Consider the following 68,900-nt stretch of genomic DNA (forward strand, 5'->3'; position numbering starts at 1 on the left):
AAGGACATCACTCGCCAGCCTTTTATTACTCACGGTAGTTGGTAGTTTGAGACAGGTAGACTAGTTTCTAGCTTTGAGTGCACCAAGGACAAGCGAGTGATCTAAATGCATGATCCAAACCGAGTAGTTGAGGCAAGTCCAGAAATCACTGGAGATATGAGGTGGGGTTGGGGAGAAAGAAGGTGGTTGGTTAGCATTTGGAGCTCTTCCTGGCTGTTAGCTCTCAAAGGTGGTGGTTGGGTTGTTGAGGTTAGAAGAAGGCCTTTGGGTGTGTGGCCGCTGAACTGCTGGTAACAGGCAATACAGAGATGCAGAGAGGGCATTTAGAGACGCATCTTCTTTGTAGACAACACTGGGAAATGGCATTGGTTCTTTGCCCATGGAAGAGGAATATCTGACCTAAATGAAGGCAGGCAGATGAAGCATCCAGGGTTCGGACCGACACTTGCACGAGTGTCTTCCTTTTTGTTTTGAAAAAAGCCACCAAAGTGGTAACCTGGTGGTAAGGGAGCTTGGACTCCAACTGAGTTGTCCGAGTTCGAAACGCGCGGGCATCGATTAAATCAGAGTACTGCATGCCTCACGTCTGGATGGCTCTGTGTGGATATACTTTCCTTCCATCAGTACTGAGGTGGCGCTGGAGTGACGTACTCACACGTGGATGGCCCAGCTAGGATTTCCCATAGATTGGAGAGGGCATGCGGAAACTTGCGACCCGCATAGAACATTGCTTGGTGGAAGGGGGTCCAATGGAGGCTGCTATGGCCCCCCCCCCCATTTTTATCCAAAAAAAAGGGACGAATCACACGACTAGAGCTTGCACCTACTTTAAGCGAGCTGCCCCCCCCCCCCCCCCCCCCCCCATTTTTATCCAAAAAAAAGGGACGAATCACACGACTAGAGCTTGCACCTACTTTAAGCGAGCTGAGTAGCTGAAAACTATGGGTCGCAGTCTGTCCATGAAACCTACTATTGATATCGAGAACGAGAAAAGAATTGGCTTGAGATGGACTACTTATCCATCAAAATGTCCCTAGTGATAGTAAGGACAAAAGTGCAGTATGAGACAAATATATCAAACTTAGTTATTATATCTGATATAAATAAACAAATAAATTAATTTTTATAGCTAACAAGGCAGAAGTGTTAGTAAGCCTTTGGAAATTTTACTCTCCTTATTTGAATAAATTTTGTCCAAAAGTATATCCAAATCCTCATTACTTAAACATGCTCTAAATGATATGTATTGCCTGACAAAAGTTATTGCTCTATATAGTCTTGAGATGTGTCTTGATTCTAGATTAAGTTAGCCCGGGTGGCGGAATAAGGAGCTATTTTATGAACTATATTTATTTCTTACGGGATAATTTTATTTGGCTCAATGTGAGAGAGGATTAGGTTTGAATACTGAAAAGCTTGAGTCACTCAAATAAATCACTCAAAAAGTCACTCAGCCAATGTGGTGTATTCTCATTATTCCCTTTGAATTGGGATCGTAGAGTTTGCTATTTAATGAAGCAAAATGAATGTACAAATCATTTGGGTAACTTTTCTGAATGATTTTTTTGAGCTCATTCTTACAAAAGGACAAGTTCTTTTTTTTTTTTTTCTTTTTCTAAGTTAACTACTAATTCTCTACAACCAATTGGCATACATCAAACAACAATCGAACATGACCTAAGGCTAGCACAATTTTAGAGATCATTTGGTACCATTGCACCAATAACAATATAGAACGCTCTTTTGGTACCATAATAGGGTTTGTAAATGCAGTCTTTCTCCAAGAGGGTCTACAACCATACAACAAAAATTTATTGAAGCAGATAATTCTTACTATCTAAAACTTTGATATAGTTTTGATTGAAGACTTCTATTTAATATTTGACCAAATTATTTCTTCAGTTTTGACCGATGATTGGAAATCTTTAGGATCTGCACTACCAAGATTAGCATTTGTTTCATGAAATAGTTTTTTTTCATAAGACCAGATTGCCCTCTTACATTTTCGGTGTTTGTTAAGAGTAAAATGATAACCGAAACGGAATAAGAACAAGCCTATTTTCTAGTATAAGATGGGATATCTCCCACAAGGAATAAGCCACAACTTCTTGAAGTTTGGCAAGATTTTGAGAGGATATCCCCTTACTTGGGGATATCTTCCACTTATTCGGTAATCAAATAAAGAAAAAGAAAAGTTCCAATACGGCAGAACGTATTCAAGTCCCCAATCGAACAAGAACATCATAGATTATAGCACCTTGGTACCAAATATCTCATCCGGTTCCACTCTACCTCTTGCCTTCGTCCGGTTGCACACTTCTGCCTTCTTCTTTCCTTCCGAGCAACAGAAACATCCAAGCAACGTCTGCTTTAGCTTCACCAAGAATTCCTTCTCATCAACAAAGAATGCAATAAACCATCAGAAACTTACCGGTGCATGCTGGAATGCATCACAACACGTAATACAAATGGATTGGTCACAACAATTCAACCCCTGAAGCACAACAGAATGGAACCATCGCATGTAAAATAGTAACACTGAAAGTTTTAATCAAAAAGAACCGCAAACAATTTCATGTAACCTTTAATAACGTTTTCTGTAAATCCTAGTTGCTGGCAGAACAGGACAGAACATTGCATGAGAAGATAATTAAAGCCAACCCTAACTACTAGAAACGGAGAATACACAGGTATATATCCACTTAATTACACTGAGCTATATACACAAGAAACTTTTAGCGTGCATTTGGAGTTTGGCGATCATACCATCATCAATTCATCATCCCTTTGATACATATGCATTCATAAGGGGCCCAGGTTGTACCAAATACCAAAAACTTACTGAATAAGCAAACTACTTGCCTAGTTGCCAAAAATGTTCCCGTGGTAAAAATTAAAAAACCTTTGCTCCAAGGAAAAATAGTTTGGCCCATTGGTATTACTTGCCAAGTTGTTGAAAATGTTCATATTGTGAAAAACTGCTCCTCAAACCTTTAATTGCTTGGCTCCAAGATTAGTTTGGTGCATGTCAGCCATTGCACGCAGCCTTGAAGTGATATTTGTCTATAGTAGAATAGATGTGGCCCACATCGACATGGTTATTAAGTACATCCCTAGTACATAGGAGCAAAGTAAATGTCCATAATACATAGATGTACACACACACACACACACACACACACACATATATATATGTGCATGCGGGGGAGAGAGAGAGAGAGAGAGAGAGAGAGAGAGAGAGAGAGAGAGAGAGGTATGACATCATGTTTTGGAATCCCAGTATACTAAAGCATTTATCTAGAGTAATGCAAAAAAAAAGGGGTCTTGAAATGGCTCTTTGACTGATATTATACATGATAAGTTAAAAAAATAAAAAATAGACATATAAATAAAAAAGGAAAGAGAAAAAAGAAAAAGATAGAAGGAAGATGCATTAATTTATCTTAATGGAATAACTCCATAAACTATTAAGTGCATGAAGGTAGTTCCAAACTGGTGGGCCTTTAGCAAGCGACAGATAAACATCAATGTTCAAGAAATAGACTTTTACCTTAAGTTTACATAATTGATATAATTATATGGATAAATGCAACTGCTTAGTGTTAATATAATTTACTTCCTTATCCCAGATGCCACAATGCACTAACAAACAAAAACTTGAAGACTGCACCAACCATACTAAATAAAAGAAGAATCAAGTCTTTAGAAATGCTAAAATATTATAGATAACAGGCAGGAGAGCAGGTCAACCATATGTGGGAACTCAAACAGCACTAAAGACAAGCATTGTCTCATCTACATAGGATTGACAATCTAAAGGGAGGTTCACTATAGGAAAAGAAGATAAAATTAAAAGACCAAGCACATTTGTGTAGCAGGTATTATCCTTCAACAAACACGCATGCATGCTTGCTTGTATACTTATATGTATCTGTGAATATGTGTATGTATGCATATATTAGATGGTTCCTGGAAAACTCCCAGAACCAAGTTGTACATGTCATTTCCAGATTTATCCATGCTCACATAAGCTAAAGACTAGTAGGAAAGACCGAAATTGCAGATTATCAACCAATTGTCCATATAACATAGCTCTTTTTTGATTCTAAATAGGCAACTTAGCTCACACAGTCACCATGAAGAGGGAAGAGAAAGAAACAAATTCCATGGTTGCTTTAGTTGATTTGTACGAAGAGCATGCTCTCCTTTTACTCCATTAAAAAAAGTGGTTCCCATGATTGGATTTGTCTGGATTTCAGCTGGAACTCCTTTCTGTACCTTAAAAGGAAAAAACAAAAGAAACACGAACTTATTAATTTTTTACACTGTTTGCACATATAAAAATGCAAGGGCAATTTATGTACAGACATATAAAGCACCTCTCTACATGCAAGTACCTTCACTTCAGCGTTTTTGACATGTACATATATGCATTCAATGAAGTGGAGTCAGTCACAGACCTGAAAAAACAGATGTACCATACTTTTCAAAGAATTGGGTCAACAAAACATATATGGTATATCTCCGAGAAAGAAATTGGGCCAAAAAAACAGATATGATATTAAGGTTCTAAAGATTGCAATAACCAATTGCTCCACATCATACAAAGCACAATGTCCGAATTGACTGGCTGTTCCAACTTGGTTGATTAGGTGAATATTTAGGTCTTGTTTGGGGAAGCTTTTGGAGGGCCAAAAAGTACTTTCTGGCACTCCAAAAGTACTTTTAGATAAAAAATGGTGTTTGGTAAAATTTCGGAAAGCTGGTTCAGCTTTTGCGGGAAGCTAAAAACAGCTTTTGGGAAGAAGCTCCAATTTGGAGCTTTTTGAAAACGTTGTTTTCAGCTTTGTCGGAAAGCTGTTTTTTGTATCAAAATACCCTCATTTAAATCATACTTTTTTTCCCCAAAATCCTCACCCCCCCTCTTACTCTCTCACCCATCCTCGCCCTCCCCCTCTCTATCTTCTTCTTCCTCTCAACGTCGCCGCCTCTGTTCCTTCTTCTTCTTCTTCTTTCTTTTTTTTTTTGTTTTGGGAGCTCGTGGCTGCCCATGGTGGCAGCCACCATGCCGGCCACCACCCATGGCCGGCGACCCCTCTATATTTCAATGAAATAAAATAATAAAAAAATAAATAAATAAAATAAAAAAATGAGTGAGTGGCAAATAATCTGATCTAAATAAATAAATAAATAATATTAGTAATTAGTTAACCAATTTTATCACCTAGTTAGAAAATTTGTTAGAGAGATAAATAGTCATTAGAAGGATGAAAAATTAATTTACACTAATAATTATAATATTTTATATATTTATTATTGTATTATACTATAAATATAATATTATATTATATTATATCATAATACATTGATGTGTTATGTTAAATAATTTAATATTATATTAAATTATTATTCTATAATACATAATGTTATAGTACTATATTATAATAATATTATATTATATTACATTAATATTATACTATATCATATATTTATATATTAATACATATTATATTCTATTATGCTCTGTTGTATAATACTGGTAATGTCCTTTATGATCATTTTGTCACACAAAAGTACTTTCTCAGTTTGTTTACCAAACATATGTTAAAGTGTCACAGCACTTTAGAAATGTAGTTACCAAACAGCAAACAGCTTTTTATAAACGCTCTGCTTCAGACAGCTCTCTCTACTTCCAAAAGCTCTACTACCAACAGCTCCCCCAAATAGGGCCTTAGTCACTGAGGCTTAGGCATGTCCACAGAAAAGAAGATTTTTTGAAAATATTAGTCCAAGACAATGTATATGTGGCATAACCCCACAATGGAAACATGCTATGATGCCACAGTGAACAATGATGAAATAACAGTTCGTGAGTCCTTTTGACCTAGTCAGGCTAATGTGGAATATTTATTAAAAAAAAAGAATGCAGGCCCTAGAGCAGGGGTAAAACTCTAGCAAATTCAGATAAATAACATTTATTTAGATTTTACAAGATTCAAAAATTCTCATACCTGGATAACATAGACAATTCTGAAGATCTGCAATGTTTAAATTCCAGTAAAATAGTTGTATACTCATATTCTCAGCCCAGAACAGTATAATTTTGAAAATTTCTGCAAAAATTTCTGGCAATCAACTAGAACAATCTTCCTCAGGCTGCATAAAAGCAACCTATTGCTCTTGAAGTATCAAACTGGTGTTTGAACTTTTAAGGGTAAATTCTTCCTAGTTAACCAAATTTATTTCTATTGCCGGAGGAAAATAATATGACTGACAGGGATCCATGTTTTTCTAAGTGATATTTGGTCCTTATATATAGTTCAATACACACTTGAAGCCACAAGAAATCTTCTTCAGGGGAAACCAGAACATTGACACAGATCTAATGTAGAGAGTTTCATATTCTGTCACACTGCATGAATCTTGCAAGAATATAATTTTGATCAGTATAGAACTTGCAAGAACATAATTTTTATCAGATGGAAACAAAGAAGTATCTTTATGTTTGTCCCATATAGAATCATTAACCAACGTCACTTTTTTCACAGCATTGTAGCATCATGGAGCATAACTTCAACACATAAAGATATTGGATCATAGTAGCATTCCTCATCTATCAGAATGACTCCTTTTCACAGTAAACAAATAGCTCTTATCCTTCTGAATTAGTGTTCGCACACTTCCCGCCGATTGATCATAACAATTTCTAAGATACAGACTAGCACATTACAATGTTAATATTTGGCTGAAGTACATAGTTTGTTTTATTTAAAATTTTAGCATAGGATGGGAACAAGAAATGATTTCTTCAGGTTTGAAGAAATAATTTTCCCGGGAATGCTAATAGGGAATGAACAATGGAACATTAAAAATCAACAGAGTCTTGATAAAAATAAATTATTGAATAATTGTTAAATGATAATGTCCACACAAAATTAACCGATCTGTTAATAAATGTTTGACATAACATGAGTAATTGAATGAAAGATATTTTTCTCTAAGTTCACTCTGTCATAGTTCTTATTGCTGTTGCTGCTGCTTTTGGTGCTGAATTACCATCGATCCGGTCATCTTGGTCTAGAGCTTGAAAACATGAAATTAGTTTAAAAGCCACTAATAATACATTCCAGATGTGGCTATCATGAGCTCTTCAGACTTCCTCAACATTGTCAGTTCTACACATAAAGCTAAAAAGTCATGAAAGTTATTTACAGTCAGCAGCCAACTTCATAATTTCCTATTCAAGTTTATTTCTAAAATATAAATCCCTATGACCTTCCACACTTTAACATTTAAACAACATTAATGGAAGAATATGTGCTAATGCCATCAAGTAATGAACAGACACATAAGATCTGAAGTCGATGCCAAATTATAAGGTGTTAAGCTAATTCCCTACTCACATCAAACTGGCTCCTGAAAAAACAAGGTTTGCCTCACCAATCATGCCTGAAGGAGGCACTCGGGCCACATTTAGAAAGGATGATAGTTGGGACATATCTAGTGCCAAATCTATGCTTCTTACTGAAATTTGCGCACCAAAATAACAAGTAAAAAAGTACTCAATGAAATTTTCTTTAGAGCAAGAGCTTTGAACAGAATGAAGAAGATAATTTTCAAGTGAACAAAACAGGTTTTAGCCACGCCACCTGACACGCCTTAATTGAAATTAAAAAAAAATCGTAAGGTACTAAACTGCATATTAATTGAAAGAAATAAGTTAAACTGGAACATTATACTCCCCAAAAAAATTTCTAATTAGGGAAACATCAACTTGAGAGTAACTTTCCAACCTAAACTAAAGAAACAAAAAAGCAGGAAAACAAAAAAATCAAACTTTTTACCTGACAGAGAAGGCACGTCTTTTGCCCTGAAACCCTTCAAATGAGCATTGACTCGAACATATATCTCATCTCTTTATTATTGCTCAAAGAAAACCCAAACAGCGCAAATCCATCAAAGCACGATCAAGAAAGTAGATATCGGGAACCAATCAATTAAAAGCACCAATCAACAACGCTTACTAGACAGCAACCACTTCATTCGCATCTGAGATTTCATTTACCCTACGCAATTGGTTGAATGAGGGATGCATACCAGTGAGCATTCGATGGAGAACGATGGAGCAAACAACAGATTTTATCAGGCGAAAGGTTTTCTCACCATCTATTTATGTCAATCCGCCCCATGCCGTCGTCAAGGGCGAAGGAGGTGTCGCCCAACCTGCAGCAGCTCGACCTGCACCAAGAGCAAAAAAAAAAGGAGATTAGGGTTAGGGTCAAGGATTTCCGAGAAGAAAGAAGCGGGGAGGAGAGAATGCCGTTACGCCGGCGATTTCTGAGCTATTGACGGTGAGGGTGGACTTGTCGTCTCTGGCATGGTAGGCTTCGGCGCTCCGCTTCACGGTTACCGGGAGGGCGCCTGGGAGGCGCGGGAAAAGCGACGGAGCCCGGATCATGGCGGGCCGTTACAAGCCGCGCGGGTCGGACAATCCCATTGGCTGCCAAAACCGTCAGGCCCAAAGAAATCTTATAACGGCCTATTCCAATTGCTTTCCATAGTAGAGTACTTAAATTGTCACCATTATCACACAGGGTAATGATATTATTCGAGTGGAGTAGAATGTTATTCTATTATTTAAATATCAAATTTTACATAAATATTTTTTTAAAAAATTAATATGTATATAATATTTATTTTATTATTTTATTTATTTTTTATTTTTATTTTTGTATATGTACTTACAGAATCTATAGCATCATTAAAAATTAACAGTTTCAAATTAAAATAATAAAATAATTTTAATGCATAAATATGTAAAAAAATATTGGTAGAAAACAAGAAATTAATTTTAAATTTTATTTTATTTTTAATTAAAATAAATATAATTTTGTATTAGAGATATTTGTAAAAAATAGTATTTTATAAAAATACAGAAATAAATATAATTTTTTTAAAAAATATTCACATAAATGTAAATTATTAAAAAGATATTCGTAAAAAAAAATCCTACTAATTTATTAGACAACCATGATGAAGTAGAAGCATTTTAAAACCATTTTTTTGAAGATATGGATAGAGGCCACTGAGGTGGTAACCTAGTAAGAGCATAGCCTTACTTCCAACCAAGTTATTCCGGATTCGAAACACACGGACATCGATTAAATTGTGGCGAACGGATGCTTTCTACTCGGACACGAGATCTGAAAGAACGTATCGTTCTTCTAGTAGCCTCGATGGTGCCAGATGTGACATACTCACACATGGTATTCGTGTCGGAGCCCAGAAGAGTAACTAAGTCGGACCCATGGGTGGAAAGGATATGAGTAAAATCGGCCAAGATGCCCAATATACGATCATTTCTGCCCACATCGAATATTTTTCTGACGGAGTGAAGGCTGCTACGCGGAAATAAGCTTGTCTCTTCCTCCACCTTTTCCTCTTTTTTCTTCAGAAGAAGAAAGAAGAAGATGCGGACAGAGACAGGCATAGACAGCCCCCACATGACATGACCAACCACACAAGACTCTTCTATTTTTATTTTTGTGGAACAAGAATGAGGCTAGAAATTTCTTTAATTTTTAATTACCGGAGTCCTAACAGGCTACTAAAAATGGCCGTCGGGTTGAATGGGCGGACCGAACTTACCATGCGGTACGATCTCAGATGAGCTCATTATAATTTTCTCCCAAATAAAAACAAAACATCATGCCTTAATTCCACATCGCATCGCACTTGGGAAATATGGCGCAGCACAATTTGATTATAGAGCCGGCATCATGTCTTAATTCCCCAATTTGTCTGGATCAAGTCAGCGGCCATTAACCAGCTTCTCCAGTATTGCCTTGCGAGTCTCAGATTCCCAATAGAATTTTCGCATGCAGGGGGGAGCTCCATCCATCTTTCCATCGGCTTAACTCAGAGATTCGGCTTACAATAACAAAGGAAGGAGAAACAGTCGACAAATTGTAGACACTAAATTTGCTGAGGACTGCATACAATACAATAGCATATTCATATGCACAAACAAATGTCATAGACATCCTATAGCAGCAAAAGAGAATGAAATCTGGATGTAAGAAGATAAAAGAAAGACCCCACAGTGCAGTGGACGCCTTGGATGCTGTGGATGCCTTGGACGCTTGCTCGTCAAGGATCATAAAAACGAGATCTGCGCCTTGCATATCTGTTCAAGATTTTGCAGAAGACATAAAATATCAGCCAAAGTAACTAGAAACCAACAAATAGAGTCATAACCGCAGAGAAATAGTCCAATCCATCAATCTTTATATTACTGATCCTTTGCCATGCTTGAATTCTGGAGGGGAAAAAACAAGCATTTTGATGGGGGGTGGGTGGGTTGATGGATTAAAGATGCATAACAGAAACTCAATATTTCATCTCAATTTGGTTTGGCATGTGCCTCATCAGTGAACCAAATCAAATTATTGCAGTGGAAAGACTATCTTTACATTCCAGCACAATCGATGCCTAAAGTATAACACAAAAAGAAATTTAAACAAACCTGTAATGGCTGGGGATTCTTCTGGATGCTGCACCACCACCACCACCACTGGCGGCTCCTAGATACTCGTCATCGATTTCATCAAATCTGTATTCTCTTATGTCTACAGATCTTGTAGAAGCCTCATCCATATTTGAACCATCAGAGCTTGATCGGCGGCTGCTTCTCCTTTCACTTCTTTCACTCCTTCCTGATCTCCGTCGGTTTCTTGAAGCCCTACAGTTTGCAAACAACATGCAGGAGGTCCACCACTTGCGTCTATTCCGGTGGAATTCGTCGTACTCGTCTCCTGTCTCTTCATCTCCATACTCGATTACATAGTCCCCCAAAACCACACCATGAGGTACTTCTGCATGTATGGTGCTCAAGACATCTATGATCTCTGAGGACTGCTGGAAATTTTCCCAATCTTGTTGTCTTGCAGGGTCTATTTCAGAAGGACGTGAATGGGGGTGTTTTAATTGAGCGTGCTTCTGCAGCTCAAAAAAGTTGCCAGCATATGAACAGTATTTCTCTTGGCAGCACCTTTTCTTCATGTTCAGATGCAGACGGGCCTCATCAAGTACAATCCATCCTATTACATCTCCTCTACACAGTGGGCAGGTTGGTCGGCTGTTGGGGCTCGATGGGATCTCTTGAAAGCTTTCAAGAGAAGTCTCATTGGTAGTTGATGGAACTTTTGCCACGGCAGGCAACCCATATGCACTCTTAAAACGACTGAGACAGTTTGAGTGGGTGTGATCTGTATCACACATGAATGGTCGACACCCCTGATCATATGAGGAGCACTGCAGTAAAACTCCATTGTGTGGGAAATCCAAACATATTGGGCACGTCACATCTTCCCAATTACCATCCAACTGTATGTCTTCCAGGTTCAATGAGTTCTGCTTGATACCTCTCTTCTGACTAGTGCCTGAAGCCATACAAAGCTTTCTTAAACAAACTTTACTGCCATGGAAAGTACATTTGGCTAAAATGTGACTGGATGAACCTGCATACGAAATCAAGCAAAAAGACTTGTGAAGTCTTTGAATAGCAAGGGTCATAATAAGAATTCAATCTTTTACATATACAAAATTTCAGAAAACATTATTAGCACTAGAGTTTACTGATAACTAAATGGTTGCAATTATATATCATATACTCATAGGTATGACCATGTATTTGATCTACAAAGAATGAACATTCCAACCTGGTGAGTCACTTTATTATCGCTTCACAAGATGCAAAATGAAGAAGCTGGATAAGTGACGGTAAAACTCCTTGCTATCAGTTGCATGTCAAATTTACCCAGGCTTCTTCCATCATGAATCAGCTACTTGTATAGTATGCATCACCAACAAATATCCCAGGTAATTTTCTACTTAATATCATGATAATTACCTACTTAATATTCTTACCATATGGCATGAAAGGGAAGGACTGGTTCAATGATTTTTCAACACAAAAAACAATCTGAGTCTGCCTGAATTTCATTGCAAGCTTCCATGAAAGTGCAGCTTGAATAAGTTTAAGGTGAGCATGCTATACAGTGCAATAGTCTGATGTTTCATTTTCACTCGTATACCTTTTTGTCTGTAATAGCTGAATTACAACCTACACAATAACAATCATCAATAAAGTAAAAGTCATCCTATTTTATTAATTGTTAAAATTTAGTTTAGTTAGATTATATTAACTCCTGCTCACATATGATACAAAAAATTATAATAATCCATCTAAAATATGTTTATTTATGAAACACCTATCTTATAGTACCCACCAAGTTTCCTCCGATGATGACTTGATTTGTTACTATACCACAGATAATGTTCAAGCACACATCAACATCCAAATATCCACTTAATAAAATTATTCCTTGCGATCATATTAAACACAGCATATATCATCAACTTCCATCAGTAAGAACTTACATGCATTTATCGAATTTGATAGTTAAAAATCCTCTCCAACATCTATCAACAATCTATCAAGTGCAAGTTACAATTTAATTTGAAAAAAAAAAAGGAGACTTCCTCTATTTTCTTGATTAATCCACCAGATATATTTATATCAAAAACTAAATAAAAGGATAGTTTTCAAATGAGTTAAAATGTTAAATCATCAAACCATAACACCATTTATTACTCGTAGGAAGTAAGATGTGCCAACTGATTTCCACAGATAGATGGAATATTCCTCAAAACTTTAAAAAAGTCTCTAATTTCGTGATATTTCACTGGCCAAGTGATTCTCCAAATCATTCTTAAACAATCAAATTGTTCACCAGCTATTCAACTGCTCAGAAGTTACTCATGAAATATTCACCACTCATCCATGAAACACTCCTAACAAATTTATGTAACAAAAGCAACCTGTTGACGTTGCAATTATTTTCTGATAAAGTCTTATTGATAATAATAATGATGATGATTAATAAGGTTGCTTGCATTAACAAATAACATAATCTCACCATAAATCCACCACCCCTATCCCACGCACCCCACCCCCCCCCCCCCCTTCCCCCAACCCCCAAAAAAGGGAGAAACAAGAAAAGCAAAGCAAAACATACAGACACAACACACACACAAAAAAAAAGTTATTGAAGAAAGACCTTAACAAATTAAACAAAATCTTCATGAATGCAGTAGATTATTAGTGGCATATAAAATATCTAACTTATCTGTATTTATTACTAAATACTAAAGATATTACATAAAGATTGTCTTGTTGAGCTTCATGGATACAAATAGGTGAACAAACTAACACATAATGCTTAAGCAGAATTTGTTCCTTTTTTCTTAGACAAAAATTTACTATTTTTAAAGTTCACTTGTAAGGATCATTTTCAAGATTACTACTGGAAATGGATGAAATGCCATTCAAAAATAACTAATTCACAACATGGAAAAAAGATTGTGTCAGCACTACTCCAACTAGTGAATGAAATAACTAATTTTGCTGAACAGATTCTTTACACCATTCTTGCTGCTACAGTTTTTTTCATCTCCAAATTTAGAGCACAAGCATGTTTGGAACATGCAAAATCACACAATACAACTTTGTATTATACATGAATATGCTTGTGACATAGCATGTAACTTTCACACCACAGAGCTATTTGAAATATGGGGCATAATTTTCATGCACGAGTTTCCAGACAATGAGTTTAGGGCAGCTGCCTTGGTATTATCCTCTTAATTTGTCCAAAGAGCAAGTGGCTGTCTAGGACTGATAAATATTAGGTGTTCGCTGTCATGCCTAAAGTGTAGAAAGTGACTTATAAACATAAAGATTGTACCCATACTGTAACTAGTCTATTATTTTACCAATATATTTAATTTTATTACATAATTGTTAGTTTACTGCTGCTATTTTTATATAGCATGCTACGTCTCTATTTGGTAACATACCAAATAAATTGGAAAAGTTAAGGACAGAATTGTGAAAAGAGGAAAGGTAGGAAAAGGTGGCTAGGCTAGGCAGCAGAACATGTTAAAGTCTTGAAGGAAGCTGATAATGGCATAAGGAGACTCTGGGATTTGAACCTTGACACAGCAAAGAACTGGTGTTTAGGCCAAGTTATCTCATAGTGAAGATTTTTTGAAAAAAGGAAGCGAGGATGTGGTTCTATAAGGTGATGAAGCCTTGCTGTTCCCCCTATCAGAAATTTAAATTCTCTCATTATTTATATGCTTTTGATGTGAAATTTTTTAGTTAAAAGAGTGGAAAGGTAGAAAAATGTCATTATGCAACATTATTTTAGGGTGACACGTGCCATGACTGATAACAAGTTGTACTCTCATGCAGAAAACTACAAATTTGGACATAGCATACTAGGGGAAGTTAACTACAATCTCAACATGAGTTCATGCTATACCCTTCAGAAGTTGTTTCAGAAGCACCAAGTTTCCAAGAATCCAAGTGTTTGCATGGCCAGCGACCTTAAGGAAAATAACCACCTAAGATGACCATTTAAAGAAACCTATGTTAAAGTATACTTAAATACAGACGGTATTTACATTCACTCAAAGTGTAATTATCAGTTAATTCAAAAAGAAACGTCCAATGCATGTGGGATTTCCTGAGTCCTTAAAAACAGTTCTGTTCTACCCACTAAACATTTTGTAGCCACCAAACACTATCAATCATATTTTATATACCCATGCATCCAAGTTTCCCTTGCAATTTGAAGTCACCATCTGCAATTTTGTTCCCTTCCAATCGATATGATATTATCACATAGTACCTTTCAGAGGTCCCTCGAATGTCAAGAAGTATTCAATTATTTACCTGATTAATAATGTCCGGTACCCTGGTACTATGATCACTTTAACCCTTTAATTTCCTTCCAATTAGTGCTCTGGATTATTTCATTGCTACAGAACAATTTTCCTTCCCCTTCCAATAATGTCCTCATTCCATCTTCTTTTAAAAATTGCTCCGCCCTAAATCCATCTCCCCTTTTAGACATTCTAATTGTCAATTGTCTTATGCCCGCCATTTATTTTGCTGAACTTTTCTCTACCATATCAGATTTCATCTAACTTCATGCTTCAATTACTCCCATTTTCCTACCTTGCCCCACCCGTCTTGGAAAAATTTGCCTATCCGCTAGCTGATTCTTTGTTATGAGAGGTGCCCTCAAGACAAATTTAAACACATCGATTTCCCTCACTTCAATACAAACAACCATCTATGCTCTTCCTTTCTTGAAATGATAGGTGATATTGCAATCCAAGCAACCATTCTATGCAAATCTGCAAGCCCCAGAAACTCAACAACCTTATCAGCAACCCTAAGTTCACACTCATGGATATCCTTCCACATCATCTCATTATATAAAAAGGACTTGCTTTAAAAAAAATTTAAAATGACAACATGCCAAATATATCATTGCTTCAAATAGGCTTAATAAAGTGACAAGGACCCTTGCTAGTTATAAAGGGAAAAAAGGAATGTCCTCTGTATAGTGTATGCACATGAATCACTTGGTTAAAACATAGCTCACTGTAAAAAGCACAATCCAGCATGTAACAAGAATTCAGTAACATAGAATAGTTAGTTCCAACTGAAAACTATAGCAGAAATAATTCATGCCATTAGGCTTCCACACACGTGCAAGAAAAGCCGATGCATAAGTGCCAACAAAATTTACGAGCAAAAGGGAGCTGTATAAATTAACCAACACGAGTATAGCTTGGTCTTAATCTAATTCTGATTCTTCCATGATGAAGTACTGTAAAAATTAATCAATCACTCAGCAAGCGCTATTTCAAACTCGATACTTGAAGATATCCTTAAATCAAATCCATGCAATTTAAAATTAGGAGCATTGCCTAAACCACTTGACACATAATCTAAGTAATTCACCTCAATACTCCAATTACAAATTACTGCAAGATAAATCAAGACAAAACAAAAGGCAATCCTACTTGACGAATTCACAAACACAAGCACACAAATCCAAAATCGAATCATCATCACAGCATCGCCAATCATTCAATTCCTCAAATCACAAAACCAAGCCGTAAAGCCAAGGTAGCCCGCCAAGCCAAGAAAGCCCACAAATAGCAAACAGAATATGAAAACCCTAGAATCGGAAAGAAAAGATCAAAGTCCAAACAATTATCACTGATAACTTCTCAAAAAAGGAACCGAATTAACGAAGAAAAAGCTAGAGCGAACTCAAAAAAAATAAAAATATAGTTTTTCCATCAGAGGAAGCGAGAACGAACCTTCTTCTACCCTTGGAGAACTTCCACATGGGAGGGAAAACGGGGGATTGCGGGTCGGAACCTGGGAAGAGAATTGAACGAAACCCTAACCCTAGATCTCTATGGCGTGCAGGAAAGGGAAAGAAGAGAGAAAGACGGAACGGAAGGAGGACAGAGATCGAAAGAGAGAGAGAGTCGGAGAAGAAAAGTAATTAATATTAATATTATCATTATTATATTTAAAAGAAAGAAAGCAATAGAATAAAGAAGGGAAGAGCCTGGGAAAAATGGCTGCTCTCCGGATTCGGAGGCCCCCAAAAGTCGTTTTTACGTAGAACAATCTTATCCTTTTTCTTTAATAATTTAAAGGGATAAAAAGAGCAAGAGAAACTGTTGCTGACTTCGGTAATCACTCACGTGAGACGCACGTGTGATTGCAGCGCTGAATGGACCTGTGATCCAAGTCAAGCCAAGGGTTCTTCCAGGAACCTGAGGTCTTGTCCATCTTAGGTAGGTGGCCAATACTCGGTTGGTGTTGGGAGAATTTTAGAAAGAATATTCTGAGACCTTGACCAAATAAAAGTAAATATCAATCAGTATGGTGTATATTTTGCCATATTAATTATGATTTTTAATGGCAAATAAAAATATCTCTAATTTTGTGGAACAAAAATTTCAGAATCTCAAAAAAAAAAAAAAAAAGCTCCCCCAAATTAATCAAAAAAGTAAGAATAACCATGTTGACTTATATCATAGGATATGCATATCAATTAATATTAGCCAAGATAGCAAGCTTTGAAATTTCAAAATATCAAGCAAAATAATGTAACTAAGATTACTTCATATTTAGATATTAACAATGATAATTTTTGTTAAAATATTTGTAGAATAAGAGAAAAACAAAAGAAAAAAAAGAGAAAAAAGTGATTTTAATTTTTTGTTTTGTCATATTTGGTACATCTCAGAGGTTATATATACTTGTGTATAGACTTCATACAAGAAAAATAATATAGGCTAATATAAGATCATACTAACAATAAAAAATATTACTTCCTGATATAAGTTGTTATGTGATCCCTTAAAGCACTCTAACAAGAACATGCTAATAAAAAAATAATAATATAGGTTGATATAAAATTATTAAAAAAATATTATAAATGATACAAGTTGTTGCGTGATTTCTAAAATTATACTAATAATTTTAAATTATTTAATAAAAATATTTCTAAATTCACAAAAGAAATATTGTAGAACCTCTTTTGTTCTATTGATGCCAAATTGTTTAACAAAAAAAAAAACATATTGACTGATACACTGGGACATGCATATCAATTAATATTAGTCAAGATAGGTAGAGTTGAAATTTCCGATATCTAGCCTTAATTATCACAGGTTTTGTTGGTTTTCAGTGGAGCGTTTAGCTCAGAACAAGTTCTAGTCTTGCTGTTTTTTTTTTCTTTCCTTTTCTTTTGTGTGTGTAAACGAGAGACCAAGACAAAAGATATTAATAAGACGAACGCTAGAGATGAAGAAAAAAGATGGGAATATAGCTAGATTCTAAGATTCCGTAGAAATGCTGCAAATGCAAATGCATTCCCTTTTCTAAGATCAAGTACGTGTCCCACCATTTTTTTTAAAAAAAAAAGGAAAAGGAAAAGGAGAATGGACGAATCATGAACATCACAATATGACAAGAAGAGCACACGAAGAAAGGCCATTGGGTTTTGTTGCTGCTTACTTTTTCTTCCAATATAAATAATCAAATGACATCATTGATAGGACGGCAGGCACAGCCGTTTCAATAATCTATTCTATGCTTGAAGATTTAATAGCTCGGTGGCCGGTGGCCCTGTCATCTTAATGCTTAGCGATTGTGACAACCATTATGTGAAATGATCCCATGCGAAGAGAATTGGCGTCAAGATGAAGTATGATCGATGACCAGCTTTACCTACCATGCGAACCAACATGAAACACGAGCGCTAAGATGATATTCCACGCCTATCACAAAATACTCCTGGTATATCTTGGATCCAACCTCCTCCGATGTCATCTAATCAACCAATAGTAACTTGCCACATGGCTCCTACTAAAATGCGCCATAGAGCAATTTAAGGCTTCTCCAGCGGGCGATGGTTATATGTATGTAGATAAGCCCTGCGATAGTCGTAACATGCAGAACCGAGCACTTAAAAGGGCACGTTCCCCATACTCGATCACGGGCGCCAACCCTCATCCTATATAAATAGCATCTTGAGGATCTCCAAATACACTTGCTTTTACTTGTATTTTGCTACTCACACTTTTTTCAAATCTATGTTGTTTTTTGAAAATTCTTGCCTGATTTAGGCATAGAAGGATCTTCCGTCGAACAAACACCAACAATTTTCCGGTGTTTCTTCTCTTTGTTTTTAAGTCCGACAGCTAATATCGAGCAAACTTTTTCACCCAAGTACAACCATCTGAGCACAACATACCACGCGCTAGTTGTCTAGCCCGTTCGGTCTATTTAGCTCGAATTTTGGCGGCGATAACTGCCCTCACCAACACCTAGCGAAAGAAAACCTAGAACATTCACCTGGTAATACAGGCATACCACTCAGATTTTAAGCGCACAGACAAACAAACAAGATAGCTATATATATATATATTTTTTCAAATCTTAAAGAAAAAAAATTGAAACATGCTAAAGTGCACCCCTCTGATTGCCCTATCCTCCAATAGGACACCCCTCTATTCCTCTGTTGCACCAATCCCATCTGCCACATAGGATAGAAAGCTTAGTGAGGATCCATAACACTGTACCCTTTTCCTTTGGGTAGAGAATAGCTTGCCTGTTACGAAAATTCCGTTGGGAAGAACATTTTGATGCATATTTCCAAAATATAACTTAAAAATTTACGAGCGTGGAAAGCACAAAACAAGCATAACAGTTATGAATTAATTCCAAAGGAATCACCGAATGCACGGAATGGATTGGCGGGTGATGCGAACATGATGCCAAACCTGGCGGTTAACACGAGATGGGTAAAGCTTCAATTCTTCTGCCGGATTCCAAGAAAGATGGTATTGTTTCCCGTCCTCCAAGCAAGAGTTGAGGGTTTGGTTCTAAGTAGCCAACGGTTCCTTTATGAGCTTGGCCTGTCCCGGAACCCAGTTTCAAAAATCCTCACCGTTTCAAAAAAATTAAAAAATCAAAATAATCCCAAACATGTCTGATATGATGTAGTTCTAATTATATTGCGAAGTTGGGTAATGTTGCAGAATAAAATTTGAAGGGGTGAGAAAAAATTATACCCTGTGCTGCACAGGCATATAGACTATGGAACAAGAAGATTTTAGTGTTTGGTTGAAGAGAGAAGTGTAAAAAGAATAAAGTACATTGAATTTTATAGCATATTTAAATTCTATCAGAAAACAAAATTATCCTCCACTTTTTATTAGATTAAAAAGTAAATAAAAACAAAAAAAGATTAAGAAAAATAAGTTTCTACTTATTTCACGATATAACTATTCCATTAGAAAATGGTAAAATAGAGTTAACCGCTTATATTCCCACACGCCCATTCTTGTATCTTTATTTATTTTTTGATATAACGGCGGCTCACACCAGACGCGCATGACTACACCTAGCAAGATCAAAATGAAGAAGTCGATAGAAAGAGAAAGGAACAAACTCCAGACTCTTCAAAAAAAACTTTTCTAAATGGTGTGCAGCATAAGAGGCAATTCAGTCAGCAACACTTTTTGCTGTTTGGCCTCGATTCAACAATCAAACACACTATTTGAGTGGCAAATTTTTTTATTTCTATAAAAAAAAGATATTATTATTATTTTTTAAAATGGAAATTGCTTTTTTATTTTTGGTAGAAAGAGGACCAGCATCTTGATTATAAAATAAAGTATTATAGAGTCCCTAAAGATGGGACTTAGCAACTCTTGATCAGGAAAGATGTAATATAACTACAAACACAAAGACACCACTCAATCTACAGCTGAAACTAGGAATATTATATCAGCCACTCAGCTAACAAAATTGCTAATGGATAACACCAGCTACCCAAGTGGGTGTAGTGGGCCAAATAAACCCGCGATTTTGTATTGAGACCTGAATGCAGGGAGATATTTTTAGAACATCCTGAAATTCCTGAATTGAACACATCAGGCGACCAAACATCTATAGGAGCTCTGAGTCGAAACTTGGAAAAGAAAGCCAGGTTCTATCTCCACCACTAAATCATCCGTGAGAACAGCTCCATTAATTCTGCAGCCGCTCCAATACCCAGCAGAATACTTCAGCCTCCTGAAATAACAATAAAGCGTAATATGGTGCACATAAAGAAATTCCTTCCTTGAGATAAACACGTAACATCCCAGGTAATTCCTTCCTTGACAATTACTATCACATGAAATAACCATCAGTTGATTTGCTGGAGAATCACCTGGATAGATGCTAACTGAGAGAAATAGATTATGTCCCCTTGCAAAGCTCGATACGCCAATATAGTGTGCAGCTTGGTTTGCCTCTCGAAATGCATGCGATATGAAGCAAACTAAACAGGCTATCTTCCAAATCAGTAGGTTCTTCAAGATAGGAATATGTCGACATTGATGACTATAGTTAAGGCATCCCCTTCCAACCAATCCTGTTCTGCACTAAGATCAGTCACAACCATCTTCAGACCAATCCAAGCTGCAGTAAGCTCTGCATAAGGAATGGGGGAGACCGCCAATTTTCCACCTCCAGCTCTGATCATTTGTCCAAAATGGCTCCTTATAACAAAATCTACTGCTGCTTGATCAAGGGTAACAGCAGCATCAAAGTTAATTTTTAGAACTCCATAAGGTGGGGGCAACCAAGACACATATTTAGTAGATCTAACTTGTATTTGTTGCTGCAAGACACTACTAACCTAGTGCCTTAACACAGTATCCAGAGCTAACTTTACTTGATTTCCAAAATCCAATTGAAATTTAAACCCAAACCTGAGTGCTGTGGCTATGGACAGAGATTATACATATCTGACAAAGAAGGATAAGAGATCTTCGTATGATTCCTCAAGCACATTAACTTCATGTCCATTCCCAATCAACCATGTGGTCTATTCTAAATATCATTTCACGAAAGTTGGAAGCACACCATCAAACCACAAAAAAAAAAAAAAGAACTATGCAGAACTTCATGTGTGTAGTCAGAAAAGGTGGTCGTCCCCCTGCTCATGTAGAGGTAAAACAAAATGAGACAAGAAACATAAAGTTATAAATAATTCTTTGTTAAAAAAAAAATCAGAAATCCGACCCCCTCCAATTTGGCTTAAACAAGTTTCTTTCCATCATTTCCTATTACCATCCAACTTCAAAATATATAGCTAATTAAAAAAAAAGAGGCAACATAAGTGCCCAGCATCTTATGGGTTGTACCCCACTTTTGCAGACGTCAAAAAAAGCAATCAAGAGTTCGAACATACAAAAACTATTCTGGTAACAAAACAAAGTGCTGGGAAACGACAACAGCATCCTGGACCATGTTCTAAGTAGAATGCATACACAACCAGCCTGATTAAATTTATATGCAGTAATCTCATGCACTAACCATACACCGCTTTTACTACACACCATTCTACTAGACAAAGAGACCTGTTGTTACAGGTCAAGAACTCTGCAACAGGGCTAATATGGGACATTCTTTGGAAGATTTCTGATAACGTTACTCTTCATTCCAATTTTTGAGCGCATAGCCTCTACCCCATTCCGATTCATCTTCCTTAAAACTTTCATCCTCACAGTCCTCTCTTTTGTCTGCATCGTTGCCAACCTCAGAATTCGGTTCCTGCAAGACAGAAGATCGCTGTTTACAGCCGCGACTAACAAAAAAACAAGAAAAAAAAGAAAGAAATAAGAAAAGAATCAAAGTGAGATTTATAATAAAAGCGGTTCACGTTCAATTCCAATCCTTCAACTATGCATGGTTCATGTTCAATCCAGATGTACCTATTATCTTGCAACCCGCAAAACAACACATGAAAAAAAGAAATCGGATCATCAACAGGGGTTGTAGATTGCATGCAAAGAGATTCACAAACATCATTTCCCCACCCTAGAAAATAGATTACCAACGACATGCAATTTTCCATGATAATTTAAAATAACAATGAGGGGGCACGTACCTCGAAGCTAATGAGATGGCTGGAGCAGTATCTCTTGCAGGAGAAGGTCGTGGCTTCTGGCGGTAGTAACGCAGAAATTCCCGAAATCCAAGAATTCGAACAAGAACCCCACCATCAGTCCTTCGTCTTACAATTAGCTCAGATCCTCCAGTTCCAAGCTCAATGCTATTAGCCATATCATTTGCAGACACCAACTGCTTACCATCCGCATCCAAATAGCTATCAAAAGAAAACCATGACCATTCTACGCAATCAGAACAGCACAAAATTTTGAAATTATCCAAAAAAACCAAAATCAATTATCAACATAATTGAATTCCTCGTCTCTTTTTGCAGCATTATCTACTAGTTTTGGACATGTGAGACGCATATGCTTCATTAAAGGAAAAGGGAAAGACTAGAGGGATCAGGGGGCAGAGGTTTAAAAAGTGACTTTGGTACTTCCAGGAACAAGGATAAGCTTTTATGCTCCAGACATGGCTATATTACCAAAACTATGATAACTATAGCCGTTAATTTCTTACAAACCATGATCTGCATCTTGGGTGAGGCTTAGGTACTACCCATGTAGCACTATCATGATACAGTTGCACTCGTTTTGAAATAAAATAACTTTTTCATGAGTGACATGTCCCTTAAAGCACAGATGATCCCAATCAAAATGGTGCTAAACTATCTGGATCTTATTATTGGATAACAATCAGGTAGGACAATAAAATTAACTTATGTATGTATCATATAATCTCCAGGGGTATATGATCAAACTAGATCATCTTATTCAATTAAACCATGTGAAAGCCCATTTCTCAAACTTAAATTTGACTATACAGCATTTACAATTACTCATCTGTCACTAACACAGAGCACAGAAAATTAGCAAGCCCATTAGGGTATTTAACTATAGAAATTAAAGAAAAAGAGATATTCGAGTTTGTGGAATTAAAAGGACAAGGACGACCTTCATAATTTTACAATCATTTGCTAAATCTGATTCTTTTTTTTGGAAAATAATAAAAGTTTCTTCCTGAAAAGATACTGCATTGGTTATATTCTGAATGCTAGTGTGTTTCGTCTTTAAAAACCAGACATGATGTTTGTCTTGTTAGACATGCTATATGTAAGATTATGACCATGGAAACCAGACTTTTACAAGTACTACTTTCCATTTTCATTCATCTACTTTACAATTGTCTCAATTTTACCACTTTCATACACCTTTATAACTTTAATATTTTTGAAAGAAAGAAGCAAGAATAATGGGATCCACAACCTGATCCAGATATGATCCAATCTGCCTCTTCATGATTTTACAACTCGATCCCAATCCTAGAAACATCGATGATAACAAACCAAATCTTCTACACTGTTCACATCCCTTTATATTTTTGGCATTTTTGAAAGAAATCAGCAAGGACCTCAAGATCCAGGATCTAATCCATATCCAATCCAATCTGCCCCCTCCATTATTTACAACTGGATCCCAACACTAACAATATCGAAAGAAACAATCCGAATCTTTGAGATAGTTAACTTGCATATGACCGATGAAGGAAAAGAGGAAAGACTATTAAAAGATGATTCCATACTTGTTTAAAACCTAAAACTCGAGAAGTTTTGAAGATAACCTGCTGCTGTAATCATAGAAATCTTCCAAGTCCCCATCATCGTCGTCACCTCCATCTCCATATCGTAATTTGCAATGACCTTTGGCTATCATGTGCTTCCTTACAGCTTCCAAGCTTTGAAAAGGATGGCATCTCTCATTGCAATATAAACACACGAAGTCCCTTTTCACCTGGGGAGGGAAAATAAGCAATTAATGTTTCAGACAGCAAGACTTCATAAATGAGATCTCAAAGTACAACATTCAAAAGATGCAAGTCTCCTCGTTACCTTAAGACTAACATATTTAAGGAGGCCCTTAGGGTTCTTCAGATACTCGACATCAGGTATGAAAAACCCATGCAGCTTATGCATGTGAATCATGCAGCTTTCTATGTCATAATGCTTTTGGTCACATATAAAACAGCATGAAGGGTCCAAGTCTTCAACTTCATCCATGCCATCAGATTGGCCAACACCAGAGACAGAATTTTGTTCATTTACATGCAGATTAGTCAGAGATTCAGATGCAATTGCAGGATCGGATTCTTGAGAAGCTTTCATAGCATGAGCTCGTGATTTGAGATGTTGATCATGGGCTTTGGAGCTCCTATACTCCTTCCCACAAAGAGCACAACTATACAACATTGCAGTTGCACTCAACTGGTTTCTCTCTTCAGCTAGGGCCGATCGCCTAGCCTGAAATAATGCTTCAGTGACCCCTGAAACTCCCGCAACCTGAAGCAAATAAACAGTCCATGTATAATGAAAATTTTCTTTGTGAGAAAACCAATAATATTGTAAGAAAAGCAAATTGTAGCACCCTATATAACCATTAAACAAGAATAACCACAAAAGAACATGATAATCCAGGGCTTCCAAAATAAAATAATTCATCCTATAAATATTAAATATCATACTATCATGGGACAAATGGATCAACTAAGCACCCCGTCCTTCCTTAACCAGTCAGATGATTTCTTTATTCCAATTATGAACAAAAATTAAAACACAGAGGTTAAAATCTTAGATTAAAATGTAAGGCCAGATGATGTAGCCTAAATAATAATAACAATGAAATGCTCTCTCAGCTATACAGATTCAGAACCCAAGAGTCCATTACTTCAGTTGACAGGCTGTAGCCAGCAGCTGGACAAAATTAGAAAGCTGCTGATAGCAAAATGAAGTTCTAAAATAGAGCAATTTGGCAACATAGTTCATTATCTGATGGTAAAAGCTAATGATTAGCAATAATGACAACCTGACATTGAAGAAAAGAGTCATCATCATGGTCACATGACTGTAGCAGCCTCAGATAATCAAGAAGTATTTAAAACAAAATTTTGCAAGTGACATCTCTGCTCTTCAACTCAAAATTTTATCTATCTCATTAATTTTACACCTAGGGCCGGTCTAAGTCTTAGGCGACTTAGGCGGTCGCCTGAGGCTCCGGCCCAAAAGAAGCCCACCGCAAAGAGAGAGAAGTTGAAATAAAATGAATACCGGAGAGAGAAGGGGAGGAGGGCCGCTTCTTCGGAAGGGATTCCCGCTGAGAGAGGGTCTGGAGCTGCTGGTCGAGCTTCTGAAGCGCTTTCCGGGCCTTCTCCCGGTCGATTTCGAACTGGCTTTCTTCTTTCTCTGGAGGAGGAGAAACACCCCAAGGAGGAGGACCACCACAAGGAGGAAGGGCACAAGGAGGGCATCGTCGAAAAGATCAAGGAGAAGAGCCACGGCGGAGATGAGCATGGACAGAGAAAAGAGAAAAAGGAGGAGGAGAAGAAGAAGCATGGCGAGGGCCACGACGGCCACAGCAGCAGCAGCGACAGCGACTAGATCCGCAGGAGATGCTAAACTGATGCAACATATAAGAAAACCGAACAGAATGAGAAGTTCAGTTACATTATTCTGTATCCCTGGTTACAAAATTAATATCCGAAGAAAGATGAGTGCCCCAATTGTCATGACATCCCTGAAGACACCCTAAATTGCAAGTCAAGCGAAAAAGCAACATTCTAAGCATAAAGAAGGGGAAATCAAGAAAAGGATCCCCCATTCATACAGAATAGCAGGGACCTTGGAACTCTCAGCATGAAACAAAGTAATCTATATACATTGTAGTGCCAGTAAAATGGCAGCAGGTTTTCAAAAATGAGAACTGAGAAGGGCAAATTATTCCCGGAATGTAACAGTAAGAGTAGATGGCCTCAAAAATGTAACAGGGACAAGTCACCATCTCCGGCGACAAGCGCCGGCAGCGGAAGAGGCCGGAAAAGGAACAACAATAGGGATTTTCGGATCTAAAAACAGAGGATAAACAGGGCTTTTTCTTCACGAATTTTTCCGGCGAAACCTCGGCCGGCGACAAGGCTTCGGAACAAAGAAATAGAGTAGAAGAAGATCAAGGCTCTTACCTGTGATTCCGGCGAAGAATTGGCTACGTTTTCCGGCGAGCACAAGGAGCTTAGGTCGTCGGCAGTCAAGGGAGGAAAAAGAAGAAGAATGGCTGGGGCTATGAGGATCTTCCAGTGAGAAGAACTAGGGGGGGGGTCGATGGTGTTTAAATAGAAGTGGAGGCTAGGAGTCCGTTCCTCCTGCGCCGTGTTCTACCAGGGCCCTTCAGGCCGCCATTTGGATGCTGGGCCGGGCCGGCCCCATGAGGCTGAGCCCACACGGTCATAGCATATTCGTTAAGGGGGAGAACCGGAGAAGAAAACAGATATGTCAACCGGAAATCAATCCACACCCACTTAATTCGCATATAAGACATAAAGAAAAACCCTAATTGGCTAAGAGCTGGAAACAGACCCAAATCCCTAACCCGATGAGACAGTCATAGGAAAAGAAGAAATTTAAAACATCGAGAGCCCCGATTGAAGCGAATCGAAAGATACCAAACCCTAGACCTAGCAGTAAGGATGTACGGATTTACTATCTTTCTCTTGAGGTTGTAGCGGTGCCATTCAGATCGGTAGTGAAGCTTCTACTCCACCTCGTCCTGGAACTCCTTGTTGCATGCATTGCACGTCAAAACCGGCATCTCGATCCCAATCTCCTGCCTCTTCCTTTTCGATTTCTCTCCTTATTCAACGTCAGTCTCTAGAGGATGCAGGAAGAAGAATTTGAAGACACCTTTATAACGCCCGAATGATTTCCTGATTCCATGAGCAGTGGCTTAGCCTGTCCGGGAACCCAAGTTTCAAAAATCCTCATCATTTCAAAAAAAAAAAAAGAAGATCAAAATGATCCCAAACATGTCTGATATGGTGCAGTTCTAATTATATTGCAAAGTTAGGTAATGTTGCAGAATAAAATTTGAAAGGGCGAGAAAAAATTGCATAGAAATATATATCATGGAACAACAAAGAAGATTTTAGTGTTTGGTTGAAGAGATACGTATAAAAAGAATAAAGTGCATCAAATTTCATAGCATATTTAAATTCTATCAGAAAACAAAATTATCCTCCATTTTTTATTAGATTAAAAAATAAATAAAGACAGAAAAGTAGTTAAGAAAAATAAGTTTCCACTTACATGATATAACTATTCCATTAGAAAACGGTAAAATAAGGTTAACTGCTCATATTCCCACATGTCCATTCTTATCCACTTTTTTTTTTGATAGAATGGCGACTTACATCAAACACGCATGAGTCCACTGAGAAAGATCAAAAAGAAAAAGTTGACGGAGATAGAAAGAAACAGACTCGAGACTCTCCTAGAAAAACTCTTTCAAATGGTGCCAAACATAGGAGGCAATTCAGTCAGCAGCACTTTTGGTCTTTGGCCCTGATTCACCAATCGAACACGCTATTTGAGTGGCAAATATTTTTATTTCTATAAAAATAGATATTTTTATTCTTTTTCAAAGTGGAAATTGCTTTTTTATTTTTGGTAGAAAGAGGACCAGCAGTTTGATTATAAAATAAAGTATTATAGAGTCCCTAAAGATGGAACTTAGAAACTCTTGATCAGGAAAGATATAATATAACTACAAACACAGACACCACTCAAACTAAACAGGCTATCTTCCAAATCAGTAGGTTCTTCAAGATACGAATATGTGGACATTAATGACTATAGTTAAGGCATCCCCTTCCGACCAATCCTGTTCTGCACTAAGATCAATCACAACCATCTTCAGACCAATCCAAGCTGCAGTAAGCTCTGCATAAGGAATGGATGAGACCACCAATTTTCTACCTCCAGCTCTGATCATTTGTCCAAAATGGTTCCTTATAACAAAATCTACTGCTGCTTGATCAAGGGTAACAACAGCATCAAAGTTAATTTTTAGAACTCCATAAGGAGGGGGCAACCAAGACACATATTTAGTAGATCTAACTTGTATTTGCTGTTGCAAGACACTACTAACCTAGTGCCTTAACAGAGTATCTAGAGCTAACTTTACTTGAATTCCCAAATCCAATTGAAATTTAAACCCAAACCCGAGTGCTGTGGCTGTGGACACAGATTATACATGTCTGACAAAGAAGGATAAGAGATCTTCGTATGGGCCCAAACAAGCTGATCAGACCAGAGTCCTTGCGCTACAGGAATGCAACTAAGTCTGGTTCATCATCTCAGGAATAATAGGTATATTAGAAATATTAGGGTCCTCAAGCACATTAACTGCATGTCCATTCCCAATCAACCATGTGGTCAATTCTAAATATCATTTCACTAGATCGTGGGACAATTATCCCAATCACTTGACGGAAAAACTCCAAGCCCCCCTGGTTGTCCGGGCATACACAATGTCCCAAGAGATCATACGGAGCCCTTTTTGATCACGAGGGCGTCCCCCCAAGAAAGCCCGAATTTTTTTTCTTTCTAATTTGGATAAAATAGAAGCAGGCACCAACAACTTTTGGATCTAAACCAGTTTTTATGTTCTAAAGAGTTGGTTTTCTTTTCTTTTTTTTAATAAATTATGTTACTGTAAGCCTATAACCAAAGAGTTGGAGCAGGACAACCTGTGGAGCACCTTATTGAGGGCCAAATATGGGGTGCTCATAGCGGAGGCGGAGTTCCGAGCTGGGCATCACTGCTCCTTCATCTGAAGGGAGATCTGCTCTCACACCTCGTTAGTACAATTGGAGATCAAGTGGGCGATCGGGGATAGACAATCTATTGATGTTCTGGAGGATAGATGGATGATGGAGCTACCACTAGGTCGAGTGCCGATGATGGTCGATGCGGCGAGGATGGTTGGGCTCGGAGTCAGCAATTTGCTCATCCCTAAAGAGGGCCGGTGGGTCGAGGTGCTAATCAAGGAGGTGTTCGGAATGCAGCTTGCCGAGAGGATCCTAGCTATCCCCCTACCTCAGGGTGCTTTGGAAGACATGCGTATTTGGATGGGCATAGGGAGGTCCAAGGTGCGCTCTGCGGACCTACGTGCAGTGATGAGTGGCGAGGCCTCTAGGCGATTTAATGGTGGATGGATTTGAAAGATATGGGTATACCTCCGAATGGCTCTGTTCACTTGGAAGGTAGCTTGGGATTGTCTGCCGACTAAAAGTCTGCTGGCCAAGAGGAAGGTCAAGGTCTCTCCGCTGTGCGTAGACTGCCCGGAGTCGATGGAGACCATTAGCCATGCTTTGTTTGAGTGCTCACGGGCCACACAGATCTGGAGGAGGGCCTCGTTCCCCTTATCAGAGTCTGTTGTATCAGCTGGAGATCTTATTCGGCTCGTAAGGTCTGCCATATGATCCCCGAGTACCGCTAGGTGAAATATTACTATCATCTCCTTGGCTTATCACATCTAGTTTGATAGAAATGAGAAAGTCTTCGAAAACAGAAGGGCACCCTGAGGTCCATCGTGGAGAAGGCAAGGAACTGTAGTGGTTTAAGCCAAACCTTTACCTACCGATTGATCAATTAGGCAAGGTCGTTAAGAGTGGCCCGTGACTTGGACCCCAAAAAACAAAAAGCAGGTAACTAGGCAAGTCACATTTGAGTTAATACATGACATAGGCACAACCAAATATCACGACCAGGCCACAGACCGCAGAAGGTTAAACATGTCACACACCGTACTTCACAGATGATTAACTGCGTAGGGGTTTAATTGATTATTTGAATGAATAATAAAGCGTGAAAAAGACTGTCTACAAGGATCCAGTATTCACCAAATTTGCAGAGATGAAATAATGCCAACTCTTGCTTGACTATTTAGCAGCAAGTCTTATCTTGCCTTAAAAACATGCAACATTTGACTACAATTTATCAAACAAGACACCCTGATGCCTGATTGCAAAGTACTTTTCAGATGTAATTAATTATCACAATCAGTTTAGTCTTGCAACTTGCAAGACTTGCTAGCAAATACAGAATGACAGCACGAAAGTTGGAAGCACACCATCAAACCACCAAAAAAAAAAAAAAGAAGACCATGCAGAACTTCACCTGTGCAGTCAGAAAGGGTGGTCGTCCCCCTGCTCATGTAGAGGTAAAACAAAATGAGACAAGAAACATAAAGTTTTAAATAATTCTTTGTTGAAAAAAGAAAAAGAAATCCGACCCCGTCCAATTTGGCTTAAACAAGTTTCTTTCCATCATTTCCTATTACCATCCAACTTCAAAATATATATCTAATTAAACAAAAAGAGGCAATATAAGTGCCCAGCATCTTATGGGTTGTACCCCACTTTTGCAGACGTCAAAAAAAGCAATCAAGAGTTTGAACATACAAAAACTATTCTGATAACAAAACAAAGTGCTGGACAGCATCATGCGACCATGTTCTAAGTAGAATGCATAAATAACCAGCCTGATTAAATTTATATGCGGCAATCTCATTCACTAACCATACACTGCTTTTACTACACACCATTCTACTAGATGAAGAGACCTGCTGTTACAGGTCAAGAACTCTGCAACAGGGCTAATACGGGACATTATTTGGAAGATTTCTGATAACGTTGCTCTTCATTCCAATTTTTGAGCGCATACCCTCTACCCCATTCCGATTCATCTCCCTTAAAACTTTCATCCTCACAATCCTCTCTTTTGACTGCACCGTTGCCAACCCCAGAATTCGGTACCTGCAAGACAGAAGATCACTGTTTAGAGCCGTGACTAACAAAAAAACAAGAAAAAAAGAGAGAGAGAAATAAGAAAAGAATCAAAGTGAGATTTATAATAAATCCATAACCACAGGTCTCATAAAACATTTTCATTTACTTATAGTATTATTAGTAACTTTCAGTCATGGCATTTATGGAGACAGTTGATAATGATAGTTCCTGTGATGGGCCTCATTGGGAACATAAGAGCCAGTAGGAACCGACCAAGGAAAATCCCAATCCTTCAACTATGCGTGGTTCATGTTCAATCCAGATGTACATATTATATTGCAACCCCCAAAACAACACATGAAAGAAAAAAAGGAATCTGATCATCAACAGGGGGCTGTAGATTGCATGCAAAGAGATTCACAAACATCATTTCCTCACCCTAGAAAATAGACTACCGACGACATGCAATTTTCCATGATAATTTAAAATAAAAATGAGGGGTCACGTACCTTGAAGCTAATGAAATGGCTAGAGCAATATCTCTTGCAGGAGAAGGTCGTGGCTTCTGGCGGTAGTAACGCAGATATTCCCGAGATCCAAGAGTTCGAACAAGAACCCCACCATCAGTCCTTTGTCTTACAATAAGCTCAGATCCTCCAGTTCCAAGCTCAATGCTATTAGCCATATCAGTTGCAGCCACCAACTGCTTACCATCCGCATCCAAATAGCTATCAAAAGAAAACCATAACCATTCTACGCAATCAGAACGGCACAAAATTTTGAAATTATCCACAAAAAGCAAAATCATTTATCAACATAATTGAATTCCTTGTCTCTTTTTGCAGCATTATCTACCAGTTTTGGACACGTGAAATGCATATGCTTGATAGAAGGAAAAGGGACAGACTAGAGGGATCAGGGGGCAGAGGTTTAAAATGTGATTTTGGTACTTCCAGGAACAAGGATGAGGTGAGGCTCAGGTACTACCCATGTAGCACTACCATGATACAATTGCACTCGTTTTGAAATAAAATGACTTTTTCATGAGTGACATGTCCCTTAAAGCACAGTCAACAATAAGAGTCTATACGCATCTACTTCGCAAATGCTACCGAGGTCACATCTGACCTATTCATCTGGATCTTATGATCCCAATCACAAAGGCGCTAAACTATCTGGATCTTAATTTTGGGTACGGATCAGTTAGGACAATAAAATTAATTTCTGTATGTATCATATAATCTCCAGGGATATATGATCAAACTAGATCATCTCATTCAAGTAAACCATGCGAAAGCCCATTTCTCAAACTTAAATTGACTATATAGCATTTACAATTACTCATCTTGCACTAACACCGAGCACAAAAAAGTAGCAAGCTCATTAGGGTATTTAACTATAGAAATTAAAGAAAAAGAGATATTAGAGTTTGTGGAACTAAAAGGACAAGGAAGACCCACACAATTTTACAATCATTTTCTAAATTCGATTCTTTTTTTAGGAAAATAATAAAAATTTCTTCCTGAAAAGATACTGCATTGATTATATTCTGAATGCTAGTGTGTTTCACCTTTAAAAATCAGACATGATGTTCGTCTTGTTAGACATGCTATATTTAAGATTATGACAGTGGAAACCAGACTTTTACAAGTAGTACTTTCCATTTTCATTCATCTACTTTACAATTGTCTCAATTTTACCACTTTCATACACCTTTATAACTTTAATATTTTTGAAAGAAATAAGCAAGAATAATGGGATCCACAACCTGATCCAGATATGATCCAATCTGCCTCTTCATGATTTTACAACTCGATCCCAATCCTAGAAACATCGATGATAACAAACCAAATCTTCTACACTGTTCACATCCCTTTATATTTTTGGCATTTTTGAAAGAAATCAGCAAGGATCTCAAGATCCATGATCTAATCCATATCCAATCCAATCTGCCCCCTCCATTATTTACAACTGGATCCCAACACTAACAATATCGAAAGAAACAATCCGAATCTATGAGACAGTTAACTTGCATATGACTGATGAAGAAAAAGAAGAAAGACTATCAGAAGATGATTCCATACTTGTTTAAACCTAAAAGTCAAGAAGTTTTGAAGATAACCTGCTGCTGTAATCATAGAAATCTTCCAAGTCCCCATCATCGTCGTCACCTCCATCTCCATATCGTAATTTGCAATGACCTTTGGCTATCATGTGCTTCCTTACAGCTTCCAAGCTTTGAAAAGGATGGCATCTCTCATTGCAATATAAGCACATGAAGTCCCTCCTCACCTGGGGAGGGAAAAGAAGCAATTGGAGGTTTCAGTCAGCAAGACTTCATAAACAAGATCTCCAAAGTACAACATTCAAAAGATGCAAGTCTCCTCGTTACCTTAAGACCAACATATGTAAGGAGGCCCTTAGGGTCCTTCAGATACTCGACATCAGGTATGAAAAACCCATGCAGCTTATGCATGTGAACCATGCAGCTTTCTATGCCATGATGCTTTTGGTCACATATAAAACAGCATGAAGGGTCCAAGTCTTCAACTTCATCCATGCCATCAGATTGGTCAGCACCAGAGCCAGAATTTTGTTCATTTACATGCAGATTAGTCAGAGATTCAGATGCCATTTCCAACTCGTCATCTGGGTCGACCTCCACCCATTCATCATCACTCTCTTCACTTTCTTCGTCATCCATTTCTCTCACAGTGGAGGACTGGCTTGGCAATGCTGATTTGTTTGGCATGCGCCCAGTAATTGGCTTAATTATGGTAATTCCTGCAATTGCAGGATCTGATTCTTGAGAAGCTTTCATAGCATGAGCTCGTGATTTGAGATGCTGATCATGAGCCTTGGAGCTCCTATACTCCTTCCCACAAAGAGCACAACCATACAACATTGCAGTTGCACTCAACTGGTTTCTCTCTTCAGCTAGGGCCGACTGCCTAGCCTGAAATAATGCTTCAGTCACCCCTGGGACTCCCGCTACCTGAAGCAAATAAACAGTTAATTTATAATGAAATTTTTCTTTGTGAGAAAACCAATAATATTGTAAGAAAAGCAAATTGAAGCACCCCTATATAACCATTAAACAAGAATAACTGCAAAAGAACATGATAATCAAGGGCTTCCAAAATAAAATAATTCATCCTATAAATATTAAATATCATACTATCATGTGACAAATGTATCAACTAAGCATCCCATCTTTCCTTAACCAGTCAGATGATTTGTTTATTCCAATTATGAACAAAAATTAAAACACAGAGGTTAAATTCTTAGATTAAAATGTAATACAAGGTCAGATGATGTAGCCTAAACAAGGCCCCTAAATAATAACTCTCAGCTATACAGATTCAGAACCCTAGAGCCCATTACTACAGTTGACAGGCTGTAGCCAGCAGCTGGACAAAAGTAGAAAGCTGCTGATAGCAAAATGAAGTTCAAAGATCTAAAATAGAGCAATTTGGCAACATCCGACTATACAAGCTAATGAGTAGCAATAACGACAACCTGACACGAAGAAAACATTCATCATCATGGTCACATGACAGTAGCAGGCTCAGATAATCAAGAGGTATTTAAAACAAAATTTTGCAAGTGTTATCTCTGCTCTTCAACTCAAAAACTTATCTATCTCATTAATTTTACACTACCAGGAGACAGCTCATGCAACATATAAGAAAACCGAACAGCATGAGAAGTTCAGTTACATTATTCTGTATCCCTGGTTACAAAATTAATATCCGAAGAGAGATGAGTTCCCCAATTGTCATGACATCCCCGAAGATATCCTAAATTGCAAGTCAAGTGAAAAAGCAACATGCTAAGCATAAAGAAGGGGAAATCAAGAAAAAGATCCCCATTAATACAGAGTAGCAGGGACCCTGGAACTCTCAGCATGAAACCAAGAATCTATATACATTGTAGTGCCAGGAAAATGGCAGCAGGTTTGCAGAAATGAGAACTGAGAAGGGAAAATTATTCCAGGAATGTAAAAGTAAGAGTAGATGGCCTCATAAATGTACACATGAACATATGCACTTTAATCCAACATCCTCTAGGGCAAACCTAAGAATAGCAGGCAAAGTTCTTCAGCTTATCGCAGAAGATGCTAACAATAACCATTAAATTCGCAAAAAGAAGTCACTCATCTCTAACTTCTCACTCATGGTTAGCGTGCATATATCCTGTTCATGATTTTGAATAATGTGCAATGCAATATGCAATCAAATATTTCATGAAAGCATAACTTAGAAATACCATGTACATTTACATTTACCTCGATTATATGGAGTAACTTTGTCATAAAGCTTCTGTACTGGATTTTTTTTTTCAAAAAACAATCATTACAATTGTATTTGACCATCAAGTTGCAGAACATGAAGATCCATGTCAAGAGTTGAGTGGCAAAACTCCCAAAATCACTCTATCATTTCATTGCACATTTTCTCAATGAGGTCAAAAGATGCTTCTAGACTGTATCAGCCTTCCTAAGTCTATAGTCTTAGATAACAGTACCCGGACCGGGGGAATATATTCTATCGAAGTTCAGGCTTAGTAAAATTTTAGCACTCTTCCAGTCCAGCTGATGCCACAAACAAGTTAAGGAGAAAAATTGAGGATTGACATTTGAAACCCAATGGTGGGGCTCCGGCGATGTCCTAAAGGGGCACAGGGGACAAGTCACCATCTCCGGCGACAAACGCCGGCAGCGGAGGAGGCCGGAACAGGAAGAACAATAAGGATTTTCGGATCTAAAAACAGAGGATAAACAGGGCTTTTTCTTCACAATTTTTTCCGGCGAAACGTGGGCCGGCGACAAGGCTTATGAACAAAGAAATAGAGGAGAAGAAGATCAAGGCTCTTACCTGTGATTCCGGCGAAGGATTGGCTACGTTTTCCGGCGAGCACAAGGTATGTCAACCGGAAATCAATCCACACCCACTTAATTCGCATACAAGACGTAAAGAAAAACCCTAATTGGCTAAAAGCTGGAAACACCCCCAAATCCCTAACCCGATGAAACAAGTCGAAGGAAAAGAAGAAATTTATAAAATCGAGAACCCCGATCGAAGCGAATCGAAAGATACCAAACCCTAGCCCTAGCAGCAAGGATGTACGGATTTACTACCTTTCTCTTGAGGTTGTAGCGGTGCCATTCAGATCGGTAATGAAGCTTCTGCTCCACCTCGTCCTGGAACTCCTTGTTGCACGCGTTGCACGTCAAAACCGGCATCTCGATCCCGATCTCGATCTCCTGCCTCTTCCTCTTCGATTTCTCTCCTCCTTATTCGACGTCAGTCTCCAGAGGATGCGGGAAGAGGAATCTGAGGACACCTTTGGTCCAGGGGAAAAACCCTTTTACATATATAGAGGGGCGGCGTCTCGGAATGAAGGATACGCGGGGATGACGGCACGAGGCGGCGAGGCGGTTCGTTCGAAGCCGAAATCGGATCAGGACCGCAGGATGCTTGAGGGACGACGGAGAAATAAGTAATCAGATCGGGCGGCTCAATTTTTTTTAAAAAAAATGAGGTTAGTTGGGTCATTTTAGCTGGACCGGGCCAGCCATAATTGTTTGTGTTGGGCTGGTCTTTCTCAGTGTCCAATTATTGATGAGAGGAAAGAAAACTATTTATTCAACATTCAAAATAAAAAAATTAGTAATGAAAATTCTAAAACAAATCGTTACTATTAATGTTATCATCAAGAATACAACCTCGTCTTGATCCAGTCTTCAATATACAAATAAATAATGTTTATATGCCACCAATTATTTGATGTTTTTTTTGCCCATCCATATATGATATTATTTTCTTATAGCTTTATGCTGGTTGTAAAAAAATAGAAAAAAAAAAGCTTAGGAGTAAATTTTTTCATCAAACGGTCCTGTTAATTCTGTGTTCTTGTCCATCTTTCCCCATTATAAATTTATAATGGCAAATCTCAAACACTGTAGCATTCTACTTTATTGTTAAATAAACGTAAGAGTACTGAATTGCAAAAAAAATGGCTGTTGTTCAATTCTTCTCTAAAAGGCTGACCGTTTTCTTTTTCTTTTATAATGGAAAGTAATATTTTGCTAGCATTCTGTTGTTTTTTTTTTTTTTTTTTTTTTTGTATATCGGCTACTCACACTAATTTCACACAAGCATTACCATCAGAAGCAAGAAAAAGAATATGACACAAAGGTAGAGGAACAATTTTGCTAGACATTGGTGTAGCTGAAACATTACTTTGCTACATCAGACCTTTTTTTTCCCTGATAGTTTGCTGCATGAGACCTTTGTTAGCTCATAAGAATCGAGCCACCGCGATGCAACGTATGGCATTTCAAGCTAAAATATCTCCTCCTAAGTTGCTTGCTTCTGATATGGTTAGAGTAAGAACATAATGAAGGCTAGGCTACCGAATTGTCCTCTTAGTTAGAGGTGTTTTAGTTGAACATTCTCCATTTCCTTGATGTGGTTTTTTGTTAATTTTCAGACTCGATCCAGGTCTATCACGTTCCTTTTGATATCAAACATAAATAGATATGTATGGAGATATATGGTAAAGCTATGACTGAGCAATTGCTCCATGTCATGACGCCATGGCAATGGACTTGGCAAGAAAATGCAAAGGTTGTATGGAGGACAATTATGATGTTCGCAATGGCTAAAAACCATTTGAGTCAAGGAATAAGTACTTGAAATTTTTTTTGGAATCAGAGTAGTGAATTAAAAGAATGCTATCTGAGTCGAGTCATGCAGGTCTTGTGCCATGAAGATTAAAGGAGGCTAATTATGATGAGGTGCTGAAATTTCTACTATTAATTAAATTTGATGAATTCTTGATGGACTAGAAAACCAAAAGTTATGGAATCATGATGGTTCAAGATAGAGGACTTAAAGCAAATATCATGAAATGAACGGCCCAAAGTAGAGGGCAAAAAATAAAGAGGAAGAAGAATAGAAAAAAAGAGGGGGAACAAAGAAAAACAAAGGAAAGAAATGTCCCATAAAAAATGAGCCAAATCTGCAAGACTAGCTGATATGATGTAGCCAATAATGATCTTTTGTGTCCAAAAGATCAGAATGCAATCTTCTTCTTTTTTTCACAAAAAAAGTTAAAAGATCAGAATGCAATCGATCAATGCTTCAAGGCAGACAGCCAGCGTCACCATCACCGCTAAAACAACTGACTGCTACTGTGTACAAGGACTCAAACTTGAAAGGGCCCCAATTGAGAAGTTCCTTGTGGACATCCAAAGAGAGAAGCCTGCTGGATTTACACCTCAGGATCTGATTAATTTCACTCAGAACTAATGCGGAGAGATGGGGTTCAGGTGGTTTTGGAGCAGTTTTTACAAGGATAGACAGTTCCCTGATGGGGTCTAGGTTGCAGCTAAGGTCCTCCATGGAACCTTGAATAAAAGAGCTGAGGAGCAATTCATGGCAGAAGTTGGCACGATTGGAAGAACTTATCACATCAATTTAGTCAGGCTCTTTTGATTCGGTGTCAATAAATGGTGAAAACACTAGTATACTAGTCCATGGAGAATGGATCACTTGACGAATACTTATTTGATGAGGTCCAGGGGATTGAATGGGGAGGTCACAGAAGATTGCAACTGGAATCAGATACTGAAGGAGGGTCAAGTGAAGATAGCCCATTATGACATAAAGCCAGCTAATGTTCTTTTCATTGCAAACTTCTCTTCCAAGGTTGCAGATTTTAGATCGGCAAACCTTCTTTGCAATAGAAAGAACTATCATGTCACAATAACTGGAGGTAGTGGGGCTCCTGGCAATGCTGAATCAGAGATATGGATGCCATTGCCTGTGACTCGTAAGTGCCATGTCTCAAGCTTTGGCATTCTTCTATCTGAGATCTTGGGAAGGAGGAACCTTGATACACAGGCTTAAGAGTCAGGAGTGGTTCCAAAAATGGGGCAAATGGAAACCATAATGTTGCATTCTGGAATCCAAACAAGGGATCGAGGGAAAGGCAGATAGAACATGCAAAGTAGAATTATGGTGTGTTCAATATCAGCCAGAAGCAAGACCTTCGATGAACAGTGTTTTGAGGTGCTGTAAGCGGGAAGAGCCATGTCCAAAAAAAATCATATGGGGTGTAGAGTCGCCAGTCTCGTGATTATAAAAAAAAAATATAGCAACCTCTTTCTTCTTCGTTTCTCAGGTATATACTACATGGTTAGATAATATATACTAAGTAAATTAATCATCTAGTAATGATGAACGCCATGTTTTACTTAAAGATGTGTATTGGCTTGTTAGATGACTAATTTGTTTGATATGTATCACTTAGCTATGAAGTGTGTATTGATAAAAAGCATATTCTAAAAACTGTGTATCAATTTATCTAGAGTATTGAATCACTGTTAGGTATATATCAAAAAGACTTGCAATATATATCTTTTACACTATGGGTAAAGCTTTGCTGGCACCATCTTTGCCCTCTCTTTCTTCTCCTTCTTGGATGGGTATGAGATTCACATAATCTTTTACAAGTCAAACCATACTGAGCTACTCTGCTTATGGCATTAATCTCATGGATTACGGTAAGCTGTACCTCTCTTTTTATCAAGGTCCCTATGTATATATTTCTTACTTTCCTAGATTTGATTAGAAATTTTTGAGTTGTACAAGGTCTAACATCAGAGAAACCAAGCATGCCTCTTAACACACTGTTTCATATTAAATCCTAGAAAGTAGAAAACCACTTTAGTGATAGGTATTATTTTTCCAACTCATGTTATTATAGGTATTTTTTGTTTCTTTCTAACATGAAAATTCTTCTCCCTCCAGCCCCTAGATGTAATATATCTAAAGATCTGTTCTGTATGAAACCCTGAAAAACCCAAGCAGTGTTATCCAGATGATAAATACAATATAGATTTCTCTTTTTTTGGTTCATAGATAAGATCTATAATGTTGCACGAAAAGTTTGCTGTACTATTATGTACTATTTTATAGAGCATATCGTACCACACTACTATTGAACCGAGGCTCAGTATGAAGGGCAAACCAAATTTCAGTATGTGAAGCTGGCACCATACTAAACATACGGATATTGTACCAGCATGGTACTGATATCGGGTCGGTGTCAAGATGATCCTTCTTTCATGATGATCAACTGCAGTAGGGGAACGGAATTCACATTTCCCGGAGAGAAGAGAAAATTGTGCAGCACAAATCATCACCAAATTAATATTGTGATGTTGGAACATTTAGTACAACAATGAATTTTAAATGTACAAGCACTTCACAATGGTTTACTCCTTTCACCAACTTCTTTAGCCTCTGCTCACCCAGATGAACAGCTTGTACTTCCACTCCGTAGAACTGAGCCTGCATTGTACCAGACCATGTGAGCAAATGGGTTTGTAGGTGGCATAATTTCATCTTCCCCCTCCAACATCCTCACCACGCTACTCATTGAAGGTCTTGCTTCCGGTTGATACTGAACACACCACAGTGCCACCTTACACATTCTCTCTGCCTTCTCTCCATCCTTTTGTTCAATTCCAGAGATATTTAGTATTCTCTCCATTTGCCCCTCTTGAAGCCTCTCCCAAACCCATTTTGGGAACCACTCTTGACTTTCGGTATTCTGGAAATTGAGATTTCTCCTCCTCCCCAAGATCTCGAACAGAAGCATCCCAAAACTGTAGACATCACATTTATGAGTCACGGGCAATGGCATCCACAGCTCTGGTGCGGCATAACCAGGAGTTCCCCTGGCTCCTGTCATCGTGACATGAGTGCTCTCTCTGTTGCAGAGCTTTGCCAACCCAAAATCAGCTACCTTGGGAGAGAAATTTGCAGTGAGAAGAACATTTCCTGGTTTTATATCATAATGGACTATCTTCTGTTGACACTCTTCATGTAAGTATCTGATTCCCTTGGCAGTCCCGATTGCTATCTCATGTAGCCTCGCCCATTCTATGCTGTGGTTCTCATCAAATAAGAACTTGTCAAGCGATCCATTCTCCATGTATTCGTACACCAGAGCTTTATCTGTTGTCTCAAAGCAAAATCCATATAGCCTGACTAGATTGATATGATACGTTCTGCCTATGGTGCTCACTTCTGCCATGAACTGCTCCTCTGCTCTCCTATCCAATGTTTTATGGAGGACCTTAACTGCCACCTGCACGCCATTAGGAAATCGTCCTTTGTAGACTACGCCAAAGCCACCTGAGCCTAGTTTCTCTGAATAGTTTCGAGTGAAGTCTTTCAGATGTTCAGGAGTAAATCTCATGGGCTTCTCTTTCAATATGTCATCAAGGAACCTGTTGATTGATTCCATTTCAATCTTCCAATCCATGTTCAAGGTAGAAGCAAGTGGTGTAGTTGCAGTGTTGTCTCTTCTTGTCTGCATCAATGCATTGTTCAATTTTGTTTTGTTTATCTCGACACATTTGTAGATAAAATAGGCTACGGCAATTGCCACTGTGCCTGCTGCAAGTATTGCAACTGAAAGAATCGAAGGAAATGTGACTGAGAATTTGACACATTGTGAAGTATTCATGTGAGAATTACATCAGGAATTAGAGTTGGCTTACTGATGGAAATGCCTGCAGGAGGGCCAGCCATATCTGTAAAGGGTGGAAAGAAAGGAGAGGGGTTTAATATTGGAATCTGCAGCAATAGAACCAAAGTTAGGTTAAAACACATGGAAAGTATACTAGTGGCACCAATGTGGGGGGAGTAAAAAATCTTCTTCTTTTCTTCCTTTCACTACTTGAACGTTTGTACTGTAGTAATTTGTGTGTCTAAAAGGACTTACATTTCTTGATGGGAAAAGTAGAACTAGCTATATTGCTATGCCTAGTGGTAGTGGTACTGGGATTGATAAATGTCCTTGTGTTGCATGATTCTCTCTTTATATTGTCTTTATATCCTATCTCAAGGAATTATGACCATGAATGATCTGTATTTGATTAAAAATAAGCGTCTTTGTGAACCCACTTAAATATTTAACGATCAAATCTCAAGTAACTCATTACAAATTTTGATAGACTTTGATCAAAGAATTGTGTACATAATATGAAAATGATTCATATGACTACGGAAGCCCTTTCAGAACTTAGGGAGGACTAGAAACAGTTGATCGTTAGATTGAGGGTAGAACACCTAGATGTCGTGGCATATTTAGAAGGCAACTGGCAAGCATGTCTACAACCAATTTGTTAGGCATGTAACTAACTATTTGAAAAGGGTCAAGTCTTTGCATACCTGAACTAATTGCTGAGCTTCTTTTCCCTTTTTTTTTTTTTTTTTTTTCTGTTTCTCCATTTTGATGATCGCTGCAGGCTTGTGTCTTACTAAGTTATGTTCCATGTGCCTTTTCTTAAATTTTTCTGTTGTTGATAAATTGATATTTGTAACTTCAATTTTCCATTATTTTGATATTTGTAAACTTTATTTGGTTTGGAGGATTTTCCATTTCTTTATTTACTTAAGTCAGTTAGGAGGATGAGAAGAAGATGGCAAGAAAGAAAAAAGATAAAAAACACAAAGTTATGGTGATAGTTTAATAAAAAGTAGAGTCACTGAATTCAAGTAAATAAATAAATAAATAAATAAGTAAATATGTATGTAAATAAATAAATAAAATTTGAATTTACACCACCATCCAGCCGATCACAAATGATTGGGAAAAGACATAGATGATGATGATTTATGATTTATTACTATTTCCGGATAGAAGGAAATATTAAATAGCTATTTAGAAGTACTTATCAGATAGATTTTTCAGAACAATTAATGGAAAAGTTCTTGCCTTAAACAACTGTTACTCCAAAACTTCAAAATCAGGACACACTATTGCCTCCCCTTCTCATCAACTTACTTTCTTATTAACTTTGGTGATGGATGGTCAAGTAGAACGATATTAAGAAGAACTACAAGATCTTGGTTGATCTCTTTCCAAAAAGATGTAAACTCACCTGTGCAAATGCTTCTTGTTTGTTGGACTATAGATAGCTCGTTACTCCATCCTAGGATTGAGTTAAGTGAAAAAGGAAAAATCCAAATGTTTCCATTCTATGTTCTCTACTTTGTGCATGATATTTGCAGTGTAATTTGATAGAAGAGATGGTAGGTTGAGAGCCATGGCAAGGGAAGTGACTCTAGTGAGGCTTACCTGCGTGTTTTTTTCCTCCCTCCTGCTATCTACTTAATTCACAAGTTCAATTCTGGTTGAAGTTCAGATGATCAAACGCCAGCTTGGTAAAGCATAACTTCGTATTCAGAAATATGTGAATTCTGTAATGTTGCATGCATAGATATTAGCCATCTGTATGTTCTCAATTAAAAAGGTAACAGAATTCTGTAATGCTCGAGTACCTTGATCAGTGTTGTGGGTTTACCTTGTGGAGCCCGTCCTATGCTCGCCTGAAGAAAGCACGCAAACTTTTATGGTTTCCTCTGACAACCACACCACCCGGCCGAAGCCTTACCCGGGTTTCCTCTGAACAACCGGAGTTCATAGCCTCCGCAGTTTTTCTCGGTTTCTGAGCAGCTTCTTGAAAAGAACCAAGAACCGAACAAAAAATAATAGGAAGTTGATCGGATCCCCTTGTATTAGGTTTGATGTGACGTGGTTACGTCCTGACGATTGAGACTGTCGATGGACTTTTTTTTTTTTTTTTTTTTTTTTTTGCTTGAAACGGGTTGTTCAGACAGCGCGTGTCCGAATACACCCAAGAACATCAAAATACAAAATCTTGCGTAGTGCCAATGGCAACTCCCGCTCTCCTGCCCACAAGGCATATCCCGAATGGTGTGCTGCATATGCAGCAACCCAGTCGGCCGCTCCGTTGGCCTCCCTGAATACATGCTTGGCCTCAAAGGCCACAACGTCCCTCATCATCATCCTAATATCCCGGATCAGAGGATGGTCAATGCTCTCCCGCCGAATCCACCCAATAACAGTGGATGAGTCGCCCTCCAAGATGATCGAGCTAGCCCGCAGTACCCGCCGCGCATGGCAGAGGCCGGCCCAGGCAGCTCGCAACTCCGCCGCTGGCACTGATGTGTCGAAAAGCCGGCAGCCGCCCGCTGCCACTACCCGAGAGTGAGGGTCTCGTATGACGAAGCCGGCACCGCCTCGTGTACCACTGTCCAGTACTGAGCCATCAAAATTGACCTTGAGGAAACTCGGGGGTGGGGGCTCCCAGGTGAAGAACACCATCCGAAGAGCTGCCTGAGCAGAGAAAGAACCCCAGGTGTCCCGAGCTATCAAGGTCGTATCTGAAGGGCTGGCAGGTCTGAACTCCATCGCCAATGCTCGAGCGGACTCCGCAACAAACCTCGGCGACATCCGACGCTCGCCAAAGGTGCGAGCGTTCCTTGCCAACCAGATCTGGTGGGCGGTGCAAATCGCTCGGATGGCCTCCTGACATGTCCGCGGACTAGTCAGCCACTGACGTATCATCTGCAAAAACAGTCTCCTCTCCCGCCAAACCTCCTCTGGGATACCCGTCCACTGCCATGTCTGCCGCGCCCACAAGCATCCAAATAGTACATGATCAACTGACTCATCCGCACCGCAGGCCCCACACTCCGCAGGGATCCCCAGACCACGTCGGCTCAGCACAGCTCTCGTCGGAAGGCGGTCCCACATCACCTTCCATAGGAAAAGTGCTGCTCTCGGGTGGAGCCTAGACCTCCAAATCCAGGCACCGTCCCATCCACTCTCATGCTCGCGCTGAATCACCCGGGCCAGATCACCCAGCCTCACGCTGGCCCTGCACGAAGTGCTCCAAACCCTGACATCTGGGCCCTCGCATCCTGGTACTGGCATGGCAAGTATCCTCTCAGCTAGATGTGCCCCGAACAACTGGTAGAGTCTGTCCACGTCCCACTCTGCCCTCCCTGGTGCTAGGAGGTCGCACACCCGGAGCCCTACTGCTGCCTCGAAATCCACCGTCGTCGGCCAATATCTCAAGGGAATGGTATCTACCCACGGGTCATCAGTCACAACAATGGTCCGGCCATCGCCCATCAGCCACCTGGTATGAGCTAACACGGTCGGCAGGTACCGCCCAATCTCCCGCCACATGAAAGAGATGCGGCGACCGCGCCGTGCCGCCTCGAGGCTCCCTCGGCCATATCTGGCTGCCATCACCCGACTCCAAAGCCCATGTGGCTCCAACAAGAAACGAGCTGCGTGCCGTGCAATGAGTGTCTCACGCCGCTCCAGAAGGGACTGAACTCCCAGACCACCCTCACTGGTGGGCCGACATACCCGCTCCCAGGCCACCAAATGTACCCCACGACCCCCACCATGGGACCCCCAGAGGAAGCTCCGGAGAAGACGTTCAATCTTCAACAGAGTCGTCTTAGGGACCACAGTGTTGGCCATGAGATATACCGGCATGGACCCAAGCACCGATCTGACAAGGGTCAGCCTCCCCATCATGGATAGTGAAGATGCCCTCCATCCCTCCAGCCTGCTCTCGACCCGCTGCACCAACCCCGAGCACTCCGCCACTCGTAGCCTCCGGCCCGTGATGGGAACTCCCAGGTAAACCAGAGTCCCCTCCTGCTCGGGCATCTGCAAGATACTCCTGATCTCCTGTCGGACTCTGCTCTCTGTGCTGGGGCTGAACTGGATAGCCGACTTCGTGAAGTTGATTCTCTGTCCGGATGCCGCACAGTAAGCTGCCAACACTCTGCGAAGTACACGTGCCTCCGAAACCCGCGCTCTGGACAAAAGAAGACAATCGTCAGCAAAAAGTAGGTGAGAGACAGGTCCCGCCCCCGGTGTTGGAACATAGGACTCCAGCTCCCGGCTTGCACACGCCCTCTGGAGGGCACGGGACAATATATCAGAGCAAATGATAAATAAATAAGGGGATAAGGGACATCCCTGTCGCAGCCCCATGGTGGACTCAAAAAATACCGAAGGTGTGCCGTTGACTAAAATAGAGAACTTAGGCCCCTGGACACACCCTAGGATCCATCCAATCCATCGCCTGTGGAAGCCATAAGCCTCCAGTACCCTCCGGAGAAAACTCCATCTGATCCTGTCATAAGCCCTCTCCATATCCAGCTTGACAGCCATCAAACTGCCCCGCTTCGATGCCCGCTGGAGATCCCACATCATCTCCTGAGCCAGCATGACATTGTGGGAAATGTTCCTTCCCGCAATGAAAGCCCCCTGCTCTTGGCTGATAATGCTTGGCAGTAGGGGCTTCATCCTGCCCACCATGATTCTCGCCACAACCTTGTACAAGGTTGTGCATAGACTGATGGGTCTAAAGTGGCCCGGCTCCACTGCCTCATGGCGTTTCGGGATGAGCGTAATGAAAGTGGCCTTCCAATCCTCAGGCATGGCTGCCTGGGTGAAGAAACACTGGACAGCCTCGATCACAGCTTCCCGAATGATACCCCAATATCTGCGGAAGAAAATAGGGGGGAACCCATTTGGTCCTGGAGCTTTGTCCGCTGCTAGCGCCCAGACTGCCTCCTGCACCTCCTCCGCCGACACCGGCCGAACCAGGGTCATATTCTCATCATCAGTAATACCTACATCAGCCCGCGGAAGGTGGTCATCAGCACCAGGGCCTTCATCCTCAGTCCATCTGGCGCGGAAAAAGTCGAGTAGAACCTGTCCAACGGCAGGCTCACCCTCCACTCGGCGGCCAGACCCATCACGCAGTGAGTGGATCATACTCCGCTGACGCCGAATAACCGTCGTCCGATGAAAAAACCTAGTGTTGCGATCACCCTCGTTAACCCATTGGACCCGAGATTTCTGTCGCCAGAAAATCTCATGCTGTCGTAGCAGTGAGTGGTGCGTCGCAAGAAGCCCCCGAAGATGAGACATGTCATCCTCCGGGAGTGCACCCCGTAGGTCTTCTCTCTCCTGTAGTGTCGTAATCTCCTCCTCCACCCCCTCCAATCTCCGAAAAATATCACCCACTACCTCGCGATTCCAACGGCGGAGCCGCCGTTTGGTCAACTCGAGTTTGCGTGAGACTCGCCGCATCGCGTCCCCCCGCACCGGAACACGCCACGCCTCTCGAACAATGTCCCAGGACTGGGGGTACGACAGCCAAATCTTCTCAAAACGAAAAGGACTATGGTGACCCGATACCGACGAGGTCGAGATCAACAAGGGGCAATGGTCCGATGCAATCCGGGGTAAGTGGCTAACTCGGCAGGTAGGGAAGCGAAGGATCCAGTCTGGGGAAGCAAAGGCCCTATCTAGCCGCTCCCACACCCTAGCACCGCCAGGCTGATTATTGCACCAGGTGAACCGTGGCCCCGAGAAGCCTAAGTCCACCAAGCCATTTAGCTGCACAAAGTCGCGAAACTCCCTCCTATCAATCCTATCAGTGAAAGGCGCACCTCCCCTCTTTTCATCCGCACTTTAGATACAATTAAAATCACCAACTGCCACCGTTGGGATACCCTGGGCAAGCAAGCTGGTAATCTCATGCCAAAGGGGTCTCCTGACCCTGTAGTCCGTGCTCGCATACACACCGCACAGCACCCAGGGGTCCGCCTCAGGTTCCGAAACAACCATCACTACCTGTTGAGAGCAGTTGTGGAAGGCATCAATCTTTGCCACCCCCCGCCTCCGCAGGATCAAAAGGCCACCAGACAGCCCCTGGGACTCGACTGCATAGGTCTCCCAGTCCCTCCCCAGGCGTCGCCTCAGTCGACCGAGCCCATCACCCGACAAACGTGTCTCGCAAAGAAAACAAATCTCAGGACAGTGGAGCTGCACTAGCCGTTTAAAGGAGGACATGAAGGCCGGCTTGGCCGCCCCCCTACAATTCCAGGCTAGAATCCTCATGGATCAACAACTGCTCGGTCGGCCTCAGGTACCTCCTCCCCCTGGGCCTCGGGAGCTAGCTCAGGCTGGCGGCCTACATCCCCCAGCTGCTCGACCTCATCAGATACCTCGCACATGACTGCCGCCCTGATGAGTCGCACGACAGCTGGGTGGTCCCCCTCTGCCGTAGCTAATCCCGTGGAGCAGTCACCACTGGCATCTGCCTCCGGGAGACCCTCATGTGGCGCCTCTCCGAGCGGCACCCCTGTCGCCTCATCACGAAGCGTCAGGGGCTCTACCGAACCTGCCTCCAGTGGCACCCCTGGGCTAGCCAAGTGCTGCTCACCCAAAGCTTGGGTCGGAGTACCAAAACGGTAGACACCATCGGGCCCTCTCCCAGAACCCACAAAAGAATCCCAAGGGTCCCGCCCAGGAGGGGTCTGACCAACAAGCAGGTGGGTCCCCTGCACTGGGACAGGTCCTCGACCTGGAGACCTATACTGGAAAGGGCCAGCTGGCTCCACGAGATCCCAAGCCGGATCATCCTGGGCCTGCACATCCTGAAAGTCCTGCGCAGCCCCAATCCCCAAGCACTCAGCTGACTGGGCTTGTAGGCCCCCCGCTGAAGATCCACTAGGATCCCCCCCTAATAGAGCTAGCGGGCCCCGTCCCTGCAGCAAAGGCCGCGGCCCAGATCGACCCAACCCGCGTAGCCCACGGAGAGCCCGCGCCAGATGGGAGTGACCCATCGCACCCCGTGCACCCAGCTGGGCCCGCACAGCCCCGGTCCGTCGCGAAGCCCGCGGACGCGGCCTGCTACCCGCGCGCGACTCGCCAACGGCGCGGTGCGCGCCATCGGCGCGGGGCGCGCCTTCGGCGCGGGCAGACGCGCCATCGGCGCGGGCAGGCGCGCCATCGGCGCGGGACACGCCGTGGGCCCCGCGCCGGGCTCTGAAGGCCCGGGCCCGGCGGCCCAGCCCAATCGACTGGGCCTGCTTGCCTGGGCCCCTTGGCGAACTAGGGCCCACCGGGGCCCTGGCCCGCTTGGCGCAGCCCCGACTCGGCTCGCTGGGCCCAGAGACGACCAGGGCCGAGTCCGCCGCTCGGTCGACCTCGTCGAGGTCATCGACCGAGTCGACCCAGAGCGGGATCGAGAGCTCTCGGTGCGAGCCCTCGCCCCCACCCGCCGGCGATCGTCGCCTGGCGACTTTCGTCGGCTTTTGCCAGCCTTCGGTGTCCACAGGGGACACCGGTAGGGCAGCTGGCGATGGCGGTCGAGCGGCAGGCGACCCAGGCCTCGGGTCAGACGCGGGCATCTCCGGTCTAGCTACCGGAGAAGGCGGTCGGGACGGCCCCGATTCAGGCACTGGTGGAGCCTCCTTCGGCCGTGGTGGTCGGGACTCCCGCGGCGGAGGCCTCCGCCGCGTCGCCACCATCCAGGGACCAAATACCAGCCCTGGGTTCTCCTCCCCTACACCAGGGGGCGCCGAAGCCGACCCGCCACCAGGGTCCACCGCCACAGGTGGCGGAACCTCCACCCCAGAGGCCATCGGGAACCGGCAGGCCGCCTCCATGTGGCCCATTCGCCCGCACCGGGAGCAGAGGAGAGGTAAATTTTCGAAGACGAAGGGCTGCCACCGCACCTTCGTCTTCCCCTGGATCCGGATTCCAGGTTTGAGGGGTTCGGATGCATCAACTGCAACCTTCACCCGGGCGAACGCCATCGCCTGTCGCTGCTCGGTGATAGCGTCCACGGCGATTGGTCGACCGGCCCTACTTGCAATATCCAGGATGGTCGCCGGTGTCCAATACTCCGGCGGCAAGCGTGGAAGGCGAAGCCACACCTCCACCGGCGCCGCCGTCTCCTCCCCTGGCTCAAAATCGGGGACCCAGGGGGTCATAGCAAGGAGTTGCCCCCCCACTACCCAAGGTCCCAGATTGAGGGCGCGCTCACGGTCCGCCGATGATCGGAAACGGAGAGCTAGGTAGCCGTCCGCAAGAGGGACGGCCACCACATCCTGGAGCTTGGCCCGGGTAGCCACATCCTTGGCTACCCACTCGGCCGGGACTCGACGACCCAGGCTGCGCACCACAACAGCCCGCCCGTCCCACTCCACGCGAGCCGCCGCGATAGGTTCCTCCCGGAGCGTCACGATCTCCGGGAAGCGGCGGCTCAGCCGCTCAATCTCCGCGGCCGTGGGCCACTGAGTCACCCACGGCCCCGGCCTCGACCAGGCACCGGAGTGCTCCCCACGACCGCCGTCGAATGCTCCACCGGGTATTTTGGGCTTACCTGAGCCTCTCGCCGTACCTCCCGCTTCCGTCCCCGCCGGCGCCTTCCCCTTCCCCTTCCGATCCATGACGGCGCCCTACGAAGTCCACCTGCAAGAAGGGAAGGAAGTTAACTGGAAAATAAGCACAGAGCCGAGTGCCGGGAACCGCCTGCGAGGAGGCCGAGGATGAAGGCCCGCTGAACGGGGAGACTGAGCTAACGGTTTGGACGGCGGGGTTACTCTAAGGTGAACCCGCCTGCAAGGATGAATGAGGGCAATGGCCTCCCCCCCCCCCCTCCGGGGTTGTCAGGCTGGATCGGTGACGATCGCCGGAGGGAAGACGCCGGCGTAAGTAGCCGTTAAACACCTCTGAGGTACGGCGTAACTAGCCGTTATTTCCCCAGAGTTTCTCTGGCCAAGAAAAAACTTCCAATTGCTTCTTTGACATCAGGTTTCCTCACTGTCGATGGACTTTTATTAATAAAAGCTAGTTTTGTCCTTTTAATTGCTGCTGATGACTTTCTCCGATATCACCTGTCCCAAATTTTCTACGTAGCTTTGACGTTGGACTTTTGGTCATGATGTGTAAATGTTATGCGTGGTGACATCTAATTCGATGTAGGTGGAAGCCGAGGTTAGTCAACAGACTGGCTCTTGATCAGAGAAGTCCTAGAGATTGCCCGATCTTTGAAATTGAAGAAGAAATATCATAACAAAAGATAAATATTGTATTCGAAAACAAACACATCATCTAGGTTCATTCGGGGGAGCAACAATGGATATACCATCCCTCATCTGTTGTTGCTTATGCACATGGACCCCGCATGACCGGTTTAGAGTTGACAAATTAAACTTGACCCAGCACTAATGTGTATTGTTGCTGGAAATTGGATCCGAGGGTGACCGCGGACTGAGGAGGAGGAGCTCTGGCTGGTTGTACGGTGGCGGACGGCTGTCTCCGGCGGATCTGCAAGAAGCTTGTGGCCGGAGGTTTCGGTGCAAGCCCTTCGATGCTTAAGTCGGAGAGATTTTAATAGAGAGAAGTAATGGAGAGGAATGATATAAGGATGCATTTTTGGCCGGGAAGGAAGAAGAAAGCCCCGCCTTGAGCTTCTCTCCCCTTTTTTATAGGAGGGGGTGCAGCGGTTACCTGTGATCGCGCGGATCAATGAGTTACTATAAACGGTTCGAGATTTCGGGCTAGTTGGCGATCCCTTGAGATCGTGTGCATTCAAATGTTGACAGCTGTTGAGGCGAAGATCGCGGGATTTGATCCCGGATATGGAGGACTTGATTTTCGATGGAGTGGGGAGGTCTGCTTCTCCCTTTGACTGAGTCAAACTTGGCCTTGAGGTCGATCGGGCTTAACTCTGCCGAGACCATGCCTGCCAAGGTTATGCTGAGATCGGGGTCGTGAGCTCTGGGATTGTCGGCAGGGGCGGCTCAATACATTTGGGGGCCTAAGGCGAATCCAATAAATGAGGCTTTTTTTTAATAATAATTTTTTTAATAAATATAAAATATTTAAAAAAATGATATAAAAATGGATAGCTATTAATTACATTATTTCAATAAAGATATATGAATCTAATAAAGATAGGCAAAAAAATTTTTTAATTTAATATTATTTTTGAATGAAAGTGCAGAAAAAAAAATTATCCTAAAAGAAGGACCATGAAACTGATTAAATAACTGAGATAATACTTGGCAATATTGTTTATCATGTCAAGCAAGAGCCGAATAGGAAAAGGTCATCCCACGGCACTCATGATCAAGGTAAAGAAAAGATTTTGTCTAGAAAGGAGCCTCTCTATAAGAGAAATTAGAGGCATTATGGGAAATTGACTCCATCTAATTAATAAAAGTCCCATCCCACCATCTCCCCTTCAAGTGAGTACCCAAGCAGCAACCGCAACATCACAGCACAGCAGCCAGTCAACACCCTCCCTCCTTCTCTCTCTACCACCCAAGAGGGGAGAATGAAACCGAGAGGAGAAAATTAAAAGAATCTCCACCTCCAAGAAGTCCATTTCCACTCCCCCTTTCTTCCTGATGGCCCAGCTGGATCAGGAGTAATGTGAGGGAAGGAAAACCAAGACCAAAACCAAACAAGAGAAGGGATGAAAGATAAGAGTGGCTTCAGGCGTGTATCAAGCCAACCAAATCCCTCCTCTCTCTCTCTCTCCATCCAAAACAAAACTACCGTCCCCAACTTCCTAAATTTCCCCTCTGCAGGCTAGGAAACTCTCCACCTCCCTTCCATCAAGGGGGAAGACCGTAGCCAGCTCCTATTCCCGTTTTATATGGGGCCTTTGCTTCCTTTTGGTCACGGTCAGACCAAAAAAACTTCCCTCCCTCCTTCCCTCCCCCCCTCTCTCTCTCTCTCTCTCTCTCTTCACCTCCCGGGGGCCTTCCATTGGCCCGGAGGCGGTCGCCTAAGGCTCGGGCCGGCCCTGATTATCGGTGCCGAGGACCTCGGGCGCTTTGAGATCGGGCGCTTTGAAGTCGGGCGCTCTGAGAGTATGCTTGTTGTCGTCACGTTCGTCATCAAGTGCCGGCGATTTGACTATATGTTTTGGGCTATAAGACTAAATAATGGGACACCGCTAGAGCTAGTTTTAATTGTTTTAGAGCAATAACTTGCAGCTTGCAATACAACATTTAAAATTGGTGGAAAGGATACAATGGTTAACTTGTAGCATAGCATTGTGAGAACGCCAGCTTGAGGTCATCACCTAATCGCTTGGCAGGTTTGAGATTAGCAGGAGTTGAATCTAGATTTGTTGCAAGTGTTGTGGCCTAGACTTGACCATTTGATTTAGTGTTTTTGTCACCTCTTGTTGAGGCCATTTAAATTTTGATTTGTGTGAGCTCAATTATACAAACTTAGCACTTGGCCATGACTCAATTGGTCCGGTTATTCAAATGGGTTTAATCTGTAATTACGTCTCCGCAAGATGGGTTTAGGAACCAACAAGAAAAGAAAAGAAAAGGAATTGAGAGGGAGAGATTTGGAACGCCAGCATGAAACAGGTTGTGAGCTTCGTGATTGGTCCGAACGTCACCGGTTCCACCTCAGGAGAAAAGGTAACGTGATCAATCCTTTTTGCTTGGGTTAGGGTTTGTGCTGCCCCTCCGGGATCGTCGTAATTTTTATGTCCGTTGCTTATTATTTTTAAACACTATTTGTTTCTCGGCTTAGTACGTGCATTTAATAGCATGTTCCTTGATTTCTTGGTTATTTCTTAATAATTAGAACTTCAATCAAGGTAATTTCTGGTAAATCTGTAGATGATGGGAGCTTTGATACTTCAGAGGGAACTTTTTTTTTTTTTTTGGGCAAGACATAAACAATAAAAGCTTTGTCCTGTCAGTGTTGGTCTTCTGAATCTTGTTCTCACATCAGTCCTTAAGAATGTCCAAGGTTTGTGGGAGAGTAATTGTTTCAACTTAATTTTTATGTTGATTTATCTCCGAAGCGAACCACCCCTCCTCATGAATGCCTTCTTAAGGGATCTGCCCCATCTTTTTCTTCTGGGATATACAAAAAAAATTAGTTTCCTCATGGTGCAAAAACACAAGCGTTGAAACGATACTTTCGAACCAGAGGAGAGTCTAAGTCAAACATTTCTGCCTTGAAGAGAGAAAATATCAAGATGATAAATTTAATTTATGAGTTTAAGATTGCTTCAACTTTCAAGTGTCTATCCAATTTTAACTAAATGTCATCTGTATCATGAAGTGATATGTTTGTTACAAAGTCTTCACACAATTATTTCCTAGTCGTTATGTTTGGTTTTTCATGAGTTTTTCTGTCCAATTTGCATGCATCTATTGTATAAATTGAAGACCATCTTCGGTGAGGCTTGGGCTGAAGTGTTGCTTAGCAGTTGCTTTTAAATCAAAATTTGTAAACTGAGATGTATGATTATGACTTCAAAGAACCTAAAATCTACCAATTGGGATTCACGCGCCATCGATGCCAAACAAATGATTATATACAGGAACATGAAGTTTTTCACTGGGAGGGAGAAAAAGAGGACAAGGGGGCTGTACTTTTTGGCATGCAAGCTGCTACCTTTTTTTCTAATCTAAATCTAATATGCCCTCTGGAAAGACATTAAATAGTACTAGTAATTACATATGCACAGATATTTCATGATGAACATTTCACGATCATTTTCGGCAGTCCACGGCTCATCGAGTCTCTCATACTTTCACTCCGGGGAGTTGAACCTGCATGAAATGAGGTCATGTATTAAATGGATTTATAGGTGCATCAATATCCTCGTCATCCTCCAACACTGTCACAACAGGGCTCATTGAATGTCTTTGTTTCTGGATGACAATGAACACACCAAGCAACTACCTTGCACATTTTCTCTGACTTTTCTCTATGCTTTGTTTCAACTCGTGAAAGAAATATTACATTCTCCAATGCCTGACCAGATTGATATGGTAAGTTCTGCCAATTGTACTGACTTCTGCCATGAACTGCTCCTCAGCTCTCTTATCCAAGGTCCCATGGAGGACCTTAACTGCTATCTGCATTCCACTGGGGAACTGTCCCTTGTAGAACCCACCTGATTCCAGTTTAGTCATGTAGTTATGGGCGAAAATTATCAAATGCTGGGTAGTTAACCCCATTGGCCTTTCCCTCATGATGTTGGTAAGGAACCAACTGATTGTTCCTCTCTCACTGTGCAGAGTGTGGCTCCACTTAAGAGTATGCCGTCTGGTTGCAGTTTTGCCACTAATTATTCGACTCAGCTCATTGACTGATTGCATTTTAGACTTTCGAATACATCTGATGATCAAAATGGCTATCATAGTCACTGCAACTCCCACAACTATTGAAGCTGTGAAAAATTAAAAGAAATTTGGCGGAGTGAGAATTCAGAATTTAAAGAAATGCATCAAGTGTAAGGAAACTCGCTTACTGGGGGCAACAACAATAGCCACAGCTGGGATTTTATGTATCCTAGATGATATTATGCAGTTTTGATCTCAATGTCTAACAAGGTGAAATCAAACTGAAAGTAAGAAAAGGAGCATACCAAAAGTAAGAAAAGCTCCATGAATTCTTCTTCATCCTCTGTTACCACTGTTCTATCTGAATGAAGCCTACTTATCCAAATGAACAATCTTAGTCTCCAAGAATAATCTTATTGTATCAGTTTTATACACCCCAATTTTTCAACATTCATTTCCATCAAAACCCAATTTGAATTGTAAATTAGGTGTCATCCCTTCATTGCAGATTTCATTGACAAGTATATAGTAGTAGTAGTAAGATAACCACAATAAAAAACCTGGCAGTGCTAATTAGTTTTTCCTAGAGACAGTTTAGTAAGTTTGTTTTTATATGCTTTTTGCCACTTCTGTCTAAAACAATAACCCCCGTGTATTTTGCTGTTGTTTGTCTCAAACTACACAACTGTGATATTATGATTCTTTTCTTTTCTTTTTTGGCAATCATTTTCTCCATTTCTTTTCTTCAATAATTGGGAAAGAATATGATGAAGAAGAAGACAGAGGAGTAAAGAAATGAAAACAACATGTTGACAATTTTATGGTACAGATAAGATGGAAACTAGCTTGCTAAACTTGATATGTTTTACTTGAAAGATAATTGGATGTAAATATTAGTTAATGACAATTGAACCTCCAACAAGTTGTTTTCTGTGGTAACCCACCCACCGTCCATGGAGCCAAGAAATCATTGAATATCAAGCTCGGTCATATTGGCTCTGCAAACCTCAATTATGCATAACAGCACCTTGGCTGTTGTATCTATAAATCCCAGAGTACTTCAATGGATTCATCCTCCAAATGGAGCAGGGATCTGATTACTTAAGACTAGATCTATCAGATGATCTAGGTGAAGAGTAAAATAGAGGATAAGCTACAGTGATAGAGGTGGTACCTGCCTGCGTGTTTGGTACAGTCACACCTGAAGGTATATCTTTATTCTTCTCCTTGGCTTCTTCCCGCTGGTGTTTGTGGACTAATTCCATTTAAAAAATCTAAGAAGTTGTTGAAGTTTCTCTGTTCTCCCTTGAATAATGCAATGGTTAGTTATTGGATTTCTTATTTTCAAGGGAAATGTTAGTCATTAGCTATTGCTACAAAAATGATGCTTAATGATTAAGTATTGCTTTGGCATTGTATATATAGAAATATCTATTTAGACATCTGAATACCATTTTGATTGTGATGATCGTGCCAATCCTTCCCCGTTGGAAGATGGCATATAATTTTTAGGTGAGCCTCCACCTGTTGGTGTTCTGCTTCAGAAAGATTCCCACCCCTTGTGAGTCAAAACAGCATGTCGTCTGACTGAAAAATCAAAACCACATTAAGATCAGTCAATCATTCAACAAAATGTCGAAAAGTCAAAACCACATGTAAAATGCTTTCCCATGAAAACATTGCTGGTCATTTTATCGCTTGGCTTCTTTGCTTAAGATAGGCCAGCAATAGGAGAAAAATGTGTAATGGTTGTATTAAGGATGATAGTAAATCTAAAAAGTTAGGAAATTATGTAAACTCTTTTTTTCCCTCTTTCCTCGTTACTGTCCATGTTAGTTTCGAGGACTCGGAAGATGGATTCAGATGAGGGATGGAAGGAATGGGAGAGGGTGGGGTGATTAATGATGCTGTTGCCCATGTACAGTGCCTGCAAAAAGAAAATCTTAGGGCAAAAAATAGCATGAGAAAGGTAACCTATCCATTTTAACTTAATGCTTGTGAAATTAATAGTGGATTTTCTGATTCTTGACTTTTGATGATATCGAAAATTGTTTGTATATTAACATTGTGGGAGTCAATGTTGTGATCATATATCACGTTAAAGTGTTGTTTTTTTGCCGTATATTTCTTTTTCTTTTCGTCCTATGAATTCTATTTTTCATTTTTCACTTACTGATCCCCAGTCAAGGCCAAAATTTGTGAAACAAGAAGCTTCATCATATAATTTTTCACTAACTCCATGCAAGTTTGCTAGTCTTTTGTTTTTCGCTTTTTTTATTTTTTTTCTTTCCTCTCCAATTCAAGAACTGTCCTTCATCAGGGCATATGCCTGATCTTCAATGAATACCATTGAAGTCATCTCAAATGTTTTGCTTGCTTTTCTTCCACCATTGTCAATGTAGCCTTCTTATAGAGGTTTAATAAACCAAAAATTAAGCAAGGTAATTCAAATAGAGAAACAATGGGTCTGTCTTACAAAAAATAACCTATTATAAAGTATAAAATGTAACTTTTGACATCATCATGATTGTCTAACATAACTTTTTTTCCCTAAAGCCATCCAATTTATTATAATAACAATAATTAGAAAGTGAGCTAATTTATGAAAGTAAGCTAGCTATAAAACGAGATAATAATAAAGTAAATAGTTTATCACAATAATACCACTATGTGATGAGACTGATTATAATAGTGGTGGCTAATTTATGGCTGAAGATGTTTTCATATTCATCTTCCATATTCTATTCTATAACTGTGTTCAAACTCTTTAATTCTATTTTTTTCTCAAATATTAAACAACTGAATGTTTCAGCAAAAAAATAATAATAATAACTGAATGTCATGTCATGATACCCTTATTGCCCCATTTATAGTCGATGGGCATTAAAGAAATTAATGGAAAGGAGAGAAAAGGAAAGAAGAATCATTGGAGGTCGAAAGGTAGTATAACGGCTAGCACAATGAGATAAAATGTAGAATATCACAAACTGAGAAATGATCACTGATGTCAAAATATCTGTTACAAAGACCAAGGCTAGCTTTTTTATGATAGCTTGGATGTGCAATATCTAAGATATACAAATACCACGTTCAAGAAACTAAAACCTATTGATTGACTTTCATGGCTCGAGGATATAATGTGCCAAATCTAGTGCATATAATAGAATCTCAAGTCTGTTTAAAAAGAGAAGCTATATTTTCTGATGTCCAATCTGTGCCCTTTAGAAAATGGTTTCATTAGTTCGAATACACAAGCGTTTCATTATGAACTACCCAGTTCACTGTCATCTTTGGCAGTCTTTCTACTAGTTGAAACTCCTGTACTTTCACTCCACAGGGTTGAACTTATGGCATATGATTATGAGGTCATGTACTCATGTATTGAAATGGGTTTAGGGGTGCAGCAATTTCCTCTTCCTCCAACATTCTCACAATATTGCTCATTGAGGGTCGTGCTTTTGGCTGATCCTGGACACACTGCAATGCTACTCTGCACATTCTTTCTGCCTTCTCTCGGTACTTTGTTTCAATTCCTGAAAGCGATATTACATTCTCCCATTGCCCTTGCTCAAACTTCTGCCAAACCTATTTTGGGTACCACTCCTGGCTCTCAAATCTAGGTTCCTCCTCCTCCCCACCATCTCAAACAAAAGCATACCGAAGCCATAAGCATCACATTTATGAGTCACAGGCAAGGTATCCAAAGCTCTGGAGCGGCATAGCCAGGAGTTGCTCTGCCTCCTGTGAGCATGCAATGAGTGCTCTCTATCACAAAGCTTTGCCAATCCAAAGTCAGAAACCTTTGGGCAGAAGTTTGCATTGAGAAGAATATTACCAGGCTTTATGTCATAGTGCGTTATCTTCTGTTCACACTCCTCATGTAGGTATTTAATTCCCTTGGCTGTCCCAATTGCGATCTCATGCAGCTTTCCCCACTCAGCTCTGTTATTCTCATCATATAGGTATCAATCAAGTGACCCGTTCTCCATATACACCAATGCCTTCACCGTTGGATCAAGGCAGAATCCATAGAGCCTCACCAGATTGATATGATAAGTTCTGCCAATGGTGCCAATTTCTGCCATGAATTGTTCCTCAGCTCTCTTATCCAAAGTTCCATAGGACCTTAACTGCTACCTGTAACCCATTGGGAAACTGGCCCTTGTATGCTACTCCAAAACTACCTGACCCTGAGTGAACTTATTAGATGCTGGGGAGTAAATCTCATGGCCTTCTCTTTCATGATGTCATTAAGGAACCTATCCATTGCTTCCATTTTATTTTTTGAATTCATGCTAAAGTTTGAAGAATATGGTGTAGTTGCAGTATTGCTGCTGGAAATTTGCCTCTGAGGGATGTCACATTGTGTTTTCGACTTCTGAACAATCTTAGATCAGAATAGCTATCATAATTATTACTGCACCTCCAACAACTGGCAGTGTTAGAATTCAATAATTAGAGAGTTGCATAAAGAGTAAGAGAGTTGGCTTACTAGCGGCGACAACAACTGCCCCTGCAGGGATTTTATCTTTGGTTGATGACTGCGTGCTCTTTGAAGAACTTGACATCTGACATGCCAAACACAAAGTGAAGATAAGTGATGGAGAATCTTGAGGGAAAAAAAAAACAATTCTACATATTCTTCTGTCTTCCCCTATTTCATGACTACGCATTGTTTTTGTCGTCCAAGAGATCCACATAGTTCTATCAAATTGATTCAGTTGTTAGGCGTCAATATTTGTGTAAATGCTGGTTATACACAAATTATAGCGAAAGCCACTTGCTTTGTTACGTCTTTAAAGATCAGCTTCATCAACTGTCATTCTTTTGTCATTTATATCTTCCTGAAACCCCAATTTGAGTCATATGTTAGTTCCGTCCATTGCAACTTTCGTCGAGCTTTTGATTCCCTAGTTATTAAATAAAGAACAGGTCTGGAAATTATCAATGGATGTTCTTTGTGAAGTGGAATTAATAGCAGGTATGTAAGATGACTTTGGGCTTTACTTTCAGTTTTTGACCTTTGATTATTAAGCAAATTTGTATTTTGTGTACTTTGTATCCTTGCTAGGTGAGTTTATGAATACTTACTAAATTTTGAGATTGCTTTGTGAGGTCGTCACCTGGTTGAGTTGGTAAAGTGACAGGGTACTGGATACCATGTGATATCCCCTCCCACAGTAGGTTAGTTGGGTATAGTACCGAGCAGAGTTTCTATTAGCAGCTTGTGCCGCGGTTCACAAGTTACTATTAAAAACTTGTCAATTACTATATCCAACCAACCAACCAATAAAAATTAACACATCCTAAACCTGTCAGTTTAATTTATTTAACTCACTTCAATCGTAACTAAAAGCAACCCAAGCTTTCATTTATAACTTAAAGTCTATTATACATAGCTCAAAATATAACAAACTTTACATCTGTCTCAAGTTACTTTACATTCACACCCCACCTACATGCATAATACCAAGGTTTTTCCTTTCACTCAGAGGGGCATGGCCAACCTTTTATGACAAACTTCTAGGATGATACTGATGCGGTACTTTTATAATGTTATGACTCTGCCGATCTGCAAAAAAATTTACAGAAAAAGAGAGGGATGAGACCTAAGTCCCGGTGAGTGGATAATCTGTTAACCATGAGGAAATAAGAGGTTTCAGCTGTGATACTTATTTACATACATTAAATATAACGTTTTTATGTCACATATGAAACATTTGCATTTGATTTTAAAGCACTTAGATTTCAACCACATAAGAAATCTGCTATTTGTCAATAGTACTACAACTAGCAGGAAATAAAGCTGTTGCTTTAAAATAAAGCATTAATAAAATCGCCTTGCTCAAGTCATTTTTTCGGACCGTAGAGTCCACTTTTCTTCGCTGAGGAATTTGATACATAGAACATTCACATATGTTCTGAAATCATTATGCTTATAAATAATATATTTGTTGCTTAGTCATATGTATACATAGCTTAAATATTGAAAATCATGGCTCCCACGAGCCCTACTGCCAGCCACTCGCATGAGGCACCATTCTCATGAGTAGTCCGACAGTCCTATGCATGGTGCTACTATTACGCCCTCCCGGCGTCCCAATTCTGCCCCACTAGCACATATCATTACCACACCCTCCCGGCGTCCCATTTCTGCCCTATTGGGCACATATCATAGCTGCGCCCTACTGGTGTCCCATCTTTGCCCTACTAGGCACAAATCATAAACTCTGATGTGATGTATCCAAGGTAAAAGTGCAAATATTAGTTACTATAACAGGGTTGGAGTCGACTCTAAAGTTACAGGGGTCGACTCGTGAATTACAGGGGTCAACTCATACTTTGCTGGGGTCGACTCCTGTTCTATTGGGGTCGACTCCAGAATAGCTTGGAGTCAAACTGAAACGACTCTCTTGGCTGAGATAAGGGGTTTTAAGTGGTTCAGTCACTTTGGGTTAATCCATTCCCAAACAAGTTCATAAACTTACGAATCAACAAACATGAATTTAAAGTATTTTCAAGCATAGCATATATTTTCCAAATCAGATCATTTATCCACTGATAGAAAGCAATTTAATCATGAGAATTAATACTTCTTATTTCCATTCTGTAGCATATTCATTCTGAATTTGGAGACATCATTCATTTCTCTGGAATTACAAAATAAACTACCATAGTTAAGAAGAAAACCACTCACCTTGTGATGGCTAACGCACCACCCTAGTGCTTGATACTCCCGGCACACTTCCGGGACTCTCTTCTCCTCCTAAACAATTAAAAGAGTCGATCAAAATTATAACCTATATGATGCAACATGATTATGCATGTTCCAAAAAGAAATCCAACACCCTCATCTCAACTTTCTGATTTTTACCTTGCTTGTCTTGTTTTAGGATAAATAAAACCTCTTAATTCTCAAAGGTTTCCAAGCTATCATCTCCCGCTTTGATACCCTCGGTTAGGACTAGAAAACCTTCTATATCATCTATAAATTTTCAGCTGCCAAACAACTACTTAACATCAAAAATAAATCAGAATTCAAATCCCCTGTTTTCAGCTTGTTTGTTCTGTTTTCGAGCCAATTAAACCTCTTAATTCCCGAAGGTTCTTAAACAATCAATTCCACCTATTAGGCTCTGTGTTAGGACTAGAAAATCCCTAACACAACCTACAAACTTTCAGCTTTAAATAACAATTTAATCACCTCAAAAACAATCAATTCCACCTATTAGGCTCTGTGTTAGGACTAGAAAATTCCTAACACAACCTACAAACTTTCTGCAGAATTTCAGACTGCTTTCAACAACTTCGGAAGCATAGTTCAAATCCTTTTTCATACCTAAAAATTCATCTAAAATAACTAAAATCTTCCTTTATCACCCTCCTACGTGGGACTACAATTAGAATCACTAAAAAGTTTGGAAAACTCACCTGAAATTCGCTGGGAAGCCTGGGTGCACCAGAAATTTCTGTATTTCTGTTCTGCAGCCCAACAGCAAGTTGCTCTTCCTCTTTACTTTAAACCTTCTTCCACAAATTCTTTGGATTCTCTAAGTATCTCTCTCTCTTCCCTAGCTTCCTCTCTCCCTCCTTGGAGCTTTTTCTGGCCTGATTTGGGCTGGCACCTACAACCAACAATTGAACTTCTCCTAACGGTTGAACAGCAGCAGCACAACTTGCTGCCTGCTGAAAACAGCTCTACTGCCCACAGCTCCCCCAAACAGGAGGGGAGCTTTTGGAAGTAGAGCTGTTGGAAGTAGAGCTGTTACAAAAAGTTGTTTGCTGTTTGGTAACTATATTTTTAAAGTGTTGTGGCACTTTAACATATATTTGGTAAACAAACTGAGAAAATACTTTTATATGACAAAATTACCATAAAGGACATTGCATAGTATTATACAATAAAGCATAATAAAATATAACATATATTAATACATAATATACGATATAGTATAATATTACTGTAATATAAAATATTATTATTATAATATAGTAATATGACATTGCATAGCATAGCATAATGGTAATATAATTATTAGAGTAAATTAATTTTCTATAATATAACATAATATTAAATTATTTAACATAACATATTAATATATTATGATATAATGTAATATATATTATATTTATAATATAATACAATATTAAAGATATAAAATATTATAATTATTAGTATTAATTAATTTCTCATAATATAATATAATATTAAATTATTTAAAAAAACATATTAATGTATTATGATATAAATATTTATTCATTGAAATGTATTTATTTATTATCTTATTTATTTTATCATTCATTCATTCATTTATATAAATATTTATTTATGCATTTATTTATTTATTCTTTTATTTTATTTTATTTTATTTTATTTTCTTTTCTTCTCTCTTTTTTTCTTTTCTTTTCTTCTTTTTTTCTTTTCTTTTTCTTTTCTTTTTTTTTCTTTTCTTCTTCTCCTTCCTTCCTCTCCCCCCTTCTCCGTTCTTCTCCTCCCGCGTGGTCGGCAACGCCGGAAGGGGGCTAGGCTGTGGCGGCCGCGGGAGGGGGCCAGGCCATGGCCGGCGGCGCCTGCGGCAATCTCGGCAACCGCGATTGGCCCCCTGGGAAGGGTTCTTCTCCCGCGTGGCCGACAGTGCCGCACCCCCTCCCTCTCCCTCGCCGCCGCAGTGCCACACCCCAGTGGCGGGGGAGAGGGAGGGGGTGCGGCGCTGCAGCGGAGGGGGGATGGGAGGTGGGGTGGGGGCGTGGGTGGGAGAGGAACAGACGGTGAGATGAGGTTTTGGGGAGGAAATTTATTTTTAAAATGGGGGTATTTTGGTCAAAAATAGAGCTTCCCGACAAAGCTGAAAATAACATTTTCGGAAAGCTCCAAATTGGAGCTTCTTTCCAAAGGCTGTTTCAGCTTTTGCGGGAAGCTGTTTCAGCTTTCCGAAAATTTTACCAAACACCATTTTTTATCTAAAAGTAATTTTAGAGGGCTAGATAGTGCTTTTTGGCCCTCCAAAAGCTCCCCAAACAGGGCCTTAGGCTTCAAACGGATTCGGGCTTGGACGCAACCCATATCAAACAATTCATATCAAAAAGGAACCAAAATCCTCAATTTATTCTTATTGTGCCATACATGCTTCATCCTGTAGATCATTTCTTTGTCAATCAGACTCTCCATACTTTTGAAACATGCAGAGCATATTCTACCGTTGGAATGAAAATTGGTGTTGAGATTCATTGGACTTGACAATGAATCTAATTTTATTTCTAATTTTTTTTCTATTTAGATATTCTTTCTAGAATAGTTATCCTTAATCCTTCGGTGGTTATCAAGTCTTATCGTTTAGTGGATGCTGGTTTTTAAATTTACGTAGGAATCAAATAACCCACCCATGTGTAGGGCTGGAAGTGGGCCGGGCCGGGTCGGGCCAAACCCCTACCCAAGCCCGGCCCGAATTTTTTTCCCGGGCTTCGGGCCGGGCCGGGGCCCGAAAAATTTTTAAGGAACAAGGCCCGAGCCCGGCCCGAGCCCGGCCCGAGCCCATTTGGGCCGGCCCAGTTGGGCCCTAACCTGGGCCGGCCCGTTTGGGCCAGCCCGATCCCGAGCCCGGCCCGATCAAAGTTCATGTGCACAGGTATGAGTTTCTGAATCTAACCGGACAATCTCAGAACATGAACAAGGATTTTCTGGTATACATTGACTTTCACCATTTGTTCATATAAACATTTAAATGACGATCAGTTCAACCAGCAAGGCACATAATCTACCTTGAAGACTACAGATTTAATGACATGATTCAAGTATAAATTAATTAAAAAGTATAGAAGATCAAGTAGATATGGAGATTAGTAAAAAAATAATATTTTAGGCACCACAGTCCACAGAGGAAGGAGGAGAAGAGGATAAGTAATTACCTCTTTCTCGGCAGGTCGGTCAGCGCCACAGAGGAAGGAGGAGAAGAGGATCGGGGCCGGTCGGTCAGCGCCGGAGAGGAGGGAGAAGGAAAGGAGAAACGCTTGGTCGAATGGTCGATCTGTTTTTTTTAAATACCCTTATATCAATAGATTATCAAGGAGAAGGACCGTTGATTCCTATCAAGACTCAAGAGAGAATAGAACAAGGTAAAGCACCAAGAGAGAATAGATTATCCAAAAAACCCTAATCTGAGAGCCGACTAGAGCCGATGCACCTCAAGTGACGATCAATTTTGGCGGTGAGGGGGTTGAGCCTGGAGGAGAAGGGAGATGAGGGCGACGATCCGAGACGATTGGCACTCGGTGAGTCGGCGACGACGACGATCCGAGAAGGGAGCGGAGAAACCCTAGCCGACGACGACGAGCCTCCACCGCTCTCGTCTCGCCTCTGCACTCGACAAGCCGCTGCCGACGACGACGACTGGTGAGAAACCCTAGACGACGACGAGCCTCCACGCCTCCACTGGACCACCGTCTCCGGCTCTCCGCGTCTCGGTCTCGCGGCTCTCCGCTCTCGCCTCTGCAAATCACGACTCGTCAAACAAAACCCCAAAAATCCCCCTAAGTCGCGACTCGCGACTGGCTCGGGCCGTCTGCCCGTCTTCGATCTCGTTCGGGCTGGCATTGGGCCCGGGCTCGGGCTGGGCTCGGGCCGGGCCAATGGAAAACCCGAGCCCGGCCCGAAATAGAATTGGGCTTAAGTTTTCAGCCCGAGCTCGGCCTGAAATTCATTGGGTTTAACCCATAGCCCGGCCCGCAGGCAGCCCGACCCGATGGGCTTCGGGCCGGCCCGAGCCCACTTCCAGCCCTACCCATGTGACATAAGAAAAGAGTGAGAAAGAGAGTAAGAGTTGTCCTGCGTAGTAAGGCGTGAGAGAGCTTTTTCGAGCGGCTCAATTTTTTAATAGAATATTTTTTTTCTCTTAATTATTTTTCTTCCAGGATCTCTTTTTTATTTTTTATTTGGTATTTGTTTTAGATCTTGGGCTGGCACAATCGATCTACTCTATGTAGCGTGCCATTCTACATGGTATCAGAGAGAGATTGGAGAGTGGTCAAACGGTTTGTGGCTTTAATCAGTTTTATTTGGAGCGCAGCTTTTGGAGCAACGACTTGATTATTCGTAGTTTGTGTGTTCGTAGCTCGGCGTAGTTGAAGAGCTTCCAATAATTTACTGTGCGATGGTGTAAGTGTGTGGACTCTTATTTTAGTAATTCAAGAGGTAAATCATCATGACTAATGCTACTATCTTCTCTCTCAATAGGTTCAACATGCCTGACGTCACCAACATCAATATGGTTGTTTTGCTACTATCGCTTCACTCTGTAAGTTGAACATCTGTTATTCAATTTGGAAGGCTATTGTCAAGTCTTATTTGAAAGGACAAGTTTATGGGATATCTTAAATGACTAAAAGGCAATGCCGACAAATACTCTCAAACATGAGGTTGCGAGAAGATAATAACAGGATATACAAGTTTTATCATGGATGAAATCTGGAAAGATGATGTGGATTATTCAAGTTTCAATTGAAAGGAAAAAATTATCTCCATATCTAAGATATACAAGAGCCAAAATAAGTGTGGGATATTCTTGCGGTTGTCCACTTAAGTTCTAGCAAGATGAGACATCTTAAACAAAAGTTGCCCGAAAAGTGGATTTTTGTTCCAGGCTTTTCTAAAAATCCGAGAGGATTTCGTGGGAGTTGTGTGGAGATGGTAGTTTCGGGTCCTATGGTATCTTTCCGTGAAACTATCTTTGTGAAACCTTACCGGTCCGCCGTTGGGTCAAGCTTGCTCTCGGGCACATTATCCCCCACCTATGATGATGGTGTTTGTGCTCCTCCACCGGCAAGGACTGCTTAATGGAAGAGCTCGGCTTGGTTGTTGGGCTGCGCTCGTTGAGCATCGGCGTTGACAGGGAAGCATTGCCTGGGCTCCCACCAGCGTCAACATTTGCAAACAAAGCTGTGAGGATCCGTGCAGACGTATGTTTAGTCCTATATCGATTATTTGCTGGGTAGATCTTGGGTATTTATACAAGATCATGAATTCCAAATAATACCTTTTTATTAGTCATTTTGTATGAGCTCCTGAATTGTTATAAAAATGATGGCCCCTACTTTTTTTTTTTTTTTTTTTTAGAGTAAATATGGCCTTAATTTTGTGTTTGGCAGTGCTGTAGATGATGTTTATGGACTGGATCGGCGCTCTGTTCTCCCAAACTCTGCATTGTTTGATGTGGATGAGAGGTTTCGTGGGTCTGGATTGCCGCAACATCGCTACGTGGATGCAAATTTATTGGAGTCGTGGCTCGAGGCCTACCGATTGGATACTAGAGCATCTTATTCTAATGGTCTTCGTGCCACAATGGAGAATTTAGTATACAGAGGCGAAACTACCGGTGCCGATGTTCAAGGATCGTTGCTGCCCTGTCCCTAAGAAGGTTCTCCAATTCACGCGAATTAAGGATGTTTTTACGTCATCTCGTGGTTCCATCAGGGCCCTCGGGAACTTCGTTACGGCTACTTTTGAGTGTTCTCATGAAGACCTATGGATTCCTGGCACCTAACCCCAAGGAGCATGTTATCAAATCCATTACGTGAGCAATACCTCAATGAAAAGGCCACCTTCAACCTCAACCCATCTGGCTGTTCTGTGATTTGAGGATCTAACGGTGATGCAGAGCTTCTTGGCGACACGATCATTGTTGATTTTTATAGTGGCTGGGGAACCTACGGTGATGGTGCTTTTTTTTTTTCTGGCAAGGATCCCCCCAAGGTCAGACTAGAGTGGTTCTTGGGTTGCAGCACAGGCAGCTAACAATATTGCCAATGACTTGTTTGTTGTATTGCGCAGGTAATGGTTGATGCTCTATTAAGCAATAATTGTAGCAAGTAACTTAATATTTGTTCGGATAAGTTAGATACTAAAAAATTTGACACGGTAACCATAGAGTTAATACTGGAGAGAAGTGTTGGAGAACGTCGTCAATTTTAACATATGCATAAAAAATGATGAAATAACAAGAAGTTATTGTTTGAGCGGGTAAAGAAGTTCTACTATATAATTATTAGTTTGACAAGTTATTACACATCATTTTTACTACGATAATATTGTTAATGGCTACTATGGTATTTTATGACATCGACAAGTTCAATAATGTCGGTATGGACTTCGCAATGAAGAGAGTGTTGAGATTCACTGCCAAGTTCTAATCCTATTAAAATTTTTGCCTAGTTGGTTATTAGTTTTAATAATTTTAGGATTTTATTTCTAGTTTTATTCTACTTAAATATTCTTTCTAAAATAATTATCATTGTCCTCTAGTAGTTATTAAGTCTTCTTCTATGTAAGGAAAGAGAATGGAAAAGAATGAGAGTTATTCTTTTTGCTAGACGTGGAAAAGAGCCTTTTTATGTAGGAGAGAGTATTGTTGCGGCTCAATTTTTTTAATAAATTATTTTTTCTCTCTTCTTAATTATTTTTCTTCCAGCATTTTTTTTTTATTTTTTGTTTAGTATTTGTTCTAGATCTTAGGCGTCAATCTACTCCACGTAACATGTCAGTCATTTTATGTTGGCATGCTTTAACATCCCTTATTGTGTAACATGAATTTGTTTAGAGTGGTTAAATGCATCGTCATAACTTATCTTTCGGAAAAGTCAATTTTTGGAATACAAAATTAACTCGGTTTGTTTGGTTTCTTTCTCATTTCACTTCGAGCCTTCCTGCCTGCTTCTTGATGACCTTGTTTTGCGGTCAGACGTGGTCAAACGCGGTTGCTCGCTTGGACCGTTTTATTGTTTTGACTTTATCCCCAGAGCTTCCTGTCTTCCAGCTCTGTGTTTCCCAGCTCCTGTGATTATTTAACTGAAAGAAAGCCTTAGTATTGTCTCATTTTTCTCTTCATCAACCAGAGTCATTAATAGCTTCTAGCTTGGACGCTTGAAGATTTAGGAAGTATCTTTGTCCTCTGCAATACTGATCAAGCCGGTAAGTCTTGCCTCTGGCCTTCTTTTTCCTCGTGATATATGCTTGGCTTTAGAACGGAAGCAATTACAAGTAGTTCGTGATTTTTCTTTGAGATCCACTA

General features: G+C 40.6%; 4 protein-coding genes, 1 long non-coding RNA gene and 1 pseudogene across 17 annotated transcripts; all 6 read right to left on the bottom strand.

Annotated features, from left to right (window-relative positions):
- Positions 1–2,041: 2,041 nt before the first annotated feature.
- On the bottom strand, positions 2,042–8,744 carry LOC120105257 (uncharacterized). 4 transcript variants are annotated; one of them, XR_016399525.1, is made up of 6 exons: positions 8,327–8,744; positions 8,164–8,238; positions 5,740–8,066; positions 4,380–4,666; positions 2,583–4,272; positions 2,042–2,389 (listed from the first exon to the last, which is right to left on the bottom strand). It is a non-coding gene; the product is annotated as an uncharacterized LOC120105257 (long non-coding RNA). The 4 variants fall into 4 exon arrangements; XR_016399524.1 differs by having other exon boundaries at positions 2,583–4,278; XR_016399523.1 differs by having other exon boundaries at positions 2,583–4,278; positions 4,380–4,460; positions 7,845–8,066; positions 8,327–8,738.
- Positions 8,745–9,958: 1,214 nt separating this feature from the next.
- On the bottom strand, positions 9,959–16,572 carry LOC103717117 (uncharacterized). The gene is made up of 3 exons (XM_088716711.2): positions 16,246–16,572; positions 10,526–11,519; positions 9,959–10,186 (listed from the first exon to the last, which is right to left on the bottom strand). The coding sequence occupies exons 2-3, from the start codon at positions 11,449–11,451 to the stop codon at positions 10,150–10,152; spliced, it is 963 nt and encodes a 320-aa protein (XP_088572837.1). The 5' UTR covers positions 11,452–11,519; positions 16,246–16,572; the 3' UTR covers positions 9,959–10,149.
- Positions 16,573–21,650: 5,078 nt separating this feature from the next.
- On the bottom strand, positions 21,651–35,932 carry LOC103696939 (cytoplasmic 60S subunit biogenesis factor REI1 homolog 2-like). Of its 3 annotated transcripts, none has more exons than XM_089929111.1 (6): positions 35,887–35,932; positions 25,497–25,845; positions 24,285–24,731; positions 24,017–24,186; positions 22,392–22,610; positions 21,651–22,054 (listed from the first exon to the last, which is right to left on the bottom strand). In XM_089929111.1, exons 2-6 carry the CDS (start codon positions 25,779–25,781, stop codon positions 21,895–21,897), a joined length of 1,281 nt encoding a protein of 426 aa, XP_089785237.1. In that variant the 5' UTR covers positions 25,782–25,845; positions 35,887–35,932; the 3' UTR covers positions 21,651–21,894. The 3 variants fall into 3 exon arrangements, with proteins under 3 accessions (XP_089785237.1, XP_088572838.2, XP_008776890.2); XM_088716712.2 differs by lacking the exon at positions 35,887–35,932 and adding an exon at positions 26,923–27,101; XM_008778668.5 differs by lacking the exon at positions 35,887–35,932 and adding an exon at positions 26,405–26,524.
- On the bottom strand, positions 30,523–36,482 carry LOC103696940 (cytoplasmic 60S subunit biogenesis factor REI1 homolog 2-like). The gene is made up of 5 exons (XM_008778669.5): positions 36,150–36,482; positions 33,402–34,004; positions 33,132–33,301; positions 31,519–31,737; positions 30,523–31,036 (listed from the first exon to the last, which is right to left on the bottom strand). The coding sequence occupies exons 1-5, from the start codon at positions 36,252–36,254 to the stop codon at positions 30,877–30,879; spliced, it is 1,257 nt and encodes a 418-aa protein (XP_008776891.1). The 5' UTR covers positions 36,255–36,482; the 3' UTR covers positions 30,523–30,876.
- A 3,680-nt stretch (positions 36,483–40,162) lies between these two features.
- Positions 40,163–43,550, bottom strand: LOC103696942 (rust resistance kinase Lr10-like). 7 transcript variants are annotated; one of them, XM_089929116.1, is made up of 4 exons: positions 43,398–43,550; positions 43,172–43,293; positions 41,589–41,621; positions 40,163–41,499 (listed from the first exon to the last, which is right to left on the bottom strand). In XM_089929116.1, exons 3-4 carry the CDS (start codon positions 41,617–41,619, stop codon positions 40,328–40,330), a joined length of 1,203 nt encoding a protein of 400 aa, XP_089785242.1. In that variant the 5' UTR covers positions 41,620–41,621; positions 43,172–43,293; positions 43,398–43,550; the 3' UTR covers positions 40,163–40,327. The 7 variants fall into 7 exon arrangements, with proteins under 7 accessions (XP_089785242.1, XP_089785241.1, XP_089785243.1 ...); XM_089929115.1 differs by having other exon boundaries at positions 41,589–41,664; XM_089929117.1 differs by lacking the exon at positions 43,172–43,293.
- A 13,939-nt stretch (positions 43,551–57,489) lies between these two features.
- Positions 57,490–62,553, bottom strand: LOC149768379 (rust resistance kinase Lr10 pseudogene; annotated as a pseudogene). Its single transcript, XR_016399526.1, has 3 exons — positions 62,272–62,553; positions 61,538–61,606; positions 57,490–60,412 (listed from the first exon to the last, which is right to left on the bottom strand). The product of XR_016399526.1 is annotated as a rust resistance kinase Lr10 pseudogene (transcript).
- Positions 62,554–68,900: the final 6,347 nt, after the last annotated feature.

This window comes from Phoenix dactylifera, chromosome 2, assembly GCF_051530095.1.
Source record: "Phoenix dactylifera cultivar Ajwa chromosome 2, Ajwa_hap1_PhDact_Kaust_v1.1, whole genome shotgun sequence".
NCBI lineage: Eukaryota > Viridiplantae > Streptophyta > Magnoliopsida > Arecales > Arecaceae > Phoenix > Phoenix dactylifera.

Coding starts and splice junctions, on each gene's coding strand:
- LOC103696942 (XM_017840550.5), bottom strand. CDS start 41,700: ATGTGTTTTAACCTAACTTTGGTTCTATTGCTGCAGATTCCAATATTA. Junction 41,500..41,588: donor TCCTGCAGGCATTTCCATCA/GTAAGCCAACTC, acceptor CGATTCTTTCAG/TTGCAATACTTGCAGCAGGC.
- LOC103696939 (XM_088716712.2), bottom strand. CDS start 27,011: ATGCATGCAACAAGGAGTTCCAGGACGAGGTGGAGTAGAAGCTTCACT. Junction 24,732..25,496: donor CTCCTCCCCTTCTCTCTCCG/GTATTCATTTTA, acceptor TATTTGCTTCAG/GTTGCGGGAGTTTCAGGGGT. Junction 22,611..24,016: donor TTCTATGATTACAGCAGCAG/GTTATCTTCAAA, acceptor TTCTTTTGATAG/CTATTTGGATGCGGATGGTA.
- LOC103696940 (XM_008778669.5), bottom strand. CDS start 36,254: ATGCCGGTTTTGACGTGCAACGCGTGCAACAAGGAGTTCCAGGACGAG. Junction 34,005..36,149: donor GCTACAACCTCAAGAGAAAG/GTAGTAAATCCG, acceptor TATTTGCTTCAG/GTAGCGGGAGTCCCAGGGGT. Junction 33,302..33,401: donor TTACATATGTTGGTCTTAAG/GTAACGAGGAGA, acceptor TTCCCTCCCCAG/GTGAGGAGGGACTTCATGTG.
- LOC103717117 (XM_088716711.2), bottom strand. CDS start 11,451: ATGGCTTCAGGCACTAGTCAGAAGAGAGGTATCAAGCAGAACTCATTG. Junction 10,187..10,525: donor AGAATCCCCAGCCATTACAG/GTTTGTTTAAAT, acceptor AATCTTGAACAG/ATATGCAAGGCGCAGATCTC.